The 72,089-nt window shown below is 36.9% G+C and overlaps 3 protein-coding genes and 1 pseudogene across 8 annotated transcripts; 3 read left to right on the forward strand and 1 right to left on the reverse strand.

Moving 5' to 3' along the window:
- Window positions 1-3,080: 3,080 nt before the first annotated feature.
- LOC110691432 (importin subunit alpha-like) lies at window positions 3,081-5,809 on the reverse strand. 4 transcript variants are annotated; one of them, XR_002505297.1, is made up of 5 exons: window positions 5,468-5,809; window positions 4,796-4,936; window positions 4,527-4,623; window positions 4,012-4,103; window positions 3,081-3,894 (listed from the first exon to the last, which is right to left on the reverse strand). XR_002505297.1 is itself a non-coding variant. In XM_021868358.1 (5 exons), the coding sequence occupies exons 2-5, from the start codon at window positions 4,603-4,605 to the stop codon at window positions 3,613-3,615; spliced, it is 243 nt and encodes an 80-aa protein (XP_021724050.1). In that variant the 5' UTR covers window positions 4,606-4,623; window positions 4,796-5,299; the 3' UTR covers window positions 3,081-3,612. The 4 variants fall into 4 exon arrangements, 2 of the variants coding, with proteins under 2 accessions (XP_021724050.1, XP_021724048.1); XM_021868358.1 differs by lacking the exon at window positions 5,468-5,809 and having other exon boundaries at window positions 3,081-3,617; window positions 3,828-3,894; window positions 4,796-5,299; XR_002505298.1 differs by lacking the exon at window positions 5,468-5,809 and having other exon boundaries at window positions 3,081-3,617; window positions 4,796-5,294.
- A 23,585-nt stretch (window positions 5,810-29,394) lies between these two features.
- Window positions 29,395-36,650, forward strand: LOC110691433 (protein cornichon homolog 1-like). 2 transcript variants are annotated; one of them, XM_021868360.1, is made up of 5 exons: window positions 29,402-29,696; window positions 29,803-29,984; window positions 34,895-35,017; window positions 35,847-35,954; window positions 36,062-36,650. In XM_021868360.1, the coding sequence occupies exons 1-4, from the start codon at window positions 29,622-29,624 to the stop codon at window positions 35,914-35,916; spliced, it is 450 nt and encodes a 149-aa protein (XP_021724052.1). In that variant the 5' UTR covers window positions 29,402-29,621; the 3' UTR covers window positions 35,917-35,954; window positions 36,062-36,650. The 2 variants fall into 2 exon arrangements, with proteins under 2 accessions (XP_021724051.1, XP_021724052.1); XM_021868359.1 differs by lacking the exons at window positions 35,847-35,954; window positions 36,062-36,650 and adding an exon at window positions 35,143-35,807 and having other exon boundaries at window positions 29,395-29,696.
- Window positions 36,651-42,924: 6,274 nt separating this feature from the next.
- LOC110691434 (transcription factor bHLH48-like) lies at window positions 42,925-48,525 on the forward strand. 2 transcript variants are annotated; one of them, XM_021868361.1, is made up of 7 exons: window positions 42,937-43,654; window positions 43,742-43,858; window positions 43,979-44,044; window positions 45,961-46,029; window positions 46,419-46,487; window positions 47,199-47,409; window positions 47,941-48,525. In XM_021868361.1, the coding sequence occupies exons 1-7, from the start codon at window positions 43,214-43,216 to the stop codon at window positions 47,976-47,978; spliced, it is 1,011 nt and encodes a 336-aa protein (XP_021724053.1). In that variant the 5' UTR covers window positions 42,937-43,213; the 3' UTR covers window positions 47,979-48,525. The 2 variants fall into 2 exon arrangements, with proteins under 2 accessions (XP_021724054.1, XP_021724053.1); XM_021868362.1 differs by lacking the exon at window positions 47,941-48,525 and having other exon boundaries at window positions 42,925-43,654; window positions 47,099-47,216.
- Window positions 48,526-49,856: 1,331 nt separating this feature from the next.
- On the forward strand, window positions 49,857-52,526 carry LOC110691435 (annotated as a pseudogene).
- The last annotated feature ends 19,563 nt before the right edge of the window (window positions 52,527-72,089 follow it).

Genomic DNA, 72,089 nt, shown 5'->3' on the forward strand with positions numbered 1-72,089 from the left:
TAACAAACGAGTTTTGACAAAGTTTTGACCGAGCTTATTCACGAGTAGTTCACAAACGTATCAGCTCATTTACACCCTGTAGGGAATATTTCAAGCATTATCCCTAACTTGAACCCCACTGTGATCATACACTAAAGTACGGTGGTGTCCAAAGGGAAAGAAGATAGAGCAAAAGAGTCGCCAACAAGTTTTAGGAACTTGTAAACCATTCATAGGGTGAAGGTTACACCCCTTAACGATCCAAGAGATCGTTAACTCCAATAGATCTGGAACCATGACTGGTAGTTCGGGGATGAAGGTACAAATCCAACCTAAAAGAGATTGAACCTGCCCTAATAATAGGCCTCTACTTTATTCTGATCGTATTCATGTGCGCTTTCTGACTAACATGCAATCATTAGGATTACCCTAAACCTGTTTATCTATGTTGGTTGAATATTAATGTACAAATAAATCTATTATTGGCGATCACTTGAATTATAATCAAATTAACCCTAAACAAGATTATTAATTATCTTATTAAGCGTGATTACCAGTACCAATTCCCTTTAAACATGCATAAAAGGTGTGATCAAGCAATAACAATAAAATATAATCAAGTAACATAATTATCATCAATAATAAAAATAATCATAATAATAATAATCATAATAATAATTCAAATTAATAATGATAATCATCATCATAATCCAAATAATCATAATCATAATAATAATTCAAATTAATAATGATAATCATCATCATAATCCAAATAATCATAATCATCAAAATAATAGTCATGTTAAAGCATAATTTTAATAGCAAGATCTTATGCATGATACTAACAAGATTAATAACAAACCCTAGCATGTCACTAAGCAATAAAAATTAAAGCTTTAACCCTAACATGATACTAACATGATATTAGGAAAGAAAATAAAAGGCATCGCAGGAATCATGATTGATATAAGCAAATTACCCTAAATATCATACTAAGAAGCATCCTAACATGATACTAAGAAGATCAAAACACCCTAACATAACACTAGGAATCATAACAACAACCTAGACATGATTTCTAAAAACCATAAAATCAATCAATCAATTAAAGCACTTACTTAGATGCCTCGTACCTCTTTCTAATAACAAAATACACACGTTAGTAACTATTTAAAGCACTTACTTAGAGAGTCGGTGATATTTGAGAATATTTGATGATTGAAAACGGAGTTTTTAGAAGGCTATTTATAGAGAAAATCAACCAAAAAGATAGAAAAACGAACCAGAGTTTCGACAAGAATAAAACTTGATTAGCGTCAGACGCTAGACATTAGCGTCAGGCGCTGAAGGTTAGCGCCAGACGCCAAGACTTAGCGCCAGGCACTAATAATCAGTTTCACACGTTTTGTTTTTATCATATCTTTTGATCCGGAAGTCCAAATAAGTCATATAATATGTCGTTGGAAACCTCTTGAAGTCTACTTTCCAAACCAATTAGAATCAGATTAAAATATTTTGTAGATAAAAAATATATGGACAAAATAATGAAAGGGTGTCAGTTTTGGATAGAGTTTCATGTCTCATTCATATCTTTTTCGTTATTACTCGGATTTAATATTATAATATATCATTGGAAAGATAATTTCAAGATCTATCCAACCATATAAAATTTGGATAAAGATTATAAGGAACGAAAATAAAATCTGAATATATTCCACTTCGTACAAAACAAGGATTCTTAAAAGGAGTAGTTTTATTTAATTTCAAACTCTTTAAAACATAATTATCAATCCTAACTCTATTAGGATTTAAGAGAACCTTCTAGAGTATTCTAGAAAACTATAATCAATCTTAATAGCTTTAGGAATGATAATTAATAATAGGCCCTCCCCTAGATCATTGAGCCGCATATAAAAACCAAATCGGGCTCAGTTTAGTATTTTGGCCATAACTTCCTCATTACTCATCGGAATTGGGCTTATAATATATCGTTGAAAAGGTCTTTTCAAGCCCCATCCAAATACACCATTATTGGACCCTTATCATGGACCAAACTAAACTGGAATGCTCGTTTTTCATAAATAAGGTAAGAAAAGAAATATTTTCAAAAATAGAAAGAAGATATATTTTAATAAAAACATCCTCATCACTAGACTTTTCACACTTTCATTTTGTTCGATAATCAAATGACATGAAAGGTATTCATCACTGGATTTGATTTTGGGGAGACACATTTGGGTGTCTACACACCCCTAATCATTGTGTAAAAGAAAATGTATTACTCCGTAGGATGTCGATTTTGCCTTCCATTTAGTTAAAACTAGATGTATAATACAATACTTTTTTTTTACCCTAAAATTTGTAATTTAGAATCATATTCATTTATGCACTTTTTATATCTAAATCTTCTTACATATATTTATTTCTTACTCCAATTTTAGCTCTCCAATGTTATTATTGTCCCGTGTAATGCACGAGAACACTCTATTAAAGGTCAATTATTGTGAAATGGGGATTTACAAGTTTGAACCAAATACTCCGCACAAGTTGAGGTGTCAATTCGAGTCTTCGGGTTAGGTTGATAAGGTCGGTTTGGGTCTAATTTTAAACTTGAGTTATACATATTAAATTATTGTGTCTATGGGAGTTGAAATCTAAATCGAATATCTTTCGGTCTGTTTCGAGTCACGATGTACGCACAACACAATTGTACAAGTATAGGTAGCTTTTGTACTCTCTCTGTCCCATAATATAGTTTTTGTTTTTCTATTTTGGAAATCCAAAATGTTGTTTCTGTCTCTATTTTTGGATAGTATGTGAACACCATTATACCCTCACTTTTTTTAACTTTACTAGTTGTGCCATCGTGTGTGATGCGCGCGATAGCCCAATAAACTAATATTAACTATCGGTAATATGGTAGCGTAAGTTAATGTGTAATAATACTTATTGTTGTATTTATCATTAAGAGAAACGGTTGTTATTGTTTTGTTAGATTATAATATGATATTTGATGGAAAATGTAAGAATAATAAAGCATTTTGTAATTAAGTATAGACATATTATTCATATAGTCTATAAGTATATTAATATTGTATACAATTACCTCACCTTTATAAAAATTACTCACCCCTAAAGTATTTACTTATCCTTGTAGAATTTATAACCCTAGCAATCATACAAAATTATCCACCTTTAAATAGTTTTCTCACCCCCTAAATGTCATATACAATTAACTTACTTAAAAATAAATTGCCCACCACTAAAACTCATATACAAATTACCTCACTCCTAAATAAATTGCTCACACATACATTACCCTAAAATAATTTGTTCACCCCTAAAGAATTTTCTCACTCCTAAATATCATATTCAAATTACATTACCCTAAAATAGTTTGCTCACCTCCATATAGTTTGTCCATGCCTAAATAATTTGCTCACCTTTAAAAAATTGTATACATCATCAAAGGCTGCATCTTGTACAACATATTCTTTGTGGAAATAAAAGCTACCTTTGATTAATTATAAAAAGCACTATCCTCTATTACACATCACAATTCATCTTGCCTATGCTTAATTGGTTCTGGATTTACATTTGAGATCGAGTCACATTCGTATGGTCAATATCCCATCAATCTGCAGTATCAAATAAAATAAGAAAATAAACACCACCACTTTCCTGACAAACATAATGAAAAATTTGAATTCAGTGAAAACAAACTGATTACCACATATGTATTTAGGGAGCTTGAGTATAAATTCAATGAAAATAAACTCACTTAATGAACTCCAACCATGACTTTGCATAAATCAACAGTATTTAGAGACAATGGCTATGTAGCATACCAATGACAACCTTAGTGTTCTCCGATGTGCCAGATGCAATATTAGTAAGTGCCCAAGCAGCCTCAAACTGAATAGGTACTTTATCTTAGTGTAGGAAGGTGGCATTACACCCAATAATTTTGTTGCTAAAAACTATTGATTTTCATTATTTTCTGATTAAAAGAGCAAATTCACTTAAACAAACCTGAAGCTGAGGGTAGTCATCTCTACCCAAAAATTCAACAAGACGAGGAACAACTCCTGATTGAACAACCTCTTCAATAGGTGGGTTACGCTCTGTGAAACAACCATGTAGAATCCCGTAAGAACGACTGACCTCAACCGACTCTTGTACTCAAAAAATCATAGAAGAAAACCAAGCAAAAAACCTAGAAAATTTTAACCGCAGAAACTACTATATCATATTTGTCTCAAATATATTCATATTGATTAATTCCTGTACTGCTGCATAAATTAGAAACCAGTACGTGATTCCAAGAAATGGAATGGAGTGTGGCGTTTAACAACTATCTAAACCATCCAATGTGTTTAAATTAAGCACTATACAACTATGCATCTACGAGACTTTGCCTACATTAAGCACGAAAAGGCGATGTCATTAATCTAGGGAACCATAGATGCATCACAAGATACTTCATCACACAAAAAAAACAATCAGATGCTTCAATATATTCACACAGAATTCAACAGAAGATAAACCTATCGAAAGCAGCTTTCGGAAGTGAGTAGTAGCTTCAAGATGAGCAGCCCCATCATCTGAACAAACACCGGCAACCATCTGTGGCAGACTTTCAATCTACAACACAAATCCAAAAAATACAACAATCAATAATCTAACCAAATTCATCCCTAAGAAAATCCCCAATTAATCAATCAACTCAAAACCTAATTATACTACATACAACAAACAAAAATCAAACCCTACTTACATAATCAAATAAAAAAGTTCAATCAAAGTACGATTATACCTTCTTATCAAAAGGAGCAGCAGAAGAAGGAAATTGCTGAGAAGCAGCAGATTAAAAGCCTTCACGACGCTTCTTCTGCAAATTCTCTTCTCGACGATTCCTACGAATCTCAACCATGTTATCCTCTCTCCGACGGCGACCCTGCTCCGCCGTATCAAAATGAAAATTCAAAAGTATATCTTTAGTTTACTTCAGTTTTCACTATCCATATCACCAAAGTGGCTAAAAATGCTTTATAATAGCAACTTGATTCTTCCCCACTGAGTCACCTCTTCCCCCATCAAAATTAAAGGTCCTTTTCAACTATCTAACCACCCGAGTTTTAAATTATTAAAATCATTCAAGAGGAAAAACAAAGCTAAAAGCAATCTGCTTTAATGAAATGAAAAAAAAATCAGTATAAAAAAGCATTCGTCTGGTAATGCTTCATAATCTCCAAAAACTGAGACTAAATCATAACAATTTCATTGTCAACTAATTAATTAACTCCTAGACATTATGCAAGTGTTTAGGATAACCAAAGTAAACCAATGCATGTGCAATAAAAGGGATAAAGAAACACATTCTGACAGGCCAGAAGAAGTAGTGCAGGTAGAAGCTCCTTGCACAGGGAGAAATAAACAAATAATGTAGGCTAACACACTAATATATGAGAAAAGGTCAAGAGAGTACCTCTTAAAAAGTCAGCAACTGTTTCTGTAGACCAATCCAGGGAACCTAAAGGGAGCTTTTGGTTGGTTTAAAGATAGAAGACAGAAGAAACATAGACAGACTTTAGAGATGTTAATGGGGGACGTTCGGGACGGGGGAGATGTTGGTCTTCTCATGACCTTTTCAATAGGTTTAATTTCTACACCTACATTTATACCATGAGCAACAGCTGGCTGTGCAACCTTAGCTTTCCTGTGCGCTCTGAGACCTCCCTTAAATCCTGTGTCCATTCACATGAGAAAACCGCAAAAATATAGGTCAAACTTGTTTCTCACCTCTCTCTCTTGAATTGTTTCACCTCTCTCTCTCTCTCCCCCCCCCCCCCCCCCCCCCCCCCCCCCCCCCACCCCACACTTTTTTAGTGCCTTTGAAAATTACAGGTCAAACTTGTTTCCATATCACTCATTCATTCCTTTATCAACCCATGTCCCTATACTCTTTCTCTTAGTCTCTTTCTTTCTTTCTAATCCATTTTGTCCCTATTCTATCCTATTAAAGACATTGAAAATTATAGGTTACACTTACTCATTTTTCCCCCAATCCCTCCCCCCTCTCTTTCTCCCCAACTCCCTTTATTTTTCTCAGTTTCTCTCTATCTTCCGGCCTCTCTATCTCTTTCCCTACCAGGACTTCTCTCTCTTTCCCCCAACCCATCTCTCACTCTATCTCTCTCTCCTAGCCTCACTTTCCGTTATTGCTCTTTTTCTTTCTCTTTCGACCGTTATTGCTCTCTCATGGCCCGCTTTCTCATTCTGTCTTTATTTCACTCGCTTTTTCTCCCAACTCCTCTTTCTTGCTATCTTTCTCTCTTCTTCCGGTTCCCCACTCCCGGGCCCTTTTTCTCACTCTCTATCTCTCTCCCTTCCCTTCTTTCTTTCTCTCTTTCCTGACCCCTCTATATGAACTGACCTGCACTACACAAATTTACAGTTGTAGAAAGATCAACATCAAGATAGGTCTCAAACAACAGCCCACATATTAATTATTATTTATTAGTACCATAACTTAACTCAACACACGAAGTATATCAAAATAGGATGTGTTTCAAGGCTTAAGACAAACAAGTTTCAAGGTAGATTTTACGCGGGTTGAACAAAATGATACTAAGTAGTATCCAACATCTATATCACAGTTGAGGTTAACAATAGCTGAAAAACTAAAACAAAGATCACAATGCCATTAAAAGGAAAATTATCAGAATTGCAATGATTGTATTCAGACACTCAAATTTCCAAACAATTTATGCGAAATTATTAGCAATAGCAATTCATAAAACATGAGTAAAGGGGAAACAGAAAAGCTAACCAAATCAACAAGAAGATATGTCTCAATAGAATTCCAAAAAAACACGAACAAGGATATCTACTTCCTATCAAAATATCTCCATTTACCTCATTTTCGACATATTTGTCTCTAATTAGACTAAGCCTTTCTTTTCAGGAGTTTGGCAATTTCACCAAGCACTTGGTGAGCAAGTATCTAGCCGCCCTCAAATGTTGACCCAAACTTATAGACTGGTGTGTGTCAAGGATGTACTCGGCTACTCTTGTACACGGAAATAACTGTAGGACTCGATATTTAAATTAGAGGAACACTTTTATTGGGCTCGATTCCTCCAAAAAGGATCTCCGTTCCTCATTAATCAATCCCATTTCAAACTCACTCCAGGCAGTTGGATGCTTGCACTCTATCAATTCCTCATGGACATACTGAGAACAAAACCCACAATAGACAAGCAACGTCAACATGGTAAAAAGTTCATCCACAAAAAATAAAATAAAAAAAGCAAAACACCCAATCAGTGTATAATTTTGTCCCAAGGAAAAGTGAACAAATACCGAGATAACTTGTAAGAACGAACCCTTATACATCAATAAGAAGCAGAGAGTAGTAAAATGATCCTTTAAAATCTTACTCTTCTACAGAATGTTCCCGAATGATTTGTATACATATACTGGACTGATTTCTGCATACTTCTATATATGCATCTAATAATCAAAATAGTGATTCACTTTAGCTAATCACTTAATTTCAATGAGAGGAAGCCTATGGTCTCTTACAGACCAAGCACCCTCTTGTCCGTAAATATATTTCACATCAGCGTTTGTCTGCTTTCTAGACTTAAGGTCCCAAAATAAACTCAACAAGTCTTGGGAAGCAAGTGTTCAGAGTTCTTCGAAAGCAAGTTAGCTCATCCTCCTATTCAAACAGGAAGAATTAGGGATAGTCTATAGATACACTGTTAAAATACACTTTAAAATGATCTTAAGACTTGTTCAGAGTTTCAGCCAATCAGATGAGTATTTTTCATAGAAAGAAGCAGTGACTTGAGAATTTTAAATCCCTCGAAAAATACTAACTTTCAAGTTGGAAATAGCTACTCTAAAAATGTTGGACATGAAGTATAGTAAATCTATTCATGTTAACAATTACTATGCTAAGTTCACAACTTAGAAATTGTATCAATATAATATAATTTGGTTTACTGTAAATCAAGATCAAATAATTAAATAGGACAATGCTCTTTTTAGTACTGCTACAGAACATTTACATTGTTGCAGTCAATCCCATGACATGAACATCAAATCGCCACCACATTTCCTTTCTCAGCCTACCAGACATCTGCAGCAACCCTAAACTCAATCACTTCCCTCCGCTTCTCATGGTAGCCTTTTTAATCTCAATAAAGCTCCTCACATTCAAATTTATCAAAACCAAACGCATTTTCTCAATTTTAATCACAATTCAATTAAATCAAACTTCCCAATCTACCTAATCTTTTGGCTAATAAAAGCTAAATTTTCCTTTTAAACTCCATATTTTATCCTATAACTTCTCACACCAGTCCCACAAACCAAAGTGCTTAACATTAAACACCACTGCACCACTCTTCGGCTTTCCCTTCTCAGATGCAAACATCAAGTCATTAATACATCCTATTTATGGGAGTCATCTCCAATGTTTGACAATAACATGGGAAAAGAAGAGAGTACCTTTAGGGGAGGTGCAGAATATATGTAAGAAATAAAATATTCACCCAAACCATAGTAGAAAAGTGTAGGAAATTTACGCCCTCCCTAAAGATAGAACTTATCAGTGAGAAGGATAATATGTGCTGAAATTACAAGTTTCTCCACGTGTTTAATCCTTCAGCAATAGCAAGTCTAGCTAGAAGTGACATCCAAATTTGAGAAATGGCCTGAAAGAAATTAGAAAGTCATTAATAACAAAGGATATAATTAAGTAGTCATATGTTAGTAATCATAGTCATATGTAAATTAGGTCCCATATAAATAAAGATCATATATCAGACTTCATTAGCAAAACAAGAAAATGCCTCAGAAGCATATCCAAGATGATAAGTAGGAAAAAAAAATAGATTTCCTATAGACAAATTTAAGAAATAGGCACTAACACAATGCGTAGCATGAAAATTTAGTGCGGAACATGGCTATGGTAAAATGGAGATAATAAATCAGAGAAAGATGAAATGACTATTTGTAAGTACACCAGATTTAATAGCTCCACAAACTACTCCCCAAATCTATAGAGGCCATGTAATAGATTGTTGAATCTCCCATATGTTATGTAGCAATAGAACTTGATAATAGAATTGTGATAAGCATACATTAGACTAATAACAATTTTAATATTAATGCACTAATTATCCATAACATGCTTCTTATTTTCAATATAAACATTGATTGTTAATATATAATAAAATTTCATCATCCTCAATCATATGCAAATCACAATAAGCCTAACCTGAAGAGATGATAAGTCATACCATGTAATTTTGCTCCGAGTTGGTGACTGCAACCGAAAAGAGTCAGTGTATTGGCTTGTCCAAATTCTAATAGATAGTATATAACATTTTCCACAATGACACAATGTAGGAATTGTTAAAATCACCAAAAATCCAAAAGAACTTTATATTTCACAAGCCATACATACATATAACCAAAATAATCATTCAAACACACATCAAGTGTAAATATCATATATATACTCTGTAGGATCCTGCTTCCTTATTTTAAAGCGAAAGTAGTAATTTAGAAGCCAACTGCAGAATCCTTGTTAATTCATAGCCTTGACCATCCAAAGAATATGCATGGGCCAAAACTCACGGAATAACAATGCTATACATCACAAAACAACATGCACAACAACTCAAAGATAAATAAAAAATATAATAATAATAATAATAAAAAAAAAATAAAAATAAAAATTAAGAATGGTGATGAAATAGAGGGTAGTAGTAGTGGCTATTCTGTTTTATATGTTGCTGCTATTATTTTGTCTGTTTGCACTGTCATACATTTTAGTATTTGTCTTCTTGTGTTATGAGTTGTAATATTCCTAGTGGTGGCTAATTCCCTAGGTTAAATTAGTTGGTGGGCTGTCATATATAAGGTAGAGAGAATGTTTGTAGCATTATTCATTCAGAAATTTACACACATATGATGAAATCAAAAAGATCCTGCTTGACATGAAACTTTGCTGCTGTTCTTTAAAGTTTGTGCCTTTATTTTCTGTTTATCATCATGGTATCAGAGCACGAGGTTAGTGTATTAGCAGCATTTATGTATTAAAGTTTAAAACTTTATTTCTTACAAATATAGTGTGTGTTGGATCTGTAAGAAAATTACAATTATATAAATTTTAGATCTTTATAAATAGAATCTGCTGTATTCCTGTGGTTCAAGTAGTTATGTCATCCATAATAGAAACTACGAGCCCTTTATACTTGCATCCATCAGATGGAAATAACTCTATCAGCATAGAGAAATTGGAAGGATCAAGTAATTACAGATCTTGGAAAAGATCAATGGAAATCAGTCTGGGATCCAAAAGAAAGTATGGATTTGTAACAGGAGTAGTGAAAAGAGGTCTTAGTGATAGAGTAAAACAGGAAGCATGGGATACTTGCAACAATATGATTATAGCTTGGATACTGGGAAATGTATCAGATTCAATAAAGAAATCTGTTATGTTCATCAGCAATTGCTCACATATCTGGAGTCAACTTCAACAAAGGTATGCAAGTGCAAATGGGTCTAGGAAGTATCAGTTGAACAAAGAGATATATGAGACTAAACAGTCTGGAAAGACTGTGACTGACTTTTATACTCAGTTGAAAATCCTGTGGGAGGAATTGGAAAGCATGACTAGCTTGCCACCTATTACCACCACAAATGAGGAAATATCTGCATTCATCACTGCCCTGAACAGGCATCAAGATGAACAGAAACTTATTCAGTTTTTGAATGGATTAGATGATGGTTACAGTCAACAAAGGAGTCACTTGCTTATGCAAACACCTCTGCCAAGTGTAGACTCAGCATGTAACACTCTGCATCAGGAAGAAAATCAAAGGGCGATCTTGAAAGCTGTAAAAGAAGAAAGTGAGCCTTTGGCAATGTACAGCAAAGGAAGTGAAGGCGTGATAGGAGAGGTCACTTGTACTCATTGTGGAAAAGGTGGACATGTGAGAGAAAAATGCTGGTATCTAAAAGGGTTCCCACCGGGACATCCAAATCTCAGAGAGATTTCAAAGGAAACATCAATAGAGGTGGATAGGTGGATTCACTGGTGGATACAGAGGTGGTAGAAGCAATAGAGGTGGTAGAACTGGTAGAGGTGGTAGAACAACTGCAAATGTGCAGACTGAAACTGGAAGTACTAACAGTAACACTTCTGCATTGCCCTTCAATGCAGCTCAACTGGAACAATTAGTGAAGATGTGGCTTAGTGTAGGAAAAACAGGAGCAACTAACCAAGAAGAGGAAGATGAACTAGAGTTCACATATACAGGAATGGTTAGCTGTCACTATGCAAGTGCAACAAGCGCAACCTGGATAATTGATTCAGGAGCTTCATATCATATGAGTGGAAACCTTGAGATATTGGAGAATGCATAGAAGTGCAGAAGTGAAACAAAGATTAACTTGCCTACAGGACACACATCAGGAATTACTCATAAAGGATTTGTAAGCCTAGAAAATGGGCTAAAACTCAAGGATGTTCTCTATGTTCCAGTTTTTAAACACAATCTGTTTTCCGTTCAAAAACTAGTTCAAAATGAAGAGTGCAAAGTGGATTTCCATGCGAATTATTGTGTAATTCAAGATAAGAAAAATGGAGAGATAAGAGGAATAGGGAAGGCATAAAATGGATTGTATTATCTGATAAATGAGTCAATGAAGAGTGTAGGAAAGAAACTTGTTGAAATGAAGAAAAAAGGTGAAAAAGTGAAAATTGCTATGAATACAAACTCAGCTGTCACCATCCCAGGCACACTGAAGAATGTGAGCAAGCTGAGTGCTCCAACCTTGTGGCATCAAAGGCTGGGGCATGCACCTATGACTAAGATCAAGAAAATAGAAGAGCTGAAAGGAGTTGATAACAAGTGTGAGGATATATGCATGACATGTCCTGCTGCAAAGTTCACAAAACTGCCCTATACTCTAAGCAGTTCAAGAGCAAAACATGCTTTTGAGTTGATACACATAGACATATGGGGATCCTTTAGAGTGCCTACCAGATACAATCAGAGATACTTTCTCACCATTGTAGATGATCACTCAAGAGTCACATGGGTGAAACTGCTGAAAGAAAAGTCTCAAGCATTTAATGCTTTAGAAGAGTTTGTGTGTATGGGAAAGACTCAGTATGGAAAGGAGGTGAAGGTGGTAAGATCTGATAATGCATTAGACTTTGATGATGCAAGCTGTAGGGATTTTTTCTGCAAAAAGGGAATCATTCACCAGACAAGCTGTGTGGACAGACCACAGCAGAATGGAAGAGTTGAAAGGAAGCACAGGAACATACTGGAAATGGCTAGGGCTCTCAGAATCCAAGCTGGATTTCCCTTACAGTACTGGGGAGATAGTGTACAGGCAGCTGTATACATAATCAACAGAATTCCCACACATCTCTTGAGCAACAAGAGCCCTTATGAGGTACTTTCTAACACTAAACCAATCTATGAACATATGAGAGTCTTTGGATGCTTGGCTATGGCAAGCAATCCAAATAGAAATGTAGATAAATTCAGTCTGAGAGGGGCAACTTACATGTTTTTAGGGTATCCCCTAAGTCAAAAAGGGTATAGAAAGTTAAATTTAGCTGAAAACAAGATTTTTGTAAGTAGGGATGTGAAGTTTTATGAGTCAATTTGTCCTTATAAGTTGTTCTATCCTAACAGTAAAACTCAGTCTGAAATTGTAAATAATACTGGAATAAACATAGACAATAGAGGAATAAAAGAGAATGCAGTAGAAACAGTTGAAATTGATGAAGAAATTGAACCAGATGAAGAAGAGGAAATGGAACAGAATGTTGATCAGCATGATCAGACTGATCACACTCTGAGAAGTGAAACAGAACCAGTGAGAAAAAGCTCTAGAAATCATGTGCCACCACATTGGCACAAAGATTATGTGATGGGAAGAACCACATCAAATTATTGTGTGAAATCTGTCCCAGAGAAGATAGAGATCACTGCTAATGTGCCAATCAGCAATACATTCTCTGTCTTTATGTCAGAAGTCACAAAGATGACTGAACCTAAGTCATTTAAGCAAGATGTAAGAAGAAGTGAGTGGGTGCAAGCAATGAATGAAGAATTGGAAGCCCTAGAGAATAATGACACTTGGGATATAACTAACCTTCCAGTAGGTAAAAAGGCAATAGGTTGTAAGTGGTTGTACAAAACCAAATACAAGCCTAATGGAGAAAAAGAGAGAGATAAATCAAGACTTGTTGTACTAGGAAATAAACAGATATATGGAGTGGATTATGACCAAACTTTTTCCCCTGTAGCAAAAATGATCACTGTGAGGTCACTTCTTGCTGTTGCTGCACTTGAAGAATGGATTGTACATCAATTGGATGTTAAAAATGCTTTTTTTCATGGTGAATTGCAGGAAGATGTCTATATGAAACTTCCACAAGGATACACAGGAATTGGAAGCAGAATTGAAGTTCAAGGAGAGGGGGAGCAAGCTGATTTGAGGACTGACAAAGTATGCAAGCTGAAGAAATCTCTGTATGGTCTCAAGCAAGCTCCAAGACAATGGTTTGCAAGACTAAGTGGTGCTTTTAAGAGCAATATGTTCACTCAATCAAAGTCTGATCACTCATTGTTCTTGAAGAAAAAAGGAGAAAGCTTTACAGTTGTACTTGTGTATGTAGATGACCTGATTGTTGCAGGAAATGACATGGAAGAAATTATTGAAAAAAAATTATTTCTTGCCTCTCAATTTCATATGAAGGACATGGGTAAATTGAGGTACTTTCTTGGAATTAAGGTTGACAGAAGTGAACAAGGAATGTTTTTATCTCAAAGGAAGTATGTTGCTGATATCCTGGAAGAGTATGATATGGTGAATGTGAGGCCTCTCAAGCTTCCCATGGATCCTCATCTAAAATTAACAGCTGAAAGTGGAAGCATTCTTAAAGATCCTAAGCATATCAGAAGCTAGTGGGAAAACTAATATACCTCACAATCACAAGGCCTGACATTTCCTTCACAGTTCATGTACTGAGCAAATTCATGCATAAACCAACTGATATTCGTTTGCAGTATGCAAAAAGAGTGCTCAGATACCTGTCAGGGTCAACACAACAAGGAATCCTACTTGCTTCCAAAGGAAGTGCTGAGTTGAAGGCTTACTGTGACATTGATTGGGCAAGTTGCCAGAGCACTAGAAGATCAACATCAAGGTTCTGCATTTTACTTGGAAAATCCCCAATCTCCTGGAAATCAAAGAGACAATCTATGGTTACAAGAAGCACAGCAAAAGCTGAGTTTAGATCCATGGCTTTGATTGTGTGTGAAGTAATGTGGGTAAAACAACTGCTGAAAGATCTGAGAATGCAAAACTGGGAACAACATCAGTGTATTGTGATAATCAGGCTGCCTTAGCTATAGCAGCTGATAGGGTAAAGTCGTATCCCCTAATCAAAAATAATTACCTAAGTCCTCTAACTAAAGTAGATAGGGAAGTAGGGTCGAACTCCACAAGGAAACAAGTCTTTCTACTCCTAATTAATTATTATAATCTAAATTATCTAAGTAACCAATATTTATAATTGAATAATAAACTAAACTACGGAGATCAAGAATAAGGAGAAAATAATATATAAAAGGATCTAGGGCATAGGTTCACCAATAAATAATAATTCCAGGGTAAAATATAATAATCATTCATCAATGCATATATTAATCAGATTATAAAGGGCTTTCGCTACGTATTATAATCACACAATTAATTTACCGGTATTAAATCTCATCTTTCGAATCTCGACCTAACCATTTATAAAATAACCTGGCTATTGAAACTAGACCTAAACATCAATTCTCATCTGTCGAATCTCGAATCAATATTGTCAAACTCATGCATAAAAGATCAGGCCTAATCTAGTCACAGAGCATTAAATCATTCAATAGGAAATTAATCTAGCATTGATAATTAACAACAATAAATTTCCCCTTCATATTATTTATGGATCCCCAAAAAGCCTAGAAATAGAACTACTCACACATAATAAGAACTAAACAAATCAAAGCAATAAAACAAGACATAATTAAAGAAATAAAATAAACAACTAAGATTAAGAGAAGAGAAATAGTTACCAAAAGAATCTGGAATTAAGAATGGATTAAGAACAAAGGTTTAAGAGAGAGAGAATCTAAGAAAACAATTAAGAGAGTAAAGAAAGTGTAAAAAGAGAGAGAGAGAGAGATCCTAAAATCGTATTACGAAGGAGTATTTATACTCCGTACAAATCCTAAACTAAAAACAAACTTAAACGACAAAATTAACTCCTAATATTTACACGCGCCCGATCGGGCGCGCCTTTTTGCTTTTCAGGTAGACTCTCGCGCCCGACCGGGTGCCGAGCTTAGCTTCTCCCGCCCGGCCGGGGGCGCCTCCAAGCGCCAGCCTCTTTGGTCGGGCGGCTCTCTTGGGCCACTAATTGGACTACGATTGGGCTCCAATTCTTTGGGCCAATCTGGGTTTCCTCCTCGGGTCTTGATTACTCGGTCCAAATGCCCCGATATCACCTATACTGAGCCCTTAATCACCGGTTTGATGGCTCTAACCGGCCTTGGGCTATAAAATCTGGTCGTGCTTCTCCAATGTTCATGATTGCTCCAAAATATCTCGGGAAAATACTCCAAAAGTGTAAATCCCTGCAAAAGTCAACCAAATCTACGAAAACACTAGAAAACACCAATTAGTAATAGAAGTGGCCCTAAAGAGCCAAAAACACTACTAATTATGACCAAGGGACGGGGGTAAAATACTATATAAAAAAGACATATCAAACTCCCCCAAGCCAAACCTTTGCTTATCCCTAAGCAAAGATCTCATCAATGAATCAATAAATATGCTTCACCCCAAAAAGTAAAAATCAAGCACAAACGATTCAAGGTAAATCAAATAAACATGCTTCAAAATCAACCAATCAAATCCATCCAATTACCTTTCCTCCCTAACAATTGTCAAACAGAGCAAACCACAAGAGCATATAGAATTCAAGACTAGTGCTCACGCACTCAACTCTTATTTTTGTGGCGAGTAAAAGATGTACTTGATCGCTCTCCATCCAACCCCTTTATGTGAACAACGCCCTCCCAACTCACACTCTCGTGTGTATAAAACAATAAACGCTCAATCCTACTAGTCGACTCGAAATATGTCAAATCATAACTTGCATTGATAAACAACACTTTCACATTCATACAATTCTATGCACAAAGGTCGGAAGGTCTTTAAAGCTTGTAATGTAAGGCTAGGGTAAAGGGTAGGAATCATTTGGGAACAAGTGAGAGAAAATCTATGCTTAAGGGAAAAAATCCTAATAAAACTCATGATCAAAATAAATAATGATCAACATCTCCTACATAACCAACTCTAGCAAAAATCCACCAAACATACTCCAATCAAAATAAACAATTCCAACACTTACATATCAGTCATAAAAATATAATAATGAAGAAGCGGAGTGAATAAACAAACTTTATTTCCAAACTTGAATTTTTCATTGAAGTTCTTATTTTTTTCTTTTGAATCAACCTCCAACTAGAACATTTGAACATTGAACATTTTTTTTTCTTTATTTTGCTTTTTTTTCTATTGAAGTTCACTTATTTTTTCATATTTTTTTCTTGAACTTCTCTTTTTCTTTCATAGCATCATGCTTTATTTTTTCAAGAAAATATAACTCTCAAACTCTTAAAAAATAAACATGATCAAAAACAAAACAACTTCTCAAAAACCCACCCAGATTGTGAAATAATAAGCACACTACAAACTCCCTCACCTCACTCCTAATAGCTCCCCCAAGCCAAGCTTGGGACTAGTAACCAATGGGGCAAAATAGGCTTGTAATGTGGCTAATAAAACAACAAAAAGTCAAGGCAACAACATGGGTAGCAAGAAGGGAACAAATGTATCTACAATCATCTGGAGGTTACCTAAAAGAATGAACGCCTTCGTCCTCCTCAATGTGCATAATAATGAATCATATAAATATTACTAATATTTGCAAACCAATACTCAAATTCATTGACATACTAGGAACTAACACACATTCCTAATCAAATCTACTAGTCAAGCACTATATTCACAAGTAGTTGGACAAAATTGACGCATATTAAGGTTCCAAGGCAAGCAAACATCAAATCATGATCAACTAATCCACAATGCTTATCATCATATACCAAGAATCAAAACAATTTTCTCAAGTAAGGGGCACAGGGAAGCATGATTTACAATTCATTGGAACGTATTTTTGGTTTTCTATTTTTTAATTTTTTTTGTATTTTTCATATAAAAGAAAGCAATAAAAATAACGTAGAAAACAATAAATCTAACCTAAGAAACACACCAAAAATAAAAGAAAAGAGAAAAGAAAAATACCAAATCCAAAATCTCCCCCAAGCCAGAATCAGACAATGTCCTCATTGGCTCGGGAACTAGCCCAGCATAGCTAGTCCTGATCATCCTCATCCATCGAGCCGAACCCTGCACCACCTCATGCCCGATTAAGTTTTCTAGCCGCTCCTTTTGCTCTCGGATAGAAATACGGATCGTCGGCAAGTACGGGAGTTGCAAATCCAGGTCGTATTCCTCCCTCGAACTGGGAACGAGCCCTCTTCGAAGCCATGGTTGAAATAGGTATGAAAATTTATTTGAATAAAATCTGAAAATTTTTATATGGAAATGTAGAGGATGAAGAGGGGATTACAAATATGTAAAAAGTTTTGAATTTGTTTGAGGAATGAAGGAGAAATCTTAGAGAAAAGGTAGAGATAATTTGAGTTTTAGAGAGAGAAATTTATGGAGGTAGTAGAATGAAATGAGAAAAAAGGACGAAGAAAGAAGAAGAAGGATAAGTCGGGGTGTCTCGCCCAGTCGGGCGATCTGATAAGTGAATTTGTTTGTGCTCTCGCGCTCGGTCGGGCAGCATTCGCCCGATCGGGCGATCTAAACGCCCGATAACCTTCAACTCTCGCGCCCGGTCGGGCGCCCTTCGCCCGATCGGGCGATCTTACGCTCGAATTTTTGCCTCTTCTCGCGCCCGATCGGGCAGACAAAAATGTCCGTATACGGCGAGTTTCGCGCTCGGTCGGGCGCCCATCGCCCGGTAGGGCGAAAATGCTCACTTTTTGGACCTAGCTCTCGCGCCCGATCGGGCGGACTTCACCCGGTCGGGCCCGAGGCCAATTGTCGAGTTTCTAACTTTCTTCTTTTCTTTAAATTTGGCTTACTCTTTTCCTTCAAAACTGTAAAAAAAAAAAAAAAAAAAAAAAAAACTCATAGAAACTCATTAAACTCCCTCATCTCTCCCCTCATAAGAAGAAGAAAGAAAAACTAGTCTAAAAAGCATGGTAAAAATACGGGTTGCCTCCCGCAAAGCGCTGGTTTATCTAGGTCCCGCACGACCTTCTTACCAAGTATAATAACTAGGACCCTTGGCCTAACGCTTGATCGGGTGGTTTCTCACCCGGTCTAGCGGTGTTTAGGCTACGACGCGGCTTCCTGACATACCCTGTGGGACGCCAATTCACTTTGTCTGGTGGATCCTCCTTGACTTGGACTAGGAGGTCTTCAATGCTGCGCACCAAAGGTCCCTCTTTGATCGAGGATTGCTTCAAATTGTTATTGCATTCAACACTTGCAACTCGATCTGGCGGAACACTTACCGTAGGCTCAAATCGCACAACTTGCTTGGTTGATTCCACCTTTTCGTCCTCAAAACCAAGACCAACAGTGTAGAGTGCTCTTTCTATTGCATCAACTTCCTTCTGCCATTTGTCTATCTCATCTAAAAAGGGTGCAACACAAGATACTGCCTCCAAGGGATCTTTTTCAAGAGCTTGGGGCTTGTTAGAATAATTCTCAACCACATTAACACTAAAACATTTCTCCTCAGTCATGGGGCTTTTAGGGGTATTATTAAGATTGAAAACAATTTTATCATCCCCTACTGATAGTGTTAACTTACCACTTCTCACATCTATGATTGCTTCTGCAGTGTTAAGGAATGGTCTACCCAAAATAATTGGGGTTTGCATATCCTCAGCCATATCAAGAACAACAAAATCAACAGGTATATAAAATTTACCTACTCTAACGGGGACATCCTCTAAAACACCTAAGGGGTATTTGAAAGAACGGTCGGCCATTTGTAGAGTTATATTGGTAGCTTTTAATTTACCCATATTCAACTTGGAACACACAGATAATGGCATGACACTAACGCTAGCACCCAAATCACACAATGCATTATCAATCATTAGATTGCCTATATGACAAGGAATAGAAAAACTACCCGGATCTTTTAATTTAGGTGGAGACTTATTTTGAAGTACGGCACTACACTCCGCAGTGAAAGCTACTGTCTCTACCTCACTAATAGACCTTTTCCTTGTCAATATTTCTTTCATAAATTTTGCATATGAAGGAATTTGTGTGATTAATTTAGTGAAGGGAACTGTTACCTTCAAATCTTCTACCATCTCCAGGAACTTACCAAGCTGCTTATCCAAGTTTGTCTGCAAGTGACGATTGGGGAATGGAAGTTTGATAATTGGCTTTGGAGCATTGTTGCTCTTATCTGGAGTAGCCACCTTCTCTGGAGTCGTACCCTGCAATGTAGAATTAGATATGTTAGTATTATCCTTTAGCCCTGCAGGGCTATTAACTACATTGTTTGGTTTAACGGAATCAAGATTAGCATTATTTAATAAATCAGGTTCATCAACTCTGGGCATAGAGGGCCCTTCATAGTTTGAACCACTCCTTAGAGTAATTGCATAGGCTTGATCCGTAGGCCTGGTCGGCTGTGCCGGCAGAGCTCCCTGTTGGCGGGCTTGTAGAGTAGCGGAAAGTCGCGCAATTTGATTATCTACAATTTTATTGTGCGCTAGAATTGAATCAATTGTTGCATCTCTACTCTCCATGTGCTTATGCATATTAACCAACATCGCTCTAATTTCCACCAGAGAAGGGTCGGAAGATGAGGAGGGTTGTTGTGGTTGGTTCTTCTGGCCAGCATTGGGATGGTAATATTTCTGGTGATGTTGTTGTGGCGCCTGTGGTTCTTGTGGTGGTGGATTTTGAACATTAGTACTCCGGTAGGAAAGGTACGGATGATTCCGATACTCAGGATTGTAGGTGTTGGAGTATGGGTTATTCTGCCTATAAGCTTGAAAGGCATTAACTTGCTCCATGGAACTCCTGCAATCTTGTTCCCAATGACCTAAAATACCACAATTTTCACAGAAAGCCTCATTAGAGTTATTATTAATTGCAGAAACATTAGCTACATTAACAGTGCTAAGATTATCTAATTTTTGGTAGATAGAGGTCAGCTGAGCTTGCAAAAAGGATACAGAGTCGACGCTATGCTTCCCCTTGTTAGCAAATCCTCTAGGATTCCCATATTGGGAATTGTGTATCGCCATATCTTCAATAACCTGACCTGCATCATCAACATTAAGATTCATAAATCTCCCACTAGCTGCAGAGTCTAAAATTATTCAAGAAGAATTTCCAATGCCATTGTAAAAGGCTTGGATTAACTGCCATTGTGCTAAATTGTGGTGGGGACATTCTCTTTGTAAGTCCTTGAACCTCTCCCAAGCCTCATATAAAGATTCATCGGCTTCTTGAGCAAAGTTCTGAATCGCACTCCGTAGTACGGCTATTCTCTCTGCAGGATAATACTTGTTATAAAAATTCAAAACAAGAGTTTCCCAGTCAGTTATACCGAGTGCAGTTCTATTTAAGTCATTAAACCACAATTTAGTTTTTCTAGTTAAAGAGAAGGGAAAGAGAATCTCCCTGATTTGGTCTTGAGTGACCCCGGCTTGCCTGATGGTATTGCAATATTGACAATAGTCGGCAATGTGAAGATTTGGGTCTTCACCCTTAGCTCCACTGAATTGCTTCCTCTCTATCATCGTTATAAATTGAGGTTTAATTTTGAATTGTACCCCATCAAGAGCCGGAGTGGGGGTGAGATGTGGAAAATCTGTAAGCTTGGGTTGTGAGTAATCACTAAGCTTTTTTGGAACCGCCATCTCTGATTCTGCGTCTGATGATACCTCTGAATCGCTAGAACCAGTTGGAGGATTGCGGTGATTATTATTATTATCACCAGAATCCACCAGGATTTGCTTGTAGAGATTTTTCTGTCTATGAAAGGAACGTTCGATCTCAGGATCGAATGGGATGTACCCTGATCTGGAACACCTGGGCATAAACAAAAAAAACTAAAAGCAAATATGAGATTTGCCTCAGAGAAATAACGTTTTGAGACAAAAAGAAAATAACCTAGACTACAAAAATAATCAGAAATAAAAATAAAACCGTTCCCCCGGCAACGGCGCCAAATTTTGACAGGGTAAAGTCGTATCCCCTAATAAAAAATAATTACCTAAGTCCTCTAACTAAAGTAGATAGGGAAGTAGGGTCGAACTCCACAAGGAAACAAGTCTTTCTACTCCTAATTAATTATTATAATCTAAATTATCTAAGTAACCAATATTTATAATTGAATAATAAACTAAACTACGGAGATCAAGAATAAGGAGAAAATAATATATAAAAGGATCTAGGGCATAGGTTCACCAATAAATAATAATTCCAGGGTAAAATATAATAATCATTCATCAATGCATATATTAATCAGATTATAAAGGGCTTTCGCTACGTATTATAATCACACAATTAATTTATCGGTATTAAATCTCATCTTTCGAATCTCGACCTAACCATTTATAAATTAACCTGCCTATTGAAACTAGACCTAAACATCAATTCTCATCTGTCGAATCTCGAATCAATATTGTCAAACTCATGCATAAAAGATCAGGCCTAATCTAGTCACAGAGCATTAAATCAATCAATAGGAAATTAATCTAGCATTGATAATTAACAACAATAAATTTCCCCTTCATATTATTTATGGATCCCCAAAAACCCTAGAAATAGAACTACTCACACATAATAAGAACTAAACAAATCAAAGCAATAAAACAAGACATAATTAAAGAAATAAAATAAACAACTAAGATTAAGAGAAGAGAAATAGTTACCAAACGAATATGGAATTAAGAATGGATTAAGAACAAAGGTTTAAGAGAGAGAGAGAGAGAGATCCTAAAATCGTATTACGAAGGAGTATTTATACTCCGTACAAATCCTAAACTAAAAACAAACTTAAACGAAAAAATTAACTCCTAATATTTACACGCGCCCGATCAGGCGAGGCAGCGCCCGATCGGGCGCGCCTTTTTGCTTTTCAGGTAGACTCTCGCGTCCGGCTGGGCGCGTCATCGGGCGCCGACCTTAGCTTCTCCCGCCCGGCCGGGCGCGCCTCCGGGCTCTAGCCTCTTTGGCCAGGCGACTCTCTTGGGCCACTAATTGGACTACGATTGGGATCCAATTCTTCGGGCCAATCTGGGTTTCTTCCTTGGGTCTTGATTACTCGGTCCAAATGCCCCGGTATCACCTATACTGAGCCCTTAATCACCGGTTCGATGGCTCTAACCGGCCCTGGGCTATAAAATCTGGTCGTGCTTCTCCAATGTTCGTGATTACTCCAAAATATCTCGGGAAAATACTCCAAAAGTGTAAATCCCTGCAAAAGTCAACCAAATTTACCAAAACACTAGAAAACACCAATTAGTAATAGAAATGGCTCTAAAGAGCCAAAAACACTACTAATTATGACCAAGGGACGGGGGTAAAATACTATATAAAATAGACATATCAACAGCTAACTCTGTTCATCATGAGAAAACAAAACATGTTGACATTGACTGCCATTTCATCATAGACAAGTCAAGTGAACACTAGTAGAAAAATTGAAAATTCCACCGCTCTATGGCCACCGGTTTTCGAAAACCGGTGGCTTAAAAAATGGGCGGGATAGGCTAATTCACATTGGCACCGGTTCAAACCGAACCGGTGGCATAAATGGTAAAGACTACCGGTTTTGAACCCGTGGCAATAATCAATTAAAAAAAAAAAACGCCCCCCTTATAAACCCCAAACCCTACCTTATTTCTCTCATCAGCCGCTCTTTCATTCTCTCTCCTCTTTCTCTCTCCTGCTCTCCCCTTTCCTCTTTCTCTTTCGTAGTCTCTGTTCTCCACGAACAGTTCTCCCTTAGATCTCCTCCTTCTCTTTCTCATCTCCTTCTCCCTCTTCTCCTTCGTCTCCTTCTCCCTCTTCTCCTTCAATCTCCTCGTCTCCTTCTCTTTCATTTCCACCATCACCAAGACCACCACCGCAACAATAACACCACGAAAACATGCACCACTAAGACATGCACGACGTTTGTGTTTAATTAATTGATTTTTCTTGGTTAATTAATCAGATTTTGTTGGGTTTAATTGATTGATTTTTCTGGGTTTAATCGATTGGTTTTTTTGGGTTTAATTAATTGATTTTTCTTGGTTTAATTAATCGGATTTTGTTGGAATATTTTGAGTTTCTTAATCGATTTTAATCAATTTTAATTCTGGGTTTTTTTTTTTGAATTCGTGAATCAATTTTTAGTTGGGTTGTTTAAGGTGGGTGGTAGGTGGGTTCGATGCATGTGGGTTAAGGTGGGTCTGGTAGGTGGGTTCGGTGTAGGTGGGTTAAGTTGGTGGGTGGGTCTGGTGGGTGAAGGTGGGTGTTCTGGTGAAGGTTAAGGTGGTGCGGATGGTGGGTTAAGGCGGTGGGTTAAGGTGGTGTGAGATGGTGGTACTTAAAAAAATGTGACATTTAGTTTAATTAGAAATTTGACAGAAAATTCGATTTTAATTCCAGGTTTAATTCGATTTAATTTTGTTTTTTTTTCTTTTCTGACTTCGTGAAAATCATTTTCTGGGATTTTGTTTTATTTTTGTTTAATTTTTTTTTCTGGGTTTTTGTTTTTGTTTGTGGTTTTTTTTAACTGATTTTAATCAATTAATGGTTACATGCATAGTGTTTTGGTTATTTTAATTTTTTTTGGCAGCTTATTTTAATCGATTTATTTTTTTTGTTTTGATTGATGCAGGTATATTGATCAAGATGTTAAATCGAAGAACCAAGATGCAAGAATATTGAATTAGATGTTGGGTTTTTTTGTTTTTAATGTTGTAATTTTTTTTTTTAATTTAATATTGGAATTTTAGTTTGTAATCTCATTAATTTAGTTATTTGGAATTGTTGTATGAGTAATTTATTTGTAGTTATTAATTTAGTTTTTTCACTCTTAAAAAGTGTACAATTACTAGTTATTGATGAATATGTGTGTTTCATGTATATTATGCATATATACATGTTTCTGCTACATTTTAAGTGAAAAAAATTCAAAAAAAAAAAAAAAAAATTTGTTTTTTTTTAGGACATTATTGTCACCGGTTAACCGGTGGCAATAGTTGTTAATACAAAAAAAAAATTTGCGGGAAGGCTTATTGCCACCGGTTAACCGGTGACAATAATGTCCTAAAAAAATAATTTGTGGCAATACTTGATTTTGCCATCGGTTTTGAACCGATGGCTTTGCTTCAGTTTATTGCCACCCCCCAAATGACCACCGGTTCAAAACCGGTGGCATAGGTGGGTTTTGAACCGGTGGCCAAATGATATTTTCGCCTAGTGGAAGGAGTTATTGCTCCTACCTACATTCACAGCTCTCAACAACTTGCAGACATGTTCACCAAGATTCTGTCTATTGAACAAATGCATCAACTCATAACCAAGCTTGGATTCAGTCTCATCCCTCACTCTAAGCTTGAGGGGGAGTGATGAAATAAAGGGTAGTAGTAGTGGCTATTCTGTTTTATATGTTGCTGCTATTATTTTGTCTGTTTGCACTGTCATACATTTTAGTATTTGTCTTCTTGTGTTATGAGTTGTAATATTCCTAGTGGTGGCTAATTCCCTAGGTTAAATTAGTTGGTGGGCTTTCATATATAAGGCAGAGAGAATGTTTGTGGCATTCATTCAAAAATTTACACACAAATGATGAAATGAAAAAGATCCTGCTTGACATGAAACTTTGCTGCTCTTCTTTAAAGTTTGTGCCTTTATTTTCTGTTTATCATCAAATGATACTCTTAACAACGTGAGTTATCAAATATCAGATAAAGGCATTTAAATAAATAATAATAAACATATTGAAAAAGAACCTAGGCCACCAATTAGATATGAATGTCGAACTCCCGATATCTGCCCACAAACTATGTGCATTCCTTCGAATTCGAATCCTTGCCGGAATTGGCTTCTCTTTGACGTGAAACTATACCCAATTCCGGAAAACCATCACACTAATTGTCACCTAGGGTGCATCGAGCAAAAGGGGTGCGAAATTGAAGTAATTCTTCATAGTCTGTCAAATTCAGGAAGAATAAAAAATATACTTCAATGGAGGAGAGCCCTAAATTGAATATACTATCAATTAAATAGTTGTGAAATTTAACCAAACCCTAGATTGTCAAATTGATGTTCCACGATTATTAAAACAAGCTAAAGATCATACCTCAGCTTCAATGAAAAACTTGGAATGCGCTTCAATGGAGAAGAAACTACCCTAATATGCTGAAAGTTTCTGTTTTCGGATTTAGAGTATTTACAGAGACTGGAAAAATTGGAGGGAGGAATAGTGAGTGGAGAGTGGAGAGCGGTTCAAAGCAGAGAGAAAGCAAATGGAATGGTGGAGCATGAAAAGGGGAAAAAGCAAGACTGAAAGACGACCAAGAACACAAAATGCTGAAATCAAACGAGGGCAATTTTGAAAAAAAATAGCTTGAGGGTAAAAACGTCATTACACTATTAATTTCAAATAGTAACACACTCTTCTTTTCCCATGTTATCAAACATGGGGAAAAAAGAGTGTGTAAAAACGTCAACCTCCATTACACTATTAATTTCAAATAGTAACACATGTTGTGGCTTTTGAAAGGGTTATATATTCATTGTACTTTCTAATTTACACTTGAATTTTGCGCATATTATAACTTGTAGTATTTTTTTTCCCCTTTCTCTCTCAAAATTTTGTCTATGACTGTACTTTTAACTTTTAATAATGTATTTCATCCACTTTCTTTACCTACTTGTATTTCTCAAATACGTAAAAAAAAAAAAAAAAAAAATACTCCCTTCGTTTTTAAATACTTGCTCCACATTCCTTTTTTGGCCGTTTTTAAATACTTGCTCCATTTCCTTTTTTTGGAAAAATTTTATAATATTTAATTCATTTTTCACACTTAGCGGACCCAATAATACTCCAAAAACTTTTACATGCCCCCGGTTTACAATAATTTTATTGTACATCGAATATTTTGCGAAAAGTGACCCTTTTTCCTTATAAAAGTGACCTTTTTTTTTTTTTACAAAAGTAACCCATATTTTCACAAAAGTGATTCTTTTTTTCCACAAAACAACCCTTTTTTTCACAAAAGTGACCCTTTATTTTCACAAAAGTGATTTTTTTTTTATAACAAAAGTGACCCTTTTTTCACAAAAGTAATTAAGTTACATATGCAAAACAGAGTATCAAAATCAACAAAAATAAACACAAAATTAACAAGTCATGAAAAACTTGTAAGATGACTTAGAATGTGATTTCCTCACAATTTGATCCCAAACCTCTAAATATTTCACAAAAATCAGCAAAATTGTAGCACATTAACAGTAAATTGACTATGAACAACAAAAACAGAAGAAAATGAACAAAATCGAAAACAGAAGAAAAAATGCATAAAATTGAAAACACAAAATCAAAACAGAAGAAAAGACTGCTGGTTGATAATAATAAACACAAAATCACTTTTGGGTTCTCTTCCTTCTTTCCAAAGCAATCAAAGACGTCGTGATCCTTGGCATTGACCTCATTTTCAAATTGGTCTGACATACGGCTGGTTGGTATTAATCAGGGCTGTCCCGTTAAATTTCGGGGCCTGTTCTAAACTATAAAATGGGCCCTAACGGAAAAAAAATTATAATACTTAAATATTAGATCAAAAATAATATCATATTACAAGGATATATATATATATAGGGGCGGACCCACCTTTAGTCATAGTGGGTCCGGTGACATAGTATTTTTTTTAAAAATAAAATATCAAAGAGACCCCTTATTATAGATAGGTGGTCTCTTTGATGCTGCTATTGGTAACAACAAACAATATCAAAGAGACCTCTTATTAAGATAGGCGATCTCTTTAATGCTGCTATTGCTACAAAAGACTTGCTGTGGTTTTTTTTAAATATTAAAGAGACCTGTTATTTATATAAGAGGTCTCTTTGATGCTGCTATTGCATTTCGCAATTTTTTTGCGCTACTTTTTTTTTCATTAAAGAGACCAGTTATATTTAATAACTGGTCTCTTAAGTTATCTCACTTTTTTTGTATAATTTTTTAATAATTTTTTTTCCCTTTTTATATCTTATATTTGTACAACCAATTTTAATATTTCCCCATAAAGCTTATCAATTAACGAAAAAATCATAAAGTTAATTCAATATAATAATTTTATTGTACCATTTGTTTATAACATGTTATTTGTAGTATTTTCGACTTGTAAAATTGAATTCTTAATACTGTATTTGGTTGTGGTATGAATTTTTGTGTCCTATTTTTGGATTGAAATCAATTTGGTGAAATATATATATATAAATATATATATATATATATATATATATATATATATATATATATATATATAATTTTTGGATTGAAATTAATTATGAACAAGACATGGAAAAAAAAAATTGTACTTTCACAAATGATCAATAATTGATGGTGACACACTACGTCGGAAATCCTGGATCCGCCACTGTATATATATATATATATATATATATATATATATATATATATATATATATATATATATATATATATATATATAAAAGAAATCTTATGTATTTAGACTATTATTTGAATAATAAACAATTTAACAGCATCTGATACATTTACTTAACTGAATTGCTATTTGTTGCTTGAGACCAGCAATATCGATCAAAAACCACAGTCAAACCCAGGCACCCTGCGCTGAAAATTGCTATTTGCTGCTTGACAACAGAAATCGAACAATTTGTATATTTCAATCTGTAAAAAAAAACATACAGTATTGTTAATTTTACTTCAATTCTACAAATTCCTCAAAAATCTGAAATTTAATTAGATCATATTAATCAAATAATCATATATATTTATAAATTGCATACCTTGGTTAGAAATCCATTAATCCAACTATCCCAAATCGGCAAATCCCAGCAATTAAGGCTATCCACAACTCCACAACCAAAATTCCAAAACAGAAAATTCGTATTTTTTTTCTCCCAAAAATAATTTTGAGTAGGAGTTGTAGAAAATTCTGAAATTGTTTGGAAATTTATAAATGGTAAAAAAATTAGCCGTTTGAATGTTTGGTAATAAACGAAAATCAAGAGAAGTAATGGTAAGGATTGAAAACTTAATTCTCCCATTGAAAATTGGAAGAGGAAAGTGAGATAATTACTAATTATTTTTTGGTAAAATAAGAAGGTTAATGGAAATTTCATATTCAAAGTAATGAAATTAAATTGGAGATTGGAATTTGGAAAGTTTGATATTGAAAATAGAAGGTAAATTGATGGAAAGTAGATTGGAATTTGGAAAGTAAATTGATTGCTTGGAAGTTGGAATGCTTGAGTGCCGAGATAACAATGGCTGACTTTAGTTTTATTTTTTTTTTCTTTTTTTTTAGGGTGGGCTTTAAGTAAAAATGGGCCCCATAAAATTGGGGGCCCTGTGCAGTTGGTCTGTTTGCACAGGGAAAGGGCCGGCCCTAGTATTAATAAACCCGAAACAAAGTTGTTCTAAGCTTATTATGTAGTAGTAATGGAGGTTGAGATGAACGAGAGAAAATAGAAAACCAACGAGTTTCGACGAATGAGAGAAAGCTCACTAGTTCCTTTAATGGTGAAGAACAGAGAACTCATGATCTTCTTGGAGGAGAGAGAAAATAGAAAACCAGCCTAGGAGAGAGAATTTGGGAAATTAGGCATAAGAGAGAGTTGAAGGAAATACAGAGTTTAGAAGAGAGAGAGAAGACAGTAAAATATTACATTTGTAAGATTCAGTTTTAGGAAAGAATAATTGAGCCACACATTAATGTTAGTGTAAATCGGCCTTAAATGAACATTTGTGATAATACTCTCCCTCCTCTTATTCTTCCAGTACTTTGACTTTTTACAATTTTTTTGTCCTTTCAACTACCACTACCTCCCTATTTTATTACTTTCTCCAATATTTTGTAAAACTCCACGCATAAAAAATGAAGTATTTAAAAACGGAGAAAGTATAAATAAGAACTACATTATGGGACGGAGGAAGTACCAGATACCCCGGTAGACAATAGCCGAACTTTTCGACATGAATAATGATGACATTTCCAGACAATTGCAGCGGGCAAACACTATTTCCCACTGCATTTCTTTTCCCATATTCCTCCGCTCACTTTCCCTTTATTTTTTCTTCCCTGCAACTTTTCTCTCTCTTCCCTATCTCTTCAATTCTGCAACTCTAGGTTAAACTCAATTAAGGTTATCAAATCTTCCCTAAAACAATGCATTGGGACTTAATCTTATGGCTAATTGCCTTAGCCTCCAACATCGCCCTCCTCATTCTCCTAATTTACCAGGTTTTTAATTTCAATCTTTCCAAACCCTATTTCTCTAATTTTTATATGTTCTTCCCCAATTTTACAAGATTATATATTAACATTTTGATTGTTATGATTGTTGCAGTTGATTTGTTTGTCGGATTTGGAGGCTGATTATATGAATCCATATGAGACGGCGTCGAATATCAATTCTTTGGTTTTACCAGAGTTTGGATTGCAGGCAGCTTTTTCTGCTCTTTTTCTTGTTACTGGCCATTTCTTGATGTTTTTTGTCACACTTCCTGTTGTCATTTATCATGCTAGATTGTAAGTAGTTTCTGAATTGATTAACTTATTACTAATTTCTGGTTTTGATTTATTACTTTGTGAATGATATGATATGCTCTGTATGTGTAATATTGGTAGTCTAGTGATATTGATAATGATGGGAGATTGAATCCTACAGGACTACAGGAGGTTGGGGGCGAGGGGTGGAATCGTCGAATGGGGTTTGTGAGAGCAGAATTAGTGTGTTTAGAATACTGTATATGGGTATTGGGTAGTACATAATTGCAGAATAATTGATAATTGCTAAGGAATTGATGAGGCGGGTTTTACCGTCTATGTGTAAAGTGAGGCTTGAGTTAAATTAGAGTTGAGTTGTGTGAGGTTTTGAGTAAGCTACTACATGGGATATTTAATTATGTGTATTCATCAAATTGAACACTGTACAAGTATATATTTTTACTACTATGTCACATTATGGATCCATGATTGACCTTTGCTTCTGATGGAGGTTTTTTGGTGGGTGGGCAAGGTTGTTTCAGATATATGCCGCATAATCATGTGGTACTGCCTAAAACTATTAAATAGATGGAATGTATTTATGATGGAATTTCTTTTAAATTCAAATATGGTCTTTTAGAGCTGATATAAGAGTTAGTGGTCGATATGATTGAATATTGAGTTCGTAGTTTATTTTTATGAAGATGAATTCACGGGGTGTTTGGCATAAACATTGTAGATGAAATGGAAAGGGTTCAAATAAGTAAGGGAAAGAGTAATGATAAATGTTACCTTTACTATATGTGGTATCCTAGTGGAATGGAAACAATTTGAGGAGAATGTGATTGAGTAAGGAAACACATTTTATTTCCACTAGTTTGTCAAGGGTAACATATTCGGGGATTTTGTTACTCTCCAGAAACGGTATTTGTTACATTTAACCCATACCAAACAACTAGAAATGAAAACACTTAATTGAATCCGTTTCCTACATCTAAAATTACTATACCAAACGCCCCCTCAGTGTTTTGTTTTTTGTTTTAGACAGATGAGAGAATGAATGAGGATGGATTGATTGATTAAGCAAGCTTGCACAATGAAATCCAGTGTTTCAGACAAGATTTAGCCTGGTGCTAGCTTTACTCCAAATTTCTGACAAGCTGCTTGCTTCTTGCTGTGATGTATTGATCAGCTTCAGTAGCAATATTTGAACTTTCAAAATCAGACATGGTTGTAGGAAAAAGACTTGTGAAATCTCATAAGTCCCATAGGTCCTTCTACATTCTTGGGTAAATTTGATGAAAGGATTTGGTTCTCTTTAATTGTTTGTCTTAGAACTATCATAAGCAATTTGAGAAGAGTCTTCATCTAACCCCCCCCCCCACCTCTGGCGCCTAAATTTCTTCTGACATTTGAAGTGCCAAAGAAAGTGAGAACAGCGAAAGCTTATCTTTGAATGAAAATGTTGTGTAAGTTAAACAACAGTGGTAAATTGTACCTTTTAGAGACCAATTACGCCTATCTAGTTTATGTTGTAAAAGTGGTTATAATGGTTGAAATTCATCTGTAGATTGAGAGCTGGGCAATTCTATGTGGCATAAATTTTTGGCAATTCTATGTGCCTATTTTTGTGCAGTGGGCAGGAAATTTTGGACCTGCATTTCTTTCAAGAGTTTCAACTATACATGTACTAAAAAGGTATCTTACAAGTTTTAAATATTCTGATTTGTCAGAACCTTCTCCGTTAATGATCGACTTATTTGTCAATCATACCATTTCTAGGAATATGAATCGGCAAAGCACTTGCCACTAGTCCCCCTGGTGACAAGACCTTGAGATTAGTTACATGTGGTTCAGCATTGACAAAGACTTCATAGATTATTTCTGTCTTAGAAATTTCATACGAGAAAAAGTTGCGGTCTCTTAAAACTTAGAAGCAGCCAACTCCAAAAGCTTAATATGAATCCTATTTAGCAAGAAATTTGTATAGCATATATTCATTTCATCATGATATTGATGCGGAACAAATTCGTGAGCACTGGGCAAATAATAATTGCACACATGAAACTTATGGATGAACACTTCTAGGGTTTGTGTTGCTTTGTTGATTTTTATTCAAGAACAGGACCAGGATCAGGTGTCTGTGTAGAGTTCTATTCAGACATGCCTATTTCTGTTGATTTTTATCAAAGTCTTGTAGGACCTCATCCTCCTGGAGAATGTTTCTGCGTCATGTGCATATATTTGGGAAGCACTTGTGTGTCAGTTCACTTGAGAAAAGTACCTTTCAGTTAAAAAAGGAAAGTATATCAGGATTAAAGTGAACTAGTGAAGCATGTCTTTCAAAAAAAAAAAAAAAAAAAGAAAAAGTAAAGCATGTTTTACTCTAGCTTAGCTATAGCTGTAGCCATTAGATAAACACCGGTGTGCCACTTTGTCTCTGAGGCACATTTATTTATTTTTTTGAATTTTTTTTTCTAGGAACAATTGTGTTCAATTTGTATAAAATGGTAGTGAAGCCTATTTACAAATTTTGATGAAGATTAATAATTAGATTGAGCTCCTATTTACCTGTACAATTTATACAGTGCCTTAAGTTTCTCTAGAACTTAGTGACCATCTAAATCTTACTCATAGGCTCCTAATATAAGATCATGTGATTCAGATACAAAAGTTGCAAATTTTGAGATGAGAGAGCTGATGTTATAAAGAGTGAGTGAAATTAGTAGAAAGTTGTGTAGGACGAGCTTAATTCAGTGATGGCCTGAATGACTGGTAATAGTCAAGGATTGAGCTATGCAGGTATGATTGGGAGAATCAAGTGTCGATGCTTGATAATGCAGAAATCTATTGTTTCACATCTTGATAAAGGGCATTTTCTAATGATAAGTACGGGCTAATTTTTTATTGGTAGTAGTCTATGTAGAGCAATGGCTAGGGTGGGTTGGCTGTAAGTTGATAGATTTTCTATTGGTTTTACAATCAATATCTTCCTTATGTCAAAGATTGTTACGATATGTTAGATATTTGTTATTACAACTCCTTTTCCAGAGTTCTTTAATCTTCCTTTGCCCTGTTAGGCTGAGCTGGGGATTGGCATCAGTTTTTGATTTTAGTGTTGTTAGTTGTTACAGTTTCAAGTAGCCACTGATTGCCTGAAGTCAGTGGACTGATTACTTTAGTATTCAAATCGAAAGTAGGAAAATCTTCTTATGCTTTTTTGTGAATTTCTGCTATTATTGGCTTACTGATTTGATTCATGGATAGATTGTTACAGCTACATTATTAAATCTGTTTATGAATATTGATGAGTGATGAGGAATAGAAATGAAATGTTTGTTTTTTTAGTTCTTGTTGTGTATGGCTTTTTATGTTAGCTGTCAAAAACAAGTATATAATCAGTGTTTTCAGAATAGGTTTTGTTGTTGCACTTAACCATTATGAGTGGTATTTTACTTTTCTTCAAACTTGTAATTTTGGCTAACCCCCACGTTTTCTGTCTGATTATTTTATTTTTTTAGTCTTTTCTGATCTCTATATTGACCATCCAGCATTGTCTTTGTTCCACTCTTGAGTTGCAAATGATTTTTACTCAATCGATCTATTAAGAGATCTAAGGGAGTATTTAGTATGGAGTTTCCGCTTATTGCCCTTGCTTCTTTTTATTTGGTTATTTCTGGATGAAGATCATCTAGTTCATACGCTTACTATTATTTATTTTGCCAGAAGTTTCCACTGCATCAACTTGAGCATTTTAAAATATTTGTAATCATTTGTTCACCATATAGAACCGAATACTTAGTTGAGGAATAATTGTACAATTAAGTTGCAAAAGATTTTTATACGTCCTTTTTCTCTATGCAACATTTTAAAAAAAGAAGAAAAAAAAAGAGGTTTATCCAAGATGAGATACTATGGTGTTTGTTGTTGGTTTGTGAAAAATTGGAGCGATGGTGACAAAAGTAAGAATCTCGGGAGTCTAGGCTATGTCAGAATAACTAAGCACAAAGAGGCCATACTAGTATAGGGAAGGGGTTAAGCGACGATTTCTTGGCTTAAAATGGTAAGGTGTTACTCCCTTCGTATTTATTTAAGTGAAACGTTTCACCTGGGCATGTATGCCAATGTAAGACTTTGACCAATATTATTTTTAATTATCAATAAGTAAAAGTTATAACAACTGAATATTAATAAATTATTTTTCGAGACGATTCCTACAAGTATTCACAAAACTATATTTTTTCTTATTTTACTAACATTTTTTAAAGTGGATAAGGGGAATAATGCTAAAAGTCAAAATGATTCACTTAAAAAAATACAGAGAGAGTACCTATTGGGAATATTTTAAGTATATCAATTCGATATTACTAAGATATGGGAATGCCAATCATGATGTAACAAAATTTTGTTTTGCGTAGCTCAAATGGAGAGCAGTGCCGAGTTGGTTGTTGTGCAAGGACTGCAAGCGTATTGTGTTTTTAAGGTTGAAAAGATAAACTTCAGGACGTTACTGTTCAGGTCAAAATAATATGCTTTTAGAATCAATCATATTAAAATTTTGATTGTAGCATAGATCTGTATGTTTAGATGGATGTTTGGGAACATCTTTGAGAGATAGATATGTATGTTGACCTGAGGATGCATCTGTAAGGAAGGTGGGAGGTTGGGGTAATGTAGATTTCAATAGGAGTCGAAAGAGGCCACATATGTCTTAGATAGAGGGAGTATAGAAATGACATTAAAAATGTGGATTTGAAAAAGCTGTCTTCTAAGCTCATCTGAATCTGTGATTCTGTAGGCCTGGTATGAAGATCGTAGGACTTGCTCCCTTTCAATTAAATTTTTAAAAATGAACTGCAGAAAGGTTGCAACAGAAAATTTGAAACTACTCTCAGCTTGTGGTATGCAAGTGTCACAATATGTTAGCTCACTTGTCCTTTACTCATATGCAGGTTTACTAGGGGAGAGCATCTTGTAGATGTGACAGAGATTTTCAGAGCACTTAGTGTTGAGAAGAAACATCGGTTTCTAAAGCTTTGCGTTTACCTATTATTTTTCTTCTTGGTCATTTTCAGGTAATTGATTTTTATTTAAATGTGTGTGTGTGTGTGTGTGTGAGAGAGAGTGTGTGTTTGTGTAATATCTATTTTTAGCAGCTTTAGATCAATTCTGAATGCCTTTTCTTGCTACTTGGTCATAGATTTCCGGCAGGCTCCTTTTCGAGTTTACCAGTATTCTCATCTGAGCATGGAGACTTAGATATCCGTTCCTCTTTTCTTGAATTCTAGATATGAGCTGTTTAACATTAGCCAATTTAGAGCATTGTAATTCTATTGTTTGTCCCATCCTGAGGATCTTTTTCAATCTCCCCTCTGGGTCTGTTAGGAACTATAAGGCTTTTTTTTTTTTTTTTTTGTTTGGTCTATTGCAAACAATGGATGACAAATATATTAGAACACAATCTTTTTTATGACCGACTTCTGAAGATGATAATAATGTCAAACTCTGCCTAGTTATTTTATCATGAGCTGAAGTGTGAAAATCAGTAAAGTGCTAAAGAACCTCTCTGGTTCAAGCTATATTAAGAAAGTGGATCAGTTGCATTGTTGATTAATGCATCTCTTTTTGTTCTTTATGTGCCTCTGCCATTATCCTATGAATGTACTATGATTTACTGTCTGTTCACTTCACACCATATCAGGGAAGGTTGTATGGTGCAGCAACACGGATAGTTGTAAATGTTTTGTTGGAAATTGCCCTTAGCTTTTTTTTTTTTTTTTTTTTTTTTTAACTCTCAAAAGTGATTCTGTGATTTTAGTGTGCATGGGGTTTGGAGGTATACATTTTGTGTTAATGATCAGTTGATCACCCTGTCGCTATCAGTGATGAATTATAATTATGCAGGCTTGTGATAGCTATATATAATTCTTTAGCGGATGAAGATGAAGCATTACATGGATTTTGGGTGTTCTAGATCACCAAGGTTTAATCTCCTATTAACTGTTTTCCCTTGTAAGTGCTGTTTATCTTTGGATATTTGTCAACATGAATAATCAACTTCCATTACAGACATACATGTAAAGAAAAGAAAGTGACTTAAAGTGCATTTTCTTAAACAGTTTTGACCTTGGGCTGTAAACCATCAATTTTGAGCTCCATCATCCTCAGTAAGTGAAGGGACTAGTGAAGGAGGAGCGTGTCATTGATCATGGCCACTGAAACTGTCTAAGTGATGATGCCTTTACATGTCATGTTGCAAAGATGATTTCACTATCTGTGGAGTTGGAATCTAGCATCAAAGTTGCTTATGTTGTCTAAGATGCCCTTTTTAGTTTGGGTATAAAGGTTGTACGAGAAAGGCTGTCATTAGGTTGTTCCAGTAATCGTGTTTGTCAATGCGACACGTTTTTATCCTTGTTGATTTGATAGTTATAGCCTTTAGTTGTGAGGTAGGATGAACGATGTTGAAACCGAACTAGAGCATAAAGTTGGGGCTCGAAAGCCGAAAGATTTCATAGAAGATGTATATTGTGGACCAAAAGGGGCTTCTTTGTTATCCAAAACCTTTTTTTTAGGGGCTGACATTAGAATCTAAGGTTCTAAGTGAAGTGAGGTAGGCAATGGGGGGAAGAATAGATGTGACATTCTTGTGCAACTCCCATGTGCTGCTGTGTCCAGTTTATCATAAGTTGATGATTTTTAATTCTATTTTTGGCTGTCATAATTTGATGATTGATATCATGATTCTGGTTTCCCCATCCACAAATTAAATTAATAAATGGAAAAAAAAAAATATCAGTAATATTATACTATAAGAATTATTATTATTATTTTTTAAAAAAATTTTTGTTAAGGCATGGGCTAAAATGTTTTTGTATTAATGTATACTGATAAATCTGTGCTCAACAATGCTGAAGTCATTTATGTTGTGTAACAACTCTCTTTTTTTTTTCCTTAAAAATCTTGCCATTATTATACTGTCTAAAATTCACTGTTTAGTTTAAACTGGCAGAGACAAAAGCTATGCTAGTTAAACCATCACTGTCAAGGAAGTGAGATTATTAAACTTTTACTGATTGTCCCGTACTCGCTTTGCCTTGATTATTGCCAACTTCAGTAATAGTGACCTAATTCCTTTGCGCATGGCTGCTAAAATGCTAAATACGACCCTCCTCTTCCCAACTAATGTTCCTCGAAGGCTCGAATGAGCACCTAGTGGATAAGGGTTGAGTCTATCATTTGGGATCGAATTAGAGAATTTCTGTATTGGTCTAGAGGTGTGCAAGGCAACGGACATAAATTGTACTAAGAATACTTAAAACTGTGGCGTACATAGAATTATAAAGCTAAATGTCAATTCCGGCCAGTTGTTGGACTCGTTACGCTATAACGCTAGCTGCGAGTTAGATCGGGAAGTGGGCTAGAGGAACAAGATCACCTTAGCATCTTCATATCCATAAACCAGCAGGGCGTGTGTTGTCAACTTTACTCCCTTGAGACTATTCATTCTCATACTTGACAGTTGATAATGACTTAAACAGCACATTTATATCGACCCACTTACCATCACTACTGTCGGGTCACCCGACAAGACCCTTGGCCCTGGACCCAGGCCCATAGTTATCACCTGTTTAATTTCCTTGTGTTTTTCTTAAATTTAATAATTATAATTTTTTTTTTACATTTTTGTAACATTGCTTTCTGGGCCACCCATTCAGTAATGGGCCATGTTATAAATGGCTCAATCTTTTTAAATATCTACCACTCGAAAAGGCAATGGTGGATCCTAAATTCTGACCCGACCATTTCACAACATGTTGGGTCGCTTTCGGGCCCATTGTAGACTGTCACTGTTCCTTTGTTTCCTATGTCCAAATGTGGAGCCCAAAACATATGAGTTGGACTTAACGGTTAAGGGGTCCAATCTTGTACTATTTGTTGGGCCCACAATCCACTTTGGGAGGACAATTTCTGATCGTTGATTTTGTGATTGTTAGAACTTAATGATGGGAGTTTACTAGTACTATACTTGTATTTTCTAAGGAGTTAGCTAACATGTCATTATATCAAGTGTTGGTAGCTTGAGTTATAGCCTTTGCTTCAATTTGAGTAAAGTGAAAACATTGCTTTGTTTGCCTTCATACTTTAGGGTTGTTTTTTAATTTACTAAATTTTGCCAAAGGACAAGAACTACCTATTACAAATTCAATGGACTCTTTTTTCGTGTGTATTCTCGATTTGTACTAGTAGTTGTTCTTTCTTGCTTGGGGTCTTCCATGAAAGTAGACATAAAATACATTTTGCGTTATACCATTGGGAATTCTCGAATGATATTTCGAAATGCATGCGTAAAATGTTAAGAGCAACTTCGGCGGACAATATTTCGCGCATTTCTTAAGGCTCTGACTCTACCATGTCTTGAGATTAGACTTTAGATTTTTTTTTTTTTTTTTTTTTTTTTTTAACACTTAAAATATTTGGGTCTTGTTTAAAGTTTGAATTAAGTCCTAGAAAACAAGATTCCATTGCAAGGATGGAAATACTTCGTATGGACAAAATTATATGATTCTTATCAAGATCATTGACGTATAGCTTTGAAAAGGTTTTTTAGTTGAATTTGAGAGTTTAGGTTTAGAATTGATTAAGGAATGTTAGTGTAGAAAAAAAAAAAAAAAAAAAAACTTTGAAGATAGATACGAATGAAGAAAAATTAGTAAAAAAAGCTAATGTGTCATATAAATGAAGTCTTAAAACAAGGTCGCAATATATTATATTCATGAGTCAGAATTACGAGTCATGAAATGGAGCCCATAAAAAAGTTGCAATTATGATTTATATATTGACCCCACTATGATTATACGAAGTATTATTTTTAGGTCAAGCCATGATCAAAACATGGTTTTAATTATCATATAATATAAATTATATGTGTGATTGTGTGATATTAAAAAAAAAAAAAAAAAAAAACGTGTTAAATCTAACTGATAGGGTATAAAACATATTCCTGCACCTCAACCATTAGTTTAAGCTTTTGGTTGAGTTGGTCCTCTAATATGATATCAGAGCCAGCGTGTCACAAAGGTCACGACGGGTTCGAATCTCATTCGCCCCTCCTTTATCCCAGGAATATGTTTTATACTCTATCACTAACTTAAAGTATTAAAATGTTTTTAATGAGAGATAATGATTTATACTTGTATAAGGAATACACCCTTTTCCAATATAAAAATGAATATGTTATGAAAAATTCATTTTAACAATTTCAACTTTGCTTAATTTACTTTGAATAAACTTCACTTTTGCTTATTCTGCAATAATCCTTACTTTCACCCGCGTTTTCTTCTAACAATCCTGAAAACCGGTGATATGTTGAAAATGTTATTTAAATATAATACTAATATGCCACGTTACTCATGTTTATTGTTAAAAAAAAAAAAAAAAAAAAAAAACGAAAATACTCAACCCTTGCCACTCGAAAAACATCCCCTTTCCCAGCCCCATTCCCTCCTCCCAAGCCCCACCGAAAACCACCCCTCCCTTCTCTGCCTCCATAATCAGGCTACCCCTAAATTTGGGCACCCTCCGCCTCCTCGTTTTTTTTTTCTCTCCTTCCCCACCCATGAATTTGGTGTGACCATTAAAACACCTGTGCGCAATAGGCTGGGTTGGTTTTTAAAGGGGCGGCAGAAGGTTTCAAATAGGGGAGGGTAGTTTTTGAGGGGGCAAAGGGATAGGGTTGAGTTTCAAAGGTGGGGGGTTTTACGGTGGTTTTGAGGTGGAGTATTTGAGTTATGGGTGGTTTTGGGGGTGGGAGTGGTTTTAGGGCAAGGGTTTGGGGATAAGGGGTGGGGTTGAGGAAAGAGGTTTGTTTCTAGTTAGGTGTTTCGAGAAAGGGTGTGGCAGGTGTAAGGGGTGGCTGATGGGGCTGACGCATGAGGAGAGGGTGGGGAAGGTGTAGGGGTGGCTTATGGGGCTGACGCATGGGGAAAGGGTGGTTGTTAGGGTTTGGTAGGATGGTGCATAGTTTTTCTTTTTTTAATTTATTTTTTTGCTTTTTTTTTATTATTTTGGATGGTTCAAATGTTGACATCTGTCAATTTGGAAACACTGGTGAAAGTTGAGATATTTGCAAATTATCAAAAGTAGTGATTATTCAAAGTAATTGGGTAAATTTGAAATTATTAAAATGATTTTTTTTTCCTAACAACAACAACAACAACAATAATGAAAATTTGTCAAATATAAAACAACCTTTATGCGGTTGTTTTTAAACAACACAACTTTTTATTATTACTGAATATTTCAATAATTATAGGTCTAAATTTAAAACAAATAAAAGCCGCACTCAAAACACACTACTATAAGTATATAATTAGGCCTTGGTTGGTTGAACTTCAATAATAGAGGAAATATAAATTCATGGGAAATGTGTTAAAGAGTAGTTTGGTTCCCGTAAAAAAAAAAAAAAAAAAAAAAAAAAAAAAAAAAAAAAAGTAGTTGTTTGGTTAGCCATCCTAACTATTGGCTATTTACTTTTAATAATCCCAACTAAGGTTTATTATCTAATAATCCTAAGTATTGGGTAGGTTTGCCTAGAGCAGTCCCATTAGGTCATTACCAAGTTAATGGCTTGTTGTAATAGCTAGTCAGCACATGGTTGGTAAAAAAAAAAAATAATAATAAAATAAAAAATAAAAAACCTAACAACCACCACCCCTTCACCGTGAAACCTAAGGCAAAACCCTTAGTCACTGGGAAACGGCCGGTCGCCTCTCCTAACCCCCAAAACCATCAGCCACACTCCACCCCAAGCCACCACCTAAACACCACACTTCTGTCATTTTCCAGCGACAAAGAGATAAAATCAACCTCCAAGATTTTCTTAAGAGTAGATTCAATGGAGAGAGAACGAGATTTAATGTTTGAGATGGGTGTAATACTACTGATGTTGTTGGGTTTCAGAGAGTAAAAGTTGTGGGTTGTGAAGGTGGAAGGGTTGGGAGGAGAGAGAGAGAGAGAGAGAGAGAGAGAGTTAGGTGAGATTGAAGGTGGTAATCGGAAAACCAAAAAAAGCATACCACTACCTCCCTTGTCACGCCCAACCCTAAAAAGCTACCAATTACTAGCCACACTTAACCCCAAGCAACCCAGCAACTTGCAGCTCCAAGTGGAGAACACACTATAGCAAGTTGTAGCTTCGATCCAACTAAATCACGCAACTCGCAGCTCCAACCAATTTAAGCATTGCTGCATAAATGGCCGATGATTTTGGGGGTTAGGAAGGCCGATCAGCCTTTTGCGTGGGTTAAGGGAGGTCTTCGCCCGGTTCCCCGGTGGCCTAGGTTTGGGCCCTAGGGTTTTAAACTTCCCACATGTATTTTGGGTGAAATTACATTATTATTCTCAAAATTTTGGAAAATTAGTTCAAGTTATAATAAGGAAAAATTGAAAAGAATAATCCCACATTTGACACTTCTTCTCAAAACAATCCCACCTTGAATAATCTGGGAATAATCCCACCTTTGCCCCCCTTCTGCTCAAAACAATCCCTTGACCGGTTTATATCTTTGGTAACCTGTTAAAGAAGGTGATTTGCCACGTGTCACCTTGTTATTGGTCTTTTTTTTTTTAAATAATAAAAAATTAAACAAACAAAAAAAAAAATTAGCACCCACCTTCCCCTTCCTATTCACCTTCCCTCTTCCCGATCCCCCACCCGAACAGAGCCCACCCACCGTCACACCTATGCCGGAGCAGCCCCACTTACAACAGCAATAACTCCTCCTTCCAAAACGTGACATTCTTTCATAGCTTCAAGCCTTCAAGTAATTTAATCCCATCACTGCACAAACTCATCACCATTTATATCTCTTTTTTTATTTTAGTTCTGACTCAATTTCCCCCCCAATTCCTCTTTCCAATTTTAAAACAAAGAGGTAGAAAAATCAGTGGAAAAACCGGAGTAAACTACACCGCCCCACCTCCCATCCCACTTCCCACCCCCTTTGACAAACAGCAGCCCTCTATCCGCTGCCGATGAACAACAAACCTTCCCCGTCAACAAACAAGAGCTTCGGTGTCATGGTAAATTTTGAAGTCATGGTAATTGGTAAAGGTGGGCTTTTGGCGGGTTTTGAGGTGGGGTTTGGGGTGTTAATTTGATGTTGTTGTTGCTGTTATAAGTGAGGTGGTGAAGACGACAGCGGCCAAGAAGGTGGATTTAAGGGGTTTTTTGGGGTTGGGGTGGGGAGGAGGAATGCCGGTCTAAGTGGGTGAGGTGTTCGAAGGAAGAAGGTGAGGTCACGTGGTGGTTATGGAGTATTGGTGGATACGGAGGAGGTGGTGGTCAACGGGTCATGTGGCTGCCATGGAAGAGGGAGGTGGGAGCTAGGAGGAGAGGGATTAAAAAAGTCAAAATAAAAATTAAAAAAGTAACCTGGTAAACAAGTAGTAGGTAAACGGGATTGTTTTAAGTAGAAGGGGAGCAAAGGTGGGATTATTTCCAGATTATTCAAAAGTGGGATTGTTTTGAGAAGAAGTGTCAAAGGTGAGATTATTCTTTTCAATTTTCCTTATAATAATACATGTGTATTTCATAAGTTAATCGAACAAAACATAGGAAACTAATTAATGGGAAAATATGATTTTCTATATGTCAACCAAACACAATTTTAGTATCTTATTCCTAAGCAATAAAATCTCCCATGTATTGTAACTTTCTACAGGCATTTAATTCCATATGCAACCAAAATCATATTCACTTCAACTTAATTTTAGCTCAGTGTAATTCAGTTCAACTTCAATCAATTCAGTTCATTTCCAATCAGTTCAGTTCAGTAAATGTGAACATGTCCTAAAGAGGCCTTACAATATAAGGAGGCTAAAACATTTTTATGGAACTTTTTTTTTTTTTTTTTTAGGAAGAGCATAAGCAATTTTTTTTAAAAAAAAAAAAAAAAAATCAAAATCATCCGTATAAATGCAAAGAAAAAGACGGGTCACATCAACTTTCAATCATAAACTGATATCCTGGATTGCTCCGTAACCGTTACCCCGACCCCCTTTTTCTTTCTCATCCCCACTTTCTCTCTCCTCTCCCTTTACGTTCCTTTCACACTACCCCTTTATCTTTCTCTCTCCTCTCCTTCTTCTCTTTCCCCTTTCTCTCTCCTCCTCCATTTTCACCACCTTCATTTCTTCTTTCCTACTATAAATGTCACCCCCATTTCAACGGCTACATTTTCCTGCATTTCAAACCTCATAATTCATCAATGGAGAATAACACCAGTTACCCATTTGGGGAAGAGTTTCAGAAGCTCATTATTGCGCCGGAAAATGGAAATTCCTTCACTGCCCTTCTTGGGTTACCCCCTAATCAAGCTATGGAGCTTCTCACCGACGATTCTTCTGCCGCCGCCGCCGGTGCCGGTGCCAGCGGCGGCGGTGGTGGGGATGTGGTGAAACGACATCGTATTAGTGCGTTTAATCATTCTCTCTCCTCTTTGCCTGCTTTGCCGTCGAATCGAGCTCTCATTGAGCGAGCTGCGAAGTATTCTGTGTTTGCAAATGAGGATTCTTCTTCGCCGGAGTTGAAGGTGAAATCTGAGCCGTTGGATGATGCTGGGTCAAACCCTAATTCGGGTTCTGATCCGACGGCTGGGAGTGAGAGTGACAAGGAGAAGCCATTAAAGCGAAAGGAGAGAGAAAAGAAGGTTGGATTTTAATTTACAAATTAGGGTTTTAGATAACTGAATTTGTTGTAATTTTGGTTCAATTGATTTGGGAATTTTGTATTTTAGGGTAAGGGATCGAGTAAGAAGAACAAAGCGACGTCGGAAGATGATGAGAAGCTTCCGTATGTTCATGTTCGAGCACGGCGAGGTCAAGCTACTGATAGCCATAGTTTAGCTGAACGAGTAATTAACTAATTAATTAATTCTTTTATGCATTTTAATTTTAATTAAGCAATTTAATTACTTCGTGATTAGATTTGATGTTAATCATGTAATTATTGTTTTCTGTGATTTTTTTTGCAGGCTAGGAGAGAGAAAATCAATGCTCGGATGAAGTTGTTGCAGGAGTTGGTCCCGGGATGCAACAAGGTATGGTGGTGTTGTATTTTTTATTACTTCCATTTCATATCATTTGTAATGATTAGACATTTCTACTCACACCGATATGTATTTGTAATGATTAGACATTTCTACTCACACTGATATGTCAACACTGTTCGATCAGTGTGAGAGTCGCTAATTTTGATGGTCGAGTCAATTAAGCGTTGTACGGTTTAATTAATTAGTTTACGTTTCGATTTGATAGTGATTTTGTAAAGTTGATTAAGGCATAATGATTATAATTATGATTATGATTGTGATTAAGACTAACTCCAATTAAATATTTAATTATATGTTTAAGGTTTTGTTATGCTTTTTGAGATGATTAACCGTTCTAGTCATTATCACCTTTTTAAAAAAAGATGTGAGTTGCTTTTTGGGCAAGGAAAGAGTCTTCTTTGGTAGTGTTGTGAATTTCTTTCTTTTCCTTTCAACTTTCACTTTGCCATTTGCAGAGGTTTGTTATGTGTCTCTTTACAGGACAAGCATATCATTGTCTTTTTCACTCTTGGTAGTACTCGAATATGTTTTTCCAATTTTACTTTTTTTTTCACAATTTGGTAGAGCCGTGGAGTTTTCAACAACCTTAATGCTTATTTCAACTAGCTAGGATATTACCTTAATTAAGGATTTATATAAATTAATGGGAAAATTAAGAAATTAAGTGAGACTAGACTTGGATCATGCTTTGATCTATTTTAAGAGTTGTTTTTAAATTTTGTGCTCATATTTTGACATAATTTTATAAATTTCCTTTGTAAATAATTACTACTTCTTTTGGATTTTAAAAACATTTTACGGTTGCCAATGCACATCTTATAACATTAATATCTGAAATAATATTTTATTCGTGTAAAAATTAAGAAGTTGATATTTTGGAAATATACATCAATATATGAGATAAACCTAACAATATCCTACACGATTATTTTTTCCAAGTATAAATCATAAAAGACGATAAAAGGAGTGTGTCTGGATCGCATAAAATTTCAGATGTTGTGATTGATAAAGAGTGAAGTATTATAAAATTACTTATCATCCTTCCAATTTCATTAACATTTTCTTTTTTTAATAATGTTGACCTCAAAATGAAAATATGACACGGCGTACTTGATTTGGATCAATATATCTAATGAGTATTAATATCCTGAAAAATGATTGGCTCTTTCACTCTTGACCACTACAGGCTAATCAAGATATGATCTCAAAGTTGGGGTACCCTTTCATTCATTTGAGTGGACAGATTGTGCCTCTTAAGAATTTTGCACTGCTTACCAATTACTCTATATGTTTTTGTGATGGTTATATGTCTTTGTCAAGGAGAGACTGAGAAAGAGGGAAGAAAGGAGATATAGAGGGAGAGGGGGGGGGGTAGAGGGCTTTCTGAATATTTCGTTTTAACATGTTAGGTGCTCCTGAAGTTATGAGGACAATTTAGAGGACAGCTCTGGCTATAATTCTCTGCTGAATGCCCAAGTTGAATAGAACACATCTATGATGGTAGGGTTGTCCTGGTGCTATATTAAATTGAAGAAAATCAGTGGGTTCAAATTAATTTTGTCTACACCCAGACTGGCAGAAATAGACAGTAGAGCTCTTCTGTTTTCTGGGACCATCAGTGCTGATTATTTACAGACTTCCATTTTTTTATAGAAATAAATTTAATAATTTGTATATTAAGGTTCAAACAAGTAACAACATTGAAAAATCTTTGGATAGGGGTGACGCTGAATTTTCTCTGATGATATGATCTAGGCATGATAGGTTCATTGGATTGATTGTCAATGTGCTTGTCTGTATACCACATAATTTGTTGCTTTATACCAAAGACTGAATCGCTGTGGTAGAAGTGGTGGCTTATTATTTTCAGTTTATAAGTTTTTAGTCATTTGGTTGCTATGCAGATTTCAGGTACTGCATTGGTGTTGGATGAGATAATCAATCATGTGCAGTACTTGCAACGCCAAGTAGAGGTACTTATCTTTGACTGTACCGTTTCATCTTCTTATTCTATGAGGAACTACCGTAACAAATTTGTACTAGAACAAAGGAAGATCTTGCGGATTGGTCCTGTAATCTGCCAAAAGGGTTATTAAGATCCCCTCCTCTTATTTTCCTTTTTAAAATCTTAAATGTGCTGAATCGAAACTATGAAAGTTGATCAAGGACTTGGATTCTCATCATCCAATCTTAAATCAACCATCCATATGCCTCCTAAATCAACCGTCAGTGTGAACCAGGAATATATGAGGAGCAACCCTAATTAATTCTAGGAATAATCAATAGCCACAACGAATTACTTTATTGCTTTGTTTTGTTTGACCTAACATAAAAATGTCTAATATTTCCCGTGTTGTTGCAGTATCTGTCAATGAGGCTTGCAGCAGTTAATCCAAGAATAGATTTCAATCTTGACAGCCTAATTTCAGGAGTGAGTGACTCTCTTGTTTGAAATTCTTATCATCCTAATAAGTTTGCAATGGATCACAATACAAATTACTTCTGGAGTTATGATTTAGAAAATTGTTTTGGAGAGAGATTTGACCATTGCTCCAAAGCAATGAATCAGATGATGGATTGCTTGACCCTGTGTTCAAATCCCTACCATCCATAGAATACTTGAAAAATGTCCTCTATCAGTACGTTATTATTTCATGATATCAATTTTAAGGAATATCATCCAGAATACTTGAAATACTTCTCTCTGGGATTTTATTTAAGATGGGAGGACAATTTTTCCATACCGATTGTCTTTATATTCAGGCCCGCTTTTGCTTTGTGTCTTCCAACTGGTAATGTAATACAAGTAAACAATAACCTTGGTTAAGCATTATTGACATTCAGAAATAGATTGAAATATCTGTGTACCAGACTAACATGCCTTAAAAAGTCATTGACAGGGGCTCTTTTCTTTATTTTGTAATCTTTTTAGCAGCTTAAATAATATTCAAAACTCAAACAATGTATTAATTGTATGCTGAACTCTGAAAGAATCAACAAGAATGACCTTGAGGATTCTGTTTTCTGGATTTTACATTGTAGTATGCGGCTTTTGGATATTGGTTCCAATGGGTGCAGGCGTACAGCATTTGGCCTGATTCTGTTGTGCCATGATTTCTCATGTGCCCTTAAATATCTGCAGACTGAATCTGTGATGGACTGCAATTTACCGAACATGACTATGCCACTAATGTGGCCAGAAATTCATGTCAATGGAGACAGACAGCAATTTCAACAGCAATGGCACCCTCTTGAGGCTCTAAGTCAGCCAGTTTGGGTCAAGGAAGAAAATCACCCTAATTTAGTTGCATCCGAGAACTCACTCATGACCTATGACTCACCTGCAAATTCAGGTAAATTGCTTCAGAATCGTTAAGATAATTTGCAGTTGCTGTGTTAATTCACATATGATATTAGCTTCCGGACAATAGTTACGCAAAAATAATGTCACACACTCCAGTTATGCTGTGCCTATGAGACTATGAGTACCTATATCCTGTATAGTTCTGAAGTCTACTTAGATTTGTGTCAAGTACATGTACTTTTAATACCCTGTTAGAGACTCACTTTGTCATATAAATTCTTTGAAGGACACTGTTTACTGCTAAAAATTAAAAGACAAATAATTGTATGTAATTGGTAGGATCTTTCTGAACATTTACCTATATTTCTTGTTGAACATTAAGAAATTATAATTTTTCTATGCTCTTGTCATGGTGTTTTCTGCAAGTGATCTTTGTCTTAGACCCATGCCATTTTTCTTTGAATATTGACCCACTGCACAGAAAACTCAGCTAGGCTTAGCAATGCAGAAGGGTGTGACACATTTAATAGTCTGGATACAGAAAGGTTCCACCTGACTCGTCATTGTTTGTCTGATGCAGCATCTTTGCACTCAAGCCAGCTGAAAATGGAAATGTGAAGGCAATAACGAAGCATATGTTTGTAGCCAATCTGTGTATATATAGCAGAAAATATGATTATATATTAAAAGTTTAGCTGGGAAGTAGAAGAGTTTAGGCATCAAAAATTCAGGTTGGGGTTTCCATGTCTTCATCATTATTCAAGAATGGACTGGAAACCCTTGGAGTAGATCTATCTCACTAGTTGTTCTATCGATTTCACCATAGTCTACATATATTTATATACAACATGATGAACGATTCAGTCCTAAGTCTCACGCGAGATGGCTGATTGATTCTGCTGTCAAAGGGGCATCTAAATGCAGTTGGTTGTCTGAAGATGAACCTGGTTTGCTTCAGATGAATGGAGTTGATCATCTGAATCTAAACTGGGTTTGGTTCAGATGAATGCATTTTCTCTTGTGAATAAAGCCAGTTGTAATGCATCAACCTTTTTTGCAAAATTTGTGTATTCGTGAACAGGAATGGAAAAACAAGGTGAAAGATACAGAGTATCAATTTATTGTGTTTAGTTCAGTATCCTATATCTGATCGTTATTTACTTCAGTGCTAACTCTGTCTGGAATCAGTGCCCTGTGCTACTGCTCACATTGTCAGACTCTGATAACTAACTTAAACATAATTGTACAAGGATATTTCAGCTGATAATCTTTATCAGGGCCTTTAGGGTGTAAGCATGACCTGAGCCGAAAGCTATTTTGTTCTGTCGTCTAGGCAAATCTGAAATCATTTACCAAGTATTAATCAAGCTGATATTTATGTAGTATTTACTAGCATTTCTTATGAATGAGCTTTGTGCTTTTGACCTTCGAAAATCTCGTAATGAAGCATAACTTTCAAAATTTAATAATCAAGTCTAGCATTATATATATATATATATATATATATATATATATATATATATATATATATATATAGGAGGCTCTCGTGAGAATTTTTCTTATGTGAGAACACTCTTTGTGTTCTAAATTTTTACTCGTATGTTCTAAATTTTAAATCTAATGTTCTAAACTTTTCCTTAGGTGTTCTAAATTAAATCAAATGTTCTAATTTAGTACTCACATGTTCTAAACCATAAATTAGTTAAGTTTGATGTCATAAATTTTAAATAACTTGTTCCAAAATTTTAACTTATATGTTCTAAATTTTAAAACATGTGTTCTAAGATTTCTAATTATATTTTCCCGATTTTAAAGCGTATGTTCTATTTTTTTACACGTATGTTCTAAATTCTTTACTCACCCTTTCTATATTCTATATCAATTTGTTCTAAATTTTTATTCACATGTTCATAATCTTAAATCAGATGTTCTAAATTTTACTTATATATTTAAAATTTCATAAAGCAGGTTTTATAAATTTTTAATCACTTGTTCTAATTCTTAAATCAGATGTTCTAAGCATATTACTCACACAACACAGATGTTCTAAATTATTACTCATATGTTCAGAATTTTAATTTGAGTCACATGTTTTAAATTTTAACTCGCATGTTCTAAATTTTTACTCACGTGTTCTAAATTATAGATCAGTTCTCATATAAGTATGAATTCTCACATATGGACCTATTCTCATCGGATCCCTCCCCTATATATATATATATATATATATATTTTTTTTTTTTTTAAAAACCACCTTAATGTTTATTACTCCGTCTCCGTATACGAGCTTAGAATTTTAGAAATTTATTTGTAATCAAGCTTGTACATGATAACAAAACAAATAAAGGAGCAGTTCATATGTTGGTCTGTCTATTTTAAGATAAGTATTAGAAATATGATTAGATTAGATATTGTTTTAGGATAACATATATAGATAAACTAAGTTTTATTTTAATCTTATCATATATACTAACATTAACCCTAATCAAAGTAAAATTCTTGATGAACATAACTGTAAAAGTGATTTAAAAGTTTCTAGCTTTTATTCATGCTTCGTTGAGGTAACAATATCAGTTCACCACACATGGCATTCAAAGTACCTTTCTTCATCCTCATAATTCTATGTATTACAACCAGTTTCTGTCATGGCGGAGAAACCAGCTCTTATACTAGATCAACGGATGCCTCGGCCGACATGCCTGCCGAGGCTTTCCCTTCCCCGAAAGGCTCCAATGCCCCGGAGCAAGTCCATATCACGCAGGGGGACTGAGGAGGCCGAGGTGTGATCATCTCGTGGGTGACGCCTAACGAACGCCATCCTAATAGTGTTAGGTACTGGAAAGCTTATGATCCTAGTGATGTTTACACAGCACATTCTCAGATCTTTACCTATCGTTACTACAACTATAGTTCTGGTTATATTCATCATGCTACCATCAAGAAAATAGAGGTTCAAATACTATTTAATTTTATCAACTTTGAATGGTATTTGTTTAATACATGTGAGTGAGAACATAAACATTATTTTGGTGGTTTTTTGCAGTTCAATACCAAGTATTTCTATGAACTTGGGAGAGGTGACGCAATTCGCCAATTTTCGTTTACCACTCCTCCAAGACCTGGACCTGATGTCCCTTACACATTCGGTATCATAGGTTGGAATCAGCTCGTTCTGATTATTATATTACAATGTGGATGTCAACTAACTTAGTTGGTTAATTTAAGTTTCAGTGGTAGAATAAACTTAATGATAAGTTTATTTGTTGAATGTGTAGGTGATTTGGGACAAACATATGCATCAAATTCAACACTAGGACATTACATGGCAAATCCGAAAGGTGAAGCAGTGTTATTTGTGGGAGATCTATCCTATGCTGATAATTATCCTTTTCATGACCAAAGAAAATGGGATATTTGGGGTCGTTTTGTGGAGAAAAGTACTGCTTACCAACCTTGGATTTGGACTGCTGGAAATCATGAACTTGATTTTGCTCCTGAAATTGTAAGTCCCATAATTTATTGGATTTTATTTCACTTACAAACTTTTATTTTTTTTAGTTGACGCGTTTTGACTTTGATATATACTGTTTTGACTCTTAAAGATTTAAGAAACTAGTCAACTAAATAGAAAGCTAAAGGTAATATTTGAATATGGGTGAAATTGTGAATTAATATCAAATAATTGTTTTTCAGGGTGAATATCTGCCGTTTAAGCCATTTTTGCATCGTTATCATGTCCCTTACAAACAAAGTGGAAGCACATCTCCTCTTTGGTACTCTATCAAGAGAGGACCAGCTTATATCATTGTCCTTTCTTCTTACTCCGCTTTTAGTAAGTAAACATAAACCATACACAATTTAACCATTAATATGCACAAATTGTCGCGATTAATTTATCAACTTCAATTCTAATTGATTATTGAATTCCCGTGTTTAATGTAGCCAAGTATTCGCCGCAATACCAATGGTTTGAAGCAGAGCTTAAGAAAGTGGATAGGCATGAGACTCCATGGTTGATTCTTATGATGCATGCTCCATTGTATAATTCAGACAATTACCATTACATGGAAGGAGAAAGTATGAGAGTCATATTCGAACCTTGGATTGATCAATACAAAGTTGACCTTGTTTTAGCTGGTCATGTTCATGCATATGAGCGTTCGGTTAGTACTATTATTACTTCCTTTGTTTTAAAGTCGTTTCATTTTGTTAACAGACCAACTCAACCAAAAACTTAACCTCATGGTTGAGGTCTAAAATTTTGTTTATACTCTATCAGCCCCTCTACATAAGAGTCTGTTGAGCTTGAAGTGTGGATGCAGTATTGGCCCACCTCATAACCAACGCTCAATATTCCACTTAAAGGTAGGAGTGGATGGGATTTAAACCCGTGATCTCTTTGTCACGTTGGTTTCGATACCATTTTTACAGATTAACTTAACCAAAAGCTTAAACTCATGGTTGAGGTCTAGGATTTTGTATTATACTCTATCATTAATATCATTAATCTTGTGTTTATGCTCTAAATGTTGTTATTAGGAGCGAATATCAAATATACGCTACAACATTACAAATGGACTACGTACTCCCATCAAAGATAAATCAGCACCTGTTTACGTGACTATTGGTGATGGTGGAAACATAGAAGGACTTGCTAACAAGTAAGATTTCCATTCTTTTCTATTACACCTCGTGTCCAGACTTAATAGTCACGTTGATAATGTTGTGACAATTCATTCCGAATGATAGATGGGACTAGATTATGATTTATTACAACCTTACAATGTTTCCATTTTGTTCTTTGATGCAGTTTCACTAATCCACAACCTTTCTACTCTGCTTATCGAGAAGCAAGTTTTGGGCATGCAATTTTGGAGATTAAAAACCGAACTCATGCTTATTATACTTGGCACCGTAACCAAGATGATGAAGCAGTGGCTTCTGATTCTACATGGTTCTTCAATAGATTTTGGTATCCAATGGATGAAAGTAATTGAGTTCATTCAATCTTTGATTTGCTAGTTTTGGTGGTACTTTGACAACCCTTATATATATTAGCTATATTGGTTAGATTTTGATTGTTTGAACTTGATTCTTTTCTTATAGTAGTTGTATATTCTTTTATTATAGTAGTAGTATGTTATGTTGATGATGTAATATACATTTTGGTGCATATTTAAACTTAGATATTATTGACAACTTATACGATACTCCTTTCGTCTTTAAAAGTTTACTACCTTTTGTTATTTAACTTTTTATACCAAAACAAACTTTGTCCTGTCGATCTTAGAGATATTCATGCACATGTATGTACTATGTACGTAGTATTTCTTTTTGCTCACAAAGGTCGCTTTTCTTGTTGGGGGGTGAGCTTCCTCGAGGGACATTGGCTTGGATGACCCCAAATCCAAAACAATAAACCCTTGATGTTACTCACGTCCAAATATGTTCGACTTTAGGTAAAGGATCAAATGTTAGCTCGTCCAATTGAATGTCCAAGCTCTCTTGATTGTTAAAGACTATAATCGTAGCATTTCTCATTTTCTTTCTATTATTCACCGATGGACAATCTCTTAGGTTATCTCCAACTATGTTATCAGTCTGTCTCTACATTGATATCATTTATGTGCCTAGCCACCCAATAGGTTAAGTTAGGAATTAGGATTTCTATTTTACATAAGCGCTAAATTGGCTCCCTAATTTATAGTTAGATGATCCTGATTTGCAGGTGTCTAATCATCAATTCGATATGTATTTCTTTGAATGTAATTTGACATTTTCGAGCGAGTTTAGGCTATGCTTAGTTCACCTGGCCTTATTTTACCTTATTACTTATATCAAATCATATGAGAATATAAAAGTTTAGAGTATACTTTATCGTTATATGTACAAAAATTTTATGGCTAAATACCTTTAATTCCATAGTGAAATTTTTTATTGAAATTATATATTTGGTAATACAAACTAGTACAAGTCTAATTAAAACCTCTTTTGATATACTTTTCCTTATGGATTAGCGTACAAGGTCAAAGTTTGTCAAATCAAGCAATAAAAAAAAAAAAAAAAGAAGAGAGAGAGTTCATATTAGGTCTGAATATATATGTTCAAATTAGATAAGCAAAAAAAGGTGAACTATACACAGTCTTTGTTTCGGGGGTTTTTGTCCCTTGGGAGAGTTACAACACTGAGACTGGATTCAGCAAAGGGCGCCTGTACCTGCAAAGCGGACCGCCGGATGGTCGGTGGTCCGCCTCCGAAGATTAAGTTAGTAAGTATTCGGAGTAAAACATGCGGAAATAAAGTTATCTGCTCGGATTCCAAGCTCAGGTAAGGTGCTGTCTGTTTCTGGAAAACGACAGCTCTGTAGTAAATGTGAAAGTGACGTATTGTCTCGTATTGCGTGTATTCCTATCATAAATGTAGGAACTGTCCCTATTTATAGGGTCTTTTTGAAAAGTGTGCCCTCCCTAGGATCTGGTGACCTAGGGATTAGGTTACGCCGTAAAACGGCGCCTCAAGGTTTGGGCTCTTGAAGGCCGCCATTCCAGAAGCAATGTCTGAGTGACACATGTCACTGAGCCCAAAAGGCTTTTGGGCATCTCTTAGGGTGACACGTGTCGCCCTCTTAATGGTCCATGCTGGATCACCAATCATCCCAGAACGGAGGAATACCAGCCTACCACGTGTCACCATCTCAAAGGTCCAGGTGGCACCTCTACCAATGACACGTGGCGGCTTTTGATTGACATGTGGCGGCTTCTGATTGGGCCATTTGGTTGGGTATAAAAATACCCAAATCATTTGCCCCTCACAGGGGTCACGTGCATTGCACATGACACCTGTGACAGGTGTCATCATCCGACTGGCCGGATTTTCAAATTACATTTTGGGGGGAAAAATTAGGGTTTACCCTTTCTATAAATAGAAGGGTTTGACCCCCCTTTTGTTTTCACAATTTTGCTAATCTTGGAGAATCTCTGGACTTTTGACTTTCAAAGACTCTTAAAGACTTAAACTTATCAAGCATCCGACGCTCGGCTTTCTGTCCGTCTGTTTCAGCAAACCAGGCGTCTCATAATACCTTCTTCTAAGGTAACCACCTTCTCTCCTCTTTTACTTATTTTTTTTTCTTGCATTTTTTCTTTAACAAATGGTTTCCCAAACGCACACGGCACGACCTAGGTTAGCGATCAGCCGGTCACCAGGGACGGCTGAATCTAGAACTCAGAGTGCCGAATGCTCGTTCGAGAACTTTCCTTTAAGTGCATCTCCAAATCCGACAGTGTCTGTGCATCTGCAGGACATGATGGCCAGAACAAAGCAGACAACGAGGAGATATAGGGCAGCTAGGTTCCTTTTACCATTCGGACAGTGAGACTGTCAACTCTGATGGCTCCATTAGGGTGCCTGCTAGTGAAATTTCTGAGAACCCCCCAAACCCTTCTTCAGACCTTCCCCAAACTCCAACTTATTACTCTTCCCCTTCTTCAAGCGGCACCCCAGTGATACTATACTGCGGGAAGCCAACAATCAATACCAGGCCGAGCCTTCAGAACAGGCGTCGGAGGAGAGTCTAGGGGAGGACCCTGCTGGCCCCAGCCGGCAGTCCCCTAGCTCTGGGGAGAGCTCTGATGACGATTCGGCCTCGTCATCTTCTGAAAATGCCTCCGTTACTTCAGAGGAGGCCAGAGCAAAGATAAGCACTGCAAGGGAATCCTCGTCAGTGGAAAAGGGGGAAGGCTGGGCGGATCCGAGTGCTTCTAGGCGCTTGGAACGCGCCCCCTACTATCACCATGTCCCGTAAAGCAAGCGGACTTCTATGACATCCGGTCTTGCCAATTTCAAGCGCAAGACCGTAATGGGTCATGGCTTTTCCTTGTCCGTTCCCAACAAGGATGATACGATTGAAGGAGTTGTGTCTTCGATAAGTGCAATTACTAGATATATCAAGGATCACTATTATGGAGATAATAAGTTCGTTCTCTTGGGGCGTCATCATCTGTTGCTAGACTATGAGAGATGATCTTTGGGCTAGTCAAATGGTCCAAAGCCCGCTAGAATGGATCCTATGAGGTCACACACAAGGGTATTGGGTTAAGCAAGTTAGAGGCCCATTAATGGTCCTCATGAGCAATTAACTAATCATGAAATGGATTGGGCTAGCATAGTTAGATTGGAAATAAGTTTTGGGCTTTTGACATGGGCTCTTATTTAGAGATGAGATCTATAAATAAGATCCATGCCTAGGCTTGCAATTAAGTAGTCATAATTCACACACAGTGAATTTTGACATCAAGGCAACCAATCCCAAAACCCTTATTCCCTCTCTAATTCAAAACCCTTGGTGGCGCGTGTGGTGGTTCGTGGTGGTTTATGGTGGTTTGTTGCTCGCACTTCTCCATAGAAGGTCAATTGAAGGGTTCAATTGCAACTAACTAGCATTAGTGGAGGTCTTAATCTGTGCCCGTGGACCAAGTAGAGGAATCACGCTTGAGGTTCTTTATCTCCCATTGTTCTTGCTCGATCGCACGTGGAATCACGCTTCAAAGGTACGATTATATATTCTTTATGTGTTATGCATTAGATCTTGGGATTAGGTACTGTATAAATATGATTCATGTTTATTTCCGCTGCGTAGTACCTATAATTCCCTACAGTGGTATCAGTTAGCCTATTGCATTTACGCATATTGATTATAATTCTTTGATAGTCCACAATTTTAATTCAATTAAGAGGGAGATTAATTTAATTATGGTTCAATTATTATTTTAATGTGATTAAACTTTTGGAATCTATTAAATGTGATTTAATTATGCTCAAATAGCCATGAAGATGACCGTTTTTAGCCCTAATATGTTCGAAAATTTCGAACTCCCTAACCCTAAATTTCGAATTTTTCGAAAATCCTAGCCCTAAAATATGATTTTTGTGCTTTATTTTGATTTAATTCGGTTTATTTTATGATTTATAATTTTAATCGGATTGATTTATGCATAAAAATGTTTTATGTATGATGATCAATTTAATTTTAAAAGTTAAAATTAAATTGGGATTAATTTTATGATGAACCCTAATTTTAAGATTGAATGTTGATTTAATTTTAATTTTTGGACTGATTTGATTTAATTTTAATAAAAGTTATTTTAATTAAATTGAAAACAAAAAAAAAAGGTTTTGAGGCCGGCAGCCGCGGCTGGGTGGCGCAGCCACGGCGGCTGCCGACCTGGTGGTAGTCCAAGAGGGAGGGAGGGAGGGAGGGCGGCGGTCCAAGGTGGCTGTGGGCAGCAGCGTGCAAGCGTTGCACGGCTACTGCCACGCTGCTGCCCTTGCGGTAGTGGCTGTTGTTGGCAGCCAGCCACCGTGGCTAGCTTCGGCTGGCCAACCACGGTGGCCGGTGTGGTGGTACACGATTTAAAAAAAAAATTAAATTATTATTATTATTTTATTTTTAAAATATTTCAAGATAAATATGATTTATTTTGGATGAGATAAAATATTTTGAAAATATGATCTTTTAATTTTAAAAGATAAAATTGGTTTTACTTGGATAAAATCTTTTATTTTAGGATAAAATCAAATATTCAAATGTTGTTATATTTGATATTATCCATATTTAAAGTTGTTAAATTGGTAATTATCCATAATTAAAGTGGTTAATTTTGGATAAGATTTGTTAGGATATTCTGAGCATATTCCAAAAGGATAATAATTGATTTAAATAATGTGATTATCCCATAATTAATATTGGATATAATTGATTTAAAATTTTGTGATTGGCTAGTAATTAGGATAGAATTTCCTAACTTTGTTAGGATAATCTTTGAGGATAAATATGATTTATCTTTTAAGATTAAAATAAGATTTGATTCTATCTCATGACTAATTTAGAATATATGATATTTTATTGATGGTCATGAATAATATATGATATTATCTAATTGCATTAATTAAAATATGAGATATTTTGGTGCCATGTTTCCTTAATTATGAACATTCGATGTTGTAGTTTAGGAAAGCATGATGAGTGATTTATTATGTGGCACTTTATAATATATGATATTATTTACTACTATATAATGACTAGTATGGCCCAGTAGATTGCTAAATACGATCTGCGCATCGTGATGTATTTTTGTAATCTTAGTACGATCTACGTACCGATAAAGTATTTTTGTAATTTTATTTCATTTTATTTAAGTAGTAGATAGAATAGAGTAAAATTTCAGGTTGTAGTTAATCCAAGAAGCCCATGAAGTGAATGCCCAAAGGAGCAAGGTGGATGAGATCCATGAAGGTTCAAGTGGGAGCTTTTTGCTTTATTAGTTTCTTAGGATTAGGGGCCATGCTATGTCTTGTTTATGCATTTAGTTTATTATGCATGTTAGATTTTATTGATGTTTTGTGATGATGCGCTAGAGTTCACTATTTAATCACAACATAATAAATCTAGGTCCCAGTAATATTGAGGTTGCTTTTCCAATCAAAAACCCGATGAAACATTCGATATTTATGATGGGTCATGCCAAAGCAGGGTGTCATATTATATCTTAGGGGAGTGGGGGTAAAACAAATTTTACACTTTTGATTGGTTATACTCAACAAGGTTACCTAAAGAGTTTAGAACCTTGAAGCTGGGGGTAATAATTAAACATGTGATGGTTAATTATTCAACCAAGAATTACAAAGAGTTGTAATCAGTAAAGAGTTTACTCACCTTGAAAATGTAATGGTTGATGGTAGGGCCAAAGTCCGGTCAATCATTGCACAAATAAAGGATCTTGGATTCATTTTATTCAATAGGGATCAATTAAAATTGAATAAATGATTCCTAGATCCTTTATTTGTGCAATGATTGACCGGACTTTGGCCCTACCATCAACCATTACATTTTCAAGGTGAGTAAACTCTTTACTGATTACAACTCTTTGTAATTCTTGGTTGAATAATTAACCATCACATGTTTAATTATTACCCTCAGCTTCAAGGTTCTAAACTCTTTAGGTAACCTTGTTGAGTATAACCAATCAAAAGTGTAAAATTTGTTTTAAAGTTACTAGTTTTAAAACCGTTTATGGTACTTTAAAATTTTTATTAAACATGATTGAATTTTGCGTTTACTTTTAAGTAACATGTCGTTCTAATTTTATTATATATAATCTCCTCGATTGAAAATAACGTTGAGAAACGTTCTCAAAAGGTTAAAAGATAATCCATAAAACTATATTCCAATTTTGCTAAGATGGTTCTAAAAGGCAAGTTTTAAAAATCCATGTCAAATGTCTAAGGTTGGTTTTATTCAAAATGTTTGAGTAAAATGCCAACACATCTTCATTTTGAAAAGCGTTTCAAGGGATATAATGAGATGGGAGGTAAAAACCCTCTAAAAGACAAGTATAAAAGTCTAATAACATCTCTTATCTTCAATATAATTGAATATAAGAAAGTGATTGGAAATCTCTATGATCAAAAGTTGATCAATTGACGCTATTCTTCATCCACTTTATATAAGAGTTAAATAGTTGATTAAACTCTAATATGAATGATGCTTGAATAGACTTAGAAAAATCATGAAATGTGCTTAAAGTAGTTAAGCAAAGCATCATTTTGAACCTAAGAGAAGTGTTCTAAGTGGCTCAAATGGGAAAGGTTTAGGAGTATATGAGGATTGCATTAAGAAGTTATAGGCCAAGAAATGCAAACAAGTTGCTACTTCTCAAACCTAGAACTACTTACATGCTAAAAGTTGTTATGAATAACAAATTTTTCAAATTAAATGGACCAATTCCAATTGATTAGAAACTACCTCATATAGTTGGAAGGTAAAAGAATGGAAATGTTCCAATTTAAGAAGTATATTATAGAAATTGATTTAGCACATTGCTACTTCTTGGACATATGATGTCTTGTTTATTTCTCTCTCATTGAGAATGAGGTTGAACTAAATGAAGAAGTATGGCTAAAGGAGAAATAAATCTACAAGTTTAGAAGCAAATGTTGCTACTTCACAAGTAGAGTCTACGAGTCTGGAAGCAAAAGTTGCAACTTTACAAGTAGAACCTATATTTCGCCTTACCTTGTTATTGGCTAGAATTAAATAAATGTTATTCATTCTTGCCATCATCAAAACAACATTCAATGTTAGTACTGACTAAGCGTCGAAGATTCAAAAACGTGGAATAAATGTTATTCTATGCTTCATTGAGTCATAATGTGTTTTGAGTTGCTAAATAGGTTCAAAGTTCTATATGATAGAAATAATTGAACCATTTCTATAAATGAATTGTCTCTAAAATGTCAAATAATTCGAACAAAAATGAACGTTGCATGCGAAAGATCCAAAGGGTTGGACTTTCAATATCATTAGATTATGAATCCATTGATATATGTAATTATCATTCTAATTTGAAATTTTGACAAAATCACCATTTAGAGAAATGATGATGTGAACTCAAGGTCGAATACATATTGATGTAAGAAAACCAAAGGTTCAAAGACTAGAGACGCACAATAAAACTTCATTTGTGATATGATCACACGTGCTTAGTTGAATCATAAGAGTGAAAATTTTGAAAAGTTCAAAATGTTCAGTATGAAGTTCAGTATCAACTTGACAAGATAATTATTACATTACAATATGATTGTAATTGTGAAAATTTAAGTCAAGACATATACTTGGCAACTCATTCAAAGTATTGCGATATGATCGTAATAATGAGAATTTAAGCCAATACCTTGATGAACATCCAAGAGTTGTGAAATCGTTTTACGACAAACTCCGAAAGAAAACCTTGTGAAGTGTTTATGAAGGGAGCTATCAATCTATATAAGATATATTTTGATAATGGATGTAAATTACCTATCTTCCAACCATTGTTCAAGGGATATACTTTTAAGACAAGCTACAAAACTAAACAAACTACATAAGTCAAATCAAATTGTAGCAAAGACTTCATATATGATATGGATAAGAAAAGTTCTTATTTAGTCTTTCTACAAAGCAAGGAATAAATATTGTATTAAATCGTTTAATGCACGATCAATTCCTATACAGAGCACATGGTACTACTACACAAATCATACTTAGTACAAAATGTTTGTTGCTCAAGTATGTGCCCTTATGGAAATTTTTCCAAAAGGTCAAGTGGGAGTAGTATAAATCTCAAAAGAGTTCGAGAAAAGCAACAAACAAACATGGTTCAAACCATGGTTTGTTTACCCTATGCTAAAAGTGCCTCCTCAAAAGGCAAGTGGGAGTATAAGAATCTCGAAAAGTTTGAGATCCTTGAAAGAGTTCAAGAAAAGTGATTTGAAAATCTTGAAGAAATTTGAGAAGTAATCGAATCAAAGCAACAATATGAGCATGATTCACCTCATGTTACAAATGACAACGCGTGGTCTCATTAAGTGTAATGGGAATAATAACCATGTGTCGAAGGTAGTACATTCCAAGTGCACATCCTCAATTGTCGTTTCTCATTGAAACTAAACAAAGTTGTTGTATAAGTTTCAATTGTTGCATCAAAACCCACAATGATGACTAGCATATGTAAAACTTAGCCAAAGAAATATGATTTCATATTGATTAAGAGTTCTAAAATATTCATTTTGGAACATGATGATTATGCAAATAAGAAAGATGATTTGACAAGTAATGACTCCAAGTGGTTTAAAAACCAGGAAATCTGAAATAGATTCTAAATCTGTAAGCAAGTGTATGACACTTGAATAATTTGCCTAATTGGGTGACACCCATTATAAGCAAAACAGACAAGAAAGAAAAATGTTTTCTAACTAAAGCAAAGACTTATTAAAGGATTCAATTAATTCATAGTATGACTATGACTACGATGAAAACTTTATATTAGTCATGTTGCAAAGATCTATTAAAGATATTTTAGCGATTAGTACCTTATAAGATATGGTAGATGGACTTCAAAACACTTTATTGAAATTGTTCATGAAAGAAGATTTGTATATGATACAATCAAAAGTTTGAAGATCCAATAATCCTAGGGATGCATAGCATCATAGAGTTAGTGTTCTTAATTTTGTGAGTAAATCAAATCGTTTGTTGTTCTCGTAAAATGAAGAAAAGGTCTTGTGTGTACAAGATGTTTAGTGGAGCTATGAAGTCTTCTTGGTCTAGTAAAAAGAGAAATTATTCATTTCTTGAAGGGTCAAGTGATGGCTAATGCATTTTGTATGGAAATCTTGAAGAAGAAGATGAGTACATTTGGGATTCAAAATCTATAGAGATAGGTTTTGATTGATGTTTGAGTTTGGTTAAGAAGCTTATATTGATAAGATTCTTATAAGGTTCAACATTATAGTGAAAGGAGTTTCAATCCCGTGTAACATGACACATTGCTTAATGATTCAATACTTTGAGAAAGATTGATGAAATTAAGGTGTTGAGTGATGATCCTCATGCAATTTTCAAAGGATGCATCATGTATGTCATGGACTATACTCGTCTATTTGTTTCACATGTTTTTAGAACAAGTGATAATAGGTTATAATCGAAATCCAATGTGATGTTGGAATACAAATTAGAAATTTCTAATTTCCTTGCGAAAGGACGAAGGAAAATTCTTAGTGTATGGAGATGAAAATGATTATAAGATTTAGAAATTGCAAAATTCATGTTTATGAGAATGTCTCATGAACTCTACTTAGTAAACCCATTCCATTTCCAAAGCATGGGAAACATGCTGATGAAACTGGATTAAGGCAAATAATGTAATTAGAAGTTGTATTTGTTTTTGGAGAAAAACAAGTTACATATGTAATACATTCATTTTCAGAATTATGTTTATCAATTGAAACAAAGTTTCAATCTTATTTAATCGTGGTTTCAAGATTAAATAAAATGTCCAAAATAATTATGAATTGATGGGCTCATCAGGTTGATGACCTAGTGAATGGAACCCCACAGGTGAACTAAATTCATATATTATTTAAGTTCCTAGTTCGAAATCATTAAAGTGGACATAAATGATTTCAATTAATGGACTAGCATGTAAGATTGATTGGATAGCGCAGTTTCATGGGCTATAGGAGCGTAGTGAAGCTCGGTCAATCACATGGATATACATGAATGATGCATGATCGAACTATAGACCTACTTTGAAGTTCAAGTATAGAGCTTCCGGATATATTAGTGGATTCCTTTGACATGAGTGGAACATTGATTTCATTCAATGGATGTTATGGCTGTGGTACACTCAAACGTCTGCCCGTAATTGGAGATTATAAAGGGTGTTCCCCGGTTATTTCAGAAGTTGAGTGGGAGCTTTGGTTGCCACAAGATTGGATAGAGTCTACCTATTTAATTAGGAATGTGTCTTGGCCCCTTGAAGAGGGAGAATTCAGAAAATGCATGGCCGTGCTCAAATGGATTACATAGTAACCATTTGTTTTGTAATTCTCACTCAGTTTTCAAGAAAAGATTTGTAGACTAATATGATCACGACATGAGATGCAATCATATTATCAAATCGACACACATTGACTTAAGGAATTTGAATATTGCGCACTTGTCTCAGACAAGTGGGAGATTGAAGGAGTTGTGTCTTCGATAAGTGCAATTACTAGATATATCAAGGATCACTATTATGGAGATAATAAGTTCGTTCTCTTGGGGCGTCATCATCTGTTGCTAGACTATGAGAGATGATCTTTGGGCTAGTCAAATGGTCCAAAGCCCGCTAGAATGGATCCTATGAGGTCACACACAAGGGTATTGGGTTAAGCAAGTTAGAGGCCCATTAATGGGCCTCATGAGCAATTAACTAATCATGAAATGGATTGGGCTAGCATAGTTAGATTGGAAATAAGCTTTGGGCTTTTGACATGGGCTCTTATTTAGAGATGAGATCTATAAATAAGATCCATGCCTAGGGTTGCAATTAAGTAGTCATAATTCACACACATTGAATTTTGACATCAAGGCAACCAATCCCAAAACCCTTATTCCCTCTCTAATTCACGGCTCCCTCTCCTTCCCCTTTGGACTCACGGCCGGTCACCCTTGGTGGCGTGTGTGGTGGTTCGTGGTGGTTTATGGTGGTTCGTTGCTCGCACTTCTCCATAGAAGGTCAATTGAAGGGTTCAATTGCAACTAACTAGCATTAGTGGAGGTCTTAATCTGTGCCCGTGGACCAAGTAGAGGAATCACGCTTGAGGTTCTTTATCTCCCATTTTTCTTGCTCGATCGCACGTGGAATCACGCTTCAAAGGTACGATTATATGTTCTTTATGTGTTATGCATTAGATCTTGGGATTAGGTACTGTATGAATATGATTCATGTTTATTTCCGCTGCGTAGTACCTATAATTCCCTACAACGATAACCTGGCCGACCTTGGCCAACTATAAGGACCAAGCATTCGGCTGCTACGAGGCGGTCCTCCAGGCTGGCCTACGCTTCCCTCTTCATCCGGCCGTGGAGAGAATACTGGACGGATACCAACTGGGTATCTGGCAACTTGTCCCGAATTCATGGATTAATATCATCGGGTACGTTGCTGCATGTGAAATGATGGAGGTGGATCCCAGCTTTGAGGCATTCGCCCATATGCATTATCTCAGCCGAGCGCCTGCTAAGGGCGGCGAAGGCTGGTACACCTTGTCCACCTGCAAGGGGTACATGATGGCAGTCGGCAAGGAGAACAAGTGGAAGGATTGGAGAAAAAAGTTCTACATAGTCCATTCCTCTGATAGCCGACTGAACCAGAAATACAATAGGTGGAACAAGGATCCGCCCCTCCTGGCTGGCAAGAGTGCCTTGCCCCCTCTCCCTAGGCGGTCCCAGGAAGAAATTTTTGACCGGGATTTGTTCAAAGTGTCCGTTCGGACAAATGAGCAGGGATAGAAAATAGTCGTCCCCCAGAGCTACATTCCCCTTTACAAGTGGCTGGAAGATGAGGTGTTCTTGGCCGCTTGTGGGCTAAGCTCTGAGATGCCGAGAGGTAGTCGGCCGTCTGATTTTATGTAACCTTTAAATTGCTTTTCAATGTTTGTTTATAAAGTCTAACTCCTGCTTTTGGTGCAGACAAAGCTATGAAAAAGGTCTTGGCAACAAGGAAGCCGGCTGCTGTCTCTGCAGCAAAATATCGCTCGAACGTCCTTAATCGGGCGAGTGACGAACAGAAAACGGTCGGGACTCCCAAGGTAGTTGTTTATAACACTTGGCATTCAGCAAAGGTTAATTATTTCCCGCCTTTTTTTCTGACGCCTTTCTTTTTGCTAATGCAGAGTGGCTCCACCAGGCCCTCTCCCTCCAAGCAATCCCAACCCAAAATCCAGAAGACTGGGGCTGGTGATGTGAGTGCATCCGGCAAGAACCAGAAGCACATTGCTCACAAGCCCTAGAAAGGGGACGGCTCTACTCTCAAAGCTGACAGGGAGGTCAGCAAACCGGATGCTACTCAGGCATCGAAGGGTGGCTTTAAGCAACCCAGTACTGCTTCGGCTCAGCAGGAGAGAAGAGGCGTCACGGGAAGGAGGAGGAGGTTCAAACGGACGATATAAACCGCATGTTCATTGAATTTCAACATCAAGATAGTTTCTTAGAATTTTCTTGACTAACTTAATTTTGCAGCTACTGTGCAAAGGCCGACTGTCGTCCAGATGGCCAAGGAGATGCTGAGGGCGCTTGACCCAGAGGACAAGGCGTCCGTAAGAGGAGTCGACACCCTTAACTTGGACGCCATCTTGGGGAACCTCTGCGAGGTAAAAAGTTAGCTTAATTTTATTATTTTTTAAGCACATATCCGACTGGTCTTGACCATTCGGCTCTTTTCTCATTTTCAGGCTATGCTGCGCATCCAGGGGCTAAGAAGGCCAATCTAGGAGAAGTCTAAAGAGGTAACAGCCGCTAAAGCTCGAGCCGAGTTTGCCTTAGACCGAGCTCAATTTGAAATTGCTCAGAATGAGCTACTGACCCTTGATATGATGTATTCCCAAGCGGATGCCAACCTGCAGGTAAAGAAGGACCTGGATTCGGCTCGCTCCAAAATCATTGACCTCAAGTCCGAAATTAAAGGTATTAAGGAAAATCTTGAGCCTCTTCAAGAGGCCAAGAGGGCCAAGGAGCGGGTTGGCCGCTCGCCAGTAGAAGCAGCTGAAGGCCAAGTTCCAGTCCCGAGATGAGGAGGAGAAGGAGGCCCTTGTCAAACAAATTATGGAGGACTATGAGGCCATCATGCGGATGGCATGGGAGGCGGTACAGCCGGGTGCTGACTATAGCACCTGGAAATCCAAGTTTGATCAAGCTAACGAGGATTTCAATGCTAAACTTCTTCGCCAATCTCAAGAGGAGGTGAACAAGGCTGATGCTGAGGGCGAAGAGGCCGGCTCCTCATCAGGCTCCTCTGGGGACGAGGAGGGGAACGAGGAGAATGATGAAAATGCGGAGCAGCCGACATGTGATGATGCGGCTGCCAATGTTGATAACTCCCCTGCCCCTTAAGCTTTTTATAAGTTCTTTTTGCGGCTGAATGGCCATTTATCTCATCTTCCGGCCTGCATGCCGAGTAAATGTGTATCTTTACCGACCGAGGGGTCGGGTAAATTAACAATTTCTCTGGCTTTGCCAGCAAACAATCTTACCCAGTCGTTTGGTGGCGATTGGACTTTTTAATTCAAAATCATTCGGCCGTTTGGCTGAAGTTACTCATATTGTTGTTCTTTAAATTTTTTCATTGCATGTTTTTTGGCTAAGTATTATAACCTGTATACCATGAGAATGTTCTTGCCCCTGGACGGATGTCGAGTGGTTTCGGTTGAGTGGATTGATTGACTTAGAAATTATTGATACTTAGAAGGGTATGCATGGTTTCTAAGTCAATCAATCACTATGGTGATTGCCCCAAACCACGCGACAGACGGCCATCCGGAGCTAATGAATAATTGTTTTCATTCGGCCATTGGCACAAATGAAATACAAAATTCTTGACTTAGCAAATTTTCTAAAAGGAAAACCTTCGCTTGTTTTGCCCCAAGAGATAAAAGCAGGCGCATTCGACCGTAGGCCTCGTCGAGATAAGATGCTAAGTTTTAACTTAGTCTTAGTTTTACTTAAGAAGAATAATCCGCCTGTCTTTCCCCAAGAGCAAAGAACAGGTACATCCGACCCACAGGTCTCTTTTTTAATCTGCTAAGTATTTTATCTCGTTTTCTTCGTAAGTAATAGTCCGCCTGTCCTGCGTTTGAGCAGAAACAGGCGTATCTGGCCAAAGGCCTCATAAGTTAACTTAACTTGTAGATTAGAAAAAAATTTCCGCCTATCTTGCCCCAGAGCAAAAACAGGCACATCCGGCTTAATGCCTCAATAGCCTCTACTTATGAAATAATGACCCTTTTCCGACTGTGCTAGAACAGTTAGAAAATTCTAGCCTTTTAGATTTCACTTTCGATTAAATCAAACGACTGCGAATGCTGCCTTAGCATTCGGTAGGGCCGCTTGATGTATTCGTAGAGCAATGTGCCACCCAAGTGAGAGATGCTTCTCCTCGACGAATTCGCCCAAATGGACGTCGCCGGTTATTTGACTCATGTTGGAGCAGACGGTCATACTCATGTTGGAGCAGACTGTGACCGTTCGGCCTCTATTTGTTTATTAATATCCGGCCATTGGCCTCAAAATAATATCCGGCCATTGGCCTTATCATGATTTTATCTGGCCTTAGGCCTTTAAAGAATTAAGCAAATATTCGTTAAGTGTTGGCATAAGCTTAAAGAATTTTGTAGGAACGACTGCTTTAAAGCAGTCGGCTCCTTCAGAGAGATAAGGGCGTCTGCTGTTGGGACAGACGCTTTCCAAATACATTGGCCGTCTGTATTTGTACAGGCGATGCTAATAGAAAAGACAAGTTGGGAAATGAAGGTATATTCTCATTAACAAAATTTGAGATGACAAAATTTGAGGTATTTACATTCGTACTTAGAAATAGTACTTTTTCAAGTTGTTTACATTCCAAGTTCTAGGCAGCTGCCTGCCGTCTGGTTCTTCCAGGCGGTAGGTGTCGTCTCTTACTTCCTCATATATTCAGTAGGGGTCTTCCCAATTTGGGGTTAGCTTTCCCTGCTCATTTGCCCTACCGACTGCCTCCATTTTCCGTAGCACAAAGTCCCCCACTTTGAGAGGACGCTTGTGTACTCTTTTGTTGTGAGCCCGCGTCATTCTCAGACGGTAAATCTCATGGCGCAAGGAAGTATTGCCCCTGCGCTCTGGAAGTGAGTCCAATGTCAGCCGCATGGTCTCCCAGTTTACTTCTTCGTCATATAACATGACTCGAAGAGTCGACTCATAGTGTTCAATGGGCAGGACAACTTCAGCACCATACACCATGAGGAATGGGGTTTCTCCAGTCGCCCCTTTAGCAGTCGTTCTGATGGACCAGAGGACGTGTGGTAATTCATCTGCCCAAAGGCCACCAACCCATTCAATTTTCTTTTTAATCCCGTCTGAGATTAGCTTGTTGAAGGCTTCGACCTGGCCGTTTGCTTGAGGCCGGCCGACTGATGCAAAAAAGCTTGAGACCCCTTGGTCTCCCAGCCAAGTCTTGAGTTGAGGCGTCTCAAATTGAGGACCATTGTAAAAAATCATAGACATGGGCACCCCGAAACGAGTGATAATATTCCTCCAGATGAAGGAAATGACATCTTTTGTCTTGATGTTTTTGACCGCCTCCGCCTCTACCCACTTGGTAAAGTAGTCCACAGCCACTAATATGTAGCGCTTGCCGCCTGGAGCGGCTGTGTAAGGCCCAAGTATGTCCATGCCCCATTTGGCAAAGGTATTGGGCTGTGATGGCCGTCAGGTCTGTGGCCGGACGATGGATGAGCTTGCCAAACTTTTGGCACTTGTCGCATTTTTTTTTACCATTTCCATGGCATCCGACTCCAGAGTAGGCCAGAAATAGAGACGCCTGGCCTTGGCAGCTAGGGACCTGCCGCCTATATGGGAGGCGCAGAAACCCGCATGCAAATCTTCGAGGATCTCTTTACCCTTCTCTGGGGTAACACACTTCAACAGGGGTTTCAAGAAACCAGACTTGAAGAGTTCTCCTTGTCTCAGCTCGAAGTTTGCCGCTTTCTTCTTCAGAACAGTCGCCTCCAGAGGTGAATCAGGGAGCATGCCGTCTGCAAGATAAGTCCGGATGTTGTCCATCCAGGTAGAGATTTGGTCGAGAATTCCAATGGGGTCTTCATTAGATATACTTCTCTTTTCCATGGCCTCCTAGAAAACCGACCGAGACGTTTCACAGGAGGCGGATGATGCCAATTTTGACAGAGCATCCGCCTGATTGTTTGAAGATCTGGGCACTTGGGTTAGGTGAAACTCCTCAAGTGTCCTGACTTCATTTTTGACCGCCTGCAAATATTTTATCATGGCCGGATGAGTGGCCTCGTACGTTCCATTGACCTGGAGTACGACCAGTTGAGAATCAGAGCAGGCGTCAATTTTCTTTGCCCATGCCGCCTTGCAATACCGAATGCCGGCTGACAGGGCCTCATATTCGGCCTCATTGTTATAGACCTGGAACTTGAACCGCAATGCATATTCGTACTTATCTCCCTCAGGAGATTGACAGATAATCCCTGCACCGCAGCCGTTCGTAGTGGAGCTCCCGTCCACATACACTTTCCAAACCTGGTCAGTATTATCCGGTGCAATCGGCCTTGTCATTTCAACAATAAAGTCGGCGAATGCTTGCCCCTTTATTGCCTTCCTTGGTTCGTAAGTGATTTCTAATCCTTGCATTTCAATCGCCCATTTAAGCATTCGTCTAGAAGACTCCAAGGTTGTGAGCGGCCGCTTGATCGGTTGGTCAGTATAGACCTTTACCGCATGCGCCTAGAAGTAGGGTTTTAGCTTCTTTATGGCCATGTAAAGGGCAAGGCCAAAATTTTCAACCATGGGGTACCGAAGCTCTGCGTTCCTAAGAACATGGCTAATGAAATAAACCGGGAGCTGGATGTCGTCTCTTTCAGCTAAGAGTATCAGAGACGGCTAAATACATGAAGAGCTTCTCTTTGGGAAAAGGGCTAACAAGACTCGGCAAAGAGTGCAAATGAGTTTTCAGCTTTTGAAAGGCCGCCTCTGCATCGTCCCCCCATTCAAAGTTGGTCTTCTTTTTGATTGCCTGGAAGAAGTAGAGACACTTGTCGCCTGACCGACTGAGGAATCTCCCAAAGGCCGCTAGGCAACCTGTTAACTTTTGCACTTCCTTCACTGTACGGGGCGACTTCATGTCGATTACCGCCTGTATTTTCTCAGGGTTGGCCTCTATTCCCCTTTGGTCAATCAAAAATCCGAGAAACTTCCCAGACTCAACACCAAAGACACACTTTTTTGGGTTTAGCATGACCTTGTGCCGCCTGTGTGTGGCGAATGTTTCTCGGAGATCAGCAAGATGATCCGCCTGTTGTTTGGATTTGACTATCATGTCATCAATGTATGCCTCTACATTCTTTCCGATTTGATTAATGAAGACCATATTGATCATTCGTTGGAAAGTAGCAGGCGCATTCTTCAATCCAAACGGCATCACCGTATAACAGAACAACCCCTGATCAGTGACGAATGCCGTCTTTTCTTGATCTTTTTTCCACAGGGGGATCTGATGGAAACCTGAATAGGCGTCCATAAAACTCATCAGGGCATATCCGGCTGTTGAATCGACCAGACTGTCGATCTTAGGCAGTGGATAGCTATCTTTTGGACATGCCTTGTTGAGGTCTGTGTAATCAACACACATGCGCCAAGTTCCATTCGGCTTTTTTACTAACACAACGTTAGCTACCCACTCAGGGAAATTGCATGGCCGAATGAACTTGGCGTCCAGCAGCTTTTTAACTTCGGCGGCTGCTGCCTGACTTCTTTCCTCGTCGTGGTTTCTTTTCTTTTGCCGGATGGGCTTCTTTTTAGGATCCACGGCGAGTTTGTGGACAGCGAGATCCGGGCTGATGCCTGGCATCTCTTCCACTTCAAAGGCAAAGATGTCTTTGAATTCTCTCAACAGTTGGTGCAGGCTCTCACCCAGCTTTGCAAATGCAACCGTCCCCACCTTAACCGTCCACTCTGGGCGACTGTCTTCCAGAGGGATATCAATGTGTTCGCCAGCAGGCTGGGGACGAAGATCATCCGACCGTTCCCCGATCAGTGTTTGCTATTGTTTTTCTTTTTTGACCACCACCAGCTGATCAATCTTTCTTTTCTTTCCGGCTGGTGGGGCCAACTGTTCTTCCTCGACATCGTCGAGGTCGATTTCTGCTTGCCCCGGCCGGATGCTACAGCCGCGGGCTTGACGTCTGAGAGATAACACTCTCGAGCCGTCTTCTGGTCCCCATTGAGGGAACCGACTGTTCCATCATCCTTCTCATACTTGAGCAGCATGAGAGCAGGGATGATGACGGCCTTACACTCATTTAGAGTGGGTCAACCAAAGATGAGGTTGTAAGCTATGAGCTCTTCAACCACTAGGAAACGGATGGTCATGTGCCGGCCGTCTCCCATGTTCCCCAGGCGGACAGGTAAGTCAATTCATCCGACTGGGTGCACAAGTCCTCCCCCAAACCCAACAAGGGTGTGGGAGACCTCCATCATGCTATCCTGTTTGTATTTGAGATTGGATAAGCATTTGAGGTTGATGAGGTCCGAGGAGCTTCCTGTGTCAATCAAAATTCGACCAACCAGCTGGTTGGCCACTTTGCATTCAATGACCACAGGGTCATCATGCAGCCGACGGACTTTGCCTCTATCCTGCTCGGTGATGACAACTTTAGGGAAGGTGGATGTGCCTGCCGCCTCTCCTTCCTCAACAGAGTTGACCATCTTTCTCAGATAGTCCTTGGTGCCCCGAATGGTCGGGCCACCCCCGGCAAATCCGCCTGCTATTGTGTATACCAGATCTTCATCAGTTTCGGCACTCACAGCAGGATGGGGAGTCTTTTTCTTGGACTGCCCCGGATTTGCCTTTGAATCCACTTTGGACTTCACATAGGACTTCGGCTTTCCTTTGTCAGCCAGACGGTCGAGCTCCCGCTTGAGACTGAAGTAGTTGTTCGTGTCATGGCCGACATCCTCATGGAAATGACAATGCTTGTTTTTGTTCCGATTTTCAGCGGAACCCTTCATAGGGGTCGGCTTCTCAAGAGTCAGCCGATCCTTAATTTCCAAGAGGATGGAGCAGCAGTCCTTGTGGAACTCGTACCTTGGAACGTACGGTTTCCACTATTTTTTCTTCTTCTGGGCCAGTTGATCAGAGTTATCAATGGCCCAGATTTGTTTTTTCTTTTTGCTTTCTTCTGGCTTAGGAGCTGGCTCAGCAGGCCGACTCTCCTTCTGTCGGTCGGACTTCTTAAGGTCCGACTGCTTATTGGAGGAGCATAGTTCGGTCGCCTGTATACAGGCTTCCGCCTCTCGTAAGGCTCCCTGCAGAGTGAAAATTGTTTGCGGACAAGTTCATACTTAAAAGTATACCCGTCCTTCAGACCCTTAAAGAAGTCTGTGAAGGCGACCTCATCAGACAATCCATGAATCTGGATTCGTACCAGATTAAACCGCCTGACATAGGAACGCAGGCCTTCTCTATCTCCCTATTGTACATTGCCCAAATCAAGGCTTGTCTTTTTTTGCAGGGATGTTCATAGAGAAGTTTGAAGCGAACAAGAATGCAAGCGTCTTGAAGCTATTAATACAACCAACCGGCAGATTGCCGA

This window comes from Chenopodium quinoa, unplaced genomic scaffold (genome assembly GCF_001683475.1).
Source record: "Chenopodium quinoa cultivar QQ74 unplaced genomic scaffold, ASM168347v1, whole genome shotgun sequence".
In the NCBI taxonomy this organism is placed as follows: Eukaryota; Viridiplantae; Streptophyta; class Magnoliopsida; order Caryophyllales; family Amaranthaceae; genus Chenopodium; species Chenopodium quinoa.

Excerpts from the sequence above, each read along its gene's own strand:
- LOC110691433 (XM_021868359.1), top strand. The coding sequence starts at position 29,622 with ATGCATTGGGACTTAATCTTATGGCTAATTGCCTTAGCCTCCAACATC. Across the intron at positions 29,985-34,894 it reads GTCATTTATCATGCTAGATT|GTTTACTAGGGGAGAGCATC; the intron begins GTAAGTAGTTTC and ends ACTCATATGCAG. Across the intron at positions 35,018-35,142 it reads TTCTTCTTGGTCATTTTCAG|ATTTCCGGCAGGCTCCTTTT; the intron begins GTAATTGATTTT and ends ACTTGGTCATAG.
- LOC110691432 (XM_021868356.1), bottom strand. The coding sequence starts at position 4,605 with ATGGTTGCCGGTGTTTGTTCAGATGATGGGGCTGCTCATCTTGAAGCT. Across the intron at positions 4,104-4,526 it reads CCGAAAGCTGCTTTCGATAG|AGCGTAACCCACCTATTGAA; the intron begins GTTTATCTTCTG and ends GTTGTTTCACAG. Across the intron at positions 3,895-4,011 it reads ATGACTACCCTCAGCTTCAG|TTTGAGGCTGCTTGGGCACT; the intron begins GTTTGTTTAAGT and ends GTACCTATTCAG.
- LOC110691434 (XM_021868361.1), top strand. The coding sequence starts at position 43,214 with ATGGAGAATAACACCAGTTACCCATTTGGGGAAGAGTTTCAGAAGCTC. Across the intron at positions 43,655-43,741 it reads GAAAGGAGAGAGAAAAGAAG|GGTAAGGGATCGAGTAAGAA; the intron begins GTTGGATTTTAA and ends TTTGTATTTTAG. Across the intron at positions 47,410-47,940 it reads TGACTCACCTGCAAATTCAG|CATCTTTGCACTCAAGCCAG; the intron begins GTAAATTGCTTC and ends TGTCTGATGCAG.